The sequence below is a fragment of the Trichomycterus rosablanca genome, chromosome 1 (assembly GCF_030014385.1).
Source record: "Trichomycterus rosablanca isolate fTriRos1 chromosome 1, fTriRos1.hap1, whole genome shotgun sequence".
Classification (NCBI taxonomy): Eukaryota; Metazoa; Chordata; class Actinopteri; order Siluriformes; family Trichomycteridae; genus Trichomycterus; species Trichomycterus rosablanca.
Window position 1 is genome coordinate 33,412,187 of NC_085988.1, and position 60,948 is coordinate 33,473,134.

A 60,948-nucleotide genomic window follows, 5' to 3' on the forward strand; every position below is an offset into this window, starting at 1 on the left:
GGTTAAATAGGTTAAACATCAGAACGTGTATTTCAATTTCAGTTTAATACAAGTCAAAGACGACTTTAAATTTTTATTTTTATTAACTTAAACTGGGTTATTTGAAGAAAAAAAATCTATTAAGAGAGTTATGCTAACACTATGCAAGAGTGTACTGTCTCCAACCTAATTACAATTTAAAGCCAGCTCAATTCACATTAAACAAAATCTCATTAAGTACTTGGCAACTTAGATAAAAACAAATCCATTTTCGTTAACCCCATGTGTTTACAAACAGGTATTCTGGCGCTTATGTAGCTCCTGATTAGAAGAGAGTGCACTCAGTCAGGGTGTGTAGTTGGCAAGTTTTACTTCAAATACACAAGTTTCTTATTGATTTCAAGTAATTCTTGTCTTGTTAATAATGCATCTGGCAAAGTGAATTAATGCATGAAGAATGAAGAAACAAGTGTGGCTCTCTTATCTAAACTAGAAAACAACAGAATTTTTTATAAAATTATTTGGAGCAACTAAAATATTTAATAAAATTATTAACTGTATCAACGGGGCTGCAGGTACAGTAACAAAAACATTATTGTCCTAATAACAAATGCAGAGTGGGTAATGTACTGGCCAGATCAGATAAGCCCATCACTGCCAGATGCTACTGAGAGTCACAGGAGATGGGTTAGAAACCACTAACCTAATCAGGCATTTATGTAGATTCTACGCACCTACTGTAAATATTTCTGTTAAATGACTGGTTGCTATGAAAGCCTATGGAGTATACTTGTACAGTATATCATCAAGATTTAAATAGCAACCATTGGGTAGAAACTAAAAGTAAGCAAATATAAGACATTTACAATATTTGTTATTGCTGTTAGTTTAGAAGGACATGGCTGTGTTGTTACACACAAAATCTTTTATTCATTCAATTTATTCAATTTTATTCAATCATTACTCCGAATCAGTCTTGAAGTGGGTCTAGTGCCACCCAGAAAAGCCATTACTTTAATCACAGCTCAAAACACATGCTAACACACAAACTTAAAATGTAGAAACCCTAGGCAGACACAGGGAGAACATGCATAACAGTGACTGAAGGAGGGGCTCAAACCCCAGTACTCGTATTTATGTGGAACCCCCTCTACCATCAGTGCAATGGATCTGCCTCAATTCACTTTTTATACTGTACTAAATACACTATTACAGTGGTTACTAATAATGTCAGATTTATTTAATTAAAGTTTACTAGAGTTAAGAGGAAATAAAATACAGTGGTACTTGAAACTCAATGTCAATTGGTTCTGGAAGTGGCGTCGAGTTTAAAAGGCGTTGAGTTTCAAGGTATTTTTTCCCATAAGGATGTATGGAAAACCTGTTAACGCATTCCTTGGTCCCGTGGAACTGCATATATTTTAGGCTAATGTAAAATAATGGGGTTGTTTTTGACACTTGTTTTTAACACAAATGTAAAAACACACGTATAATAAATTAAATACAATTGAAAAACAGTAAAAAATCTATATAAAAATACAATAAAACCTGCTCTTTACCTTTACTTCTTTATTGTTTCCTTATGCTTCTTAATCATGGAGATGCTTAATCTTTGAATACCGTATTGCGTAAAGGTGCATTCACAAAATAGTTTTTGCGATGGCTGTGCTGTTATATCCTATGGCGTGTGGCCGTGCGCAAAACTTAACGTGACCTATTGTACTAAAACAACGAGCGAGAAATTTCATTAGTGGAGAGAACTTATGAGCAGTAATAATTAAGAGAAGTTTAGTGTTCCTATGTTGTTCTTTTAATACATTGTGGCAAGCATTTTTTAACCATAAGCGTTTTAGACTCCCTGATTCTCACATTTTCTCAGCACCCCAAGCTATAACACAAGTTTAAAAGTGAAACAGGAGAAAAATCCAGCTAAACACAGATACATGTGGAGCTTTCAGAGTGGATTTGATGGTTATTCCACACAAATGCAGATTCGTCTCATATGCGCACTTTGATGACGTTTTACCGCACCGCTCAAGCCGAGCACTGTTCATTGTTAATTAAGCTGAACACATCGAGTTTATGGGTACAAATTTTCCCACGAAGTGCATCGGGTTTCAAAGATTTTGAGTTTAGGGGACGTCGAGTTACAAGGTACCACCGTATTACCCACACACAACTACAACAAACCAGCAACTCGCATTAAAGCATATTCTAAATGTGTAAAACCAACTGTACTGCAGTTTATTTACCATAAAATACACTTCACTGAAAACATTTTAAAGTGATTTTTAAACACATTTAAAAGCAAATAGAGAATTATCTCTACCTTTAAGTAAAGAGGTCATTAGTAGTATCTACTATTACCATTTTTAGACATCATTGCATGCTTAATTTAGTAGTGCGTTTGTGCGAGTGTCATAGTTTGTTCATGAGAAAATGCCGTGGCCCATTTTCTTTTGATGCTGCTTCAAGTTGTCTTTAATTTTAAAAGTTCTGGGGCAGTCAGTGCATTTAAAAGGCCTAGCTTCCGAGTGGACGACCACGTGTTTGGCAAGCGTACGGCTGTGGCGAAAGCCTTTCCTGCACACTGAGCACTGGAAGGGCTTCTCGCCTGTGTGGATGTTGCGGTGCTCCTGTAGCCCTCGCTCCTGAGCAAACGCTGAGCCACAGTCCAGGCAGATATGAGGACGCTCCCCTGCAGGAAATAATAGAACGTTTTTGTGTAGTGTAGTAAAGCATTTTAACAGCATTTATAAATGTAAATATAACCATTTATGAATAAAACTGTATACATTTGTAAATGTAGCCAAAATCAATTTTATTACACCCAAGCAAAGACAGAGATAAATTAAGCTTCAGTAATGCTAGGGATATTTAAGTATAGTCAAAAGTATGTGGAGACCTAGTGTATATGTATATACCTGTATATGTGTGTGTATGTAGAAGTATTATATACACTGATCAGCCATAACATTAAAACCACCTCCTTGTTTCTACACACACTGTCCATTTTATCAGCTCCACTTACCATATAGAAGCACTTTGTAGTCCATCTGTTTTTTCTGCATAATTTTTAACCTGCTTTCATGCTGTTCTTTAATGGTCAGGACCCCCACAGGACCACTACAGAGCAGGTATTATTTAGGTGGTGGATAAATCACAGCACTGCAGTGACACTGACATGGTGGTGGTGTGTTAGTGTGTGTTGTGCTGGTATGAGTGGATCAGACCCCAGCGCTGCTGGGGTTTTTAAATACTGTGTCCACTCACTGTCCACTCTATTAGACACTCCTACCTGGTTGGTCCACCTTGTAGATGTAAAGTCAGAGATGATCGCTCATCTATTGCTGCTGTTTGAGTTGGTCATCTTCTAGACCTTCATCAGTGGTCACAGGATGCTGCCCACGGTGCACTGTTGGCTGGATATTTTTGGTTGGTGGACTATTCTCAGTCCAGCAGTGACAGTGAGGTGTTTAAAAACTCCAGCAGCGCTGCTGTGTCGTATCCACTCATACCAGCACAACACATACTAACACACCACCACCATGTTAGTGTCTCTGCAGTGCTGAGAATGATCCACCACCCAAATAATACCTGCTCTGTGGTGGTCCTGTGGGGGTCCTGACCATTGAAGAACAGGGTGAAAGCAGGCTAAAAACGTATGCAGAGAAACAGATGACAGTCAGTAAATGTCGAACTACAAAGTGCTTCCATATGGTAAGTGGAGCTGATAAAATGGACAGTGAGTGTAAAAACAAGGAGGTGGTCATATTGTTGTGCCTTATCGGTGTATATGGCGATGCATCTCCAACCTACCTGTGTGAGTGCGCTGATGGCTGCGGAGGTTGAAACGGTCACGGAAGGCTTTGTTGCACTCAGGACAGTGTAACATTTTTCGATGGATGCGTAGATGGTTTGTTAACTGGGTGAGGGAGGGGAAGCGCTGATCACACTGATTGCACCCCAGACTTTTCCCAGGAGTACATATGTGTTTTCTCAGGTGGTCAAATCTTTTGAACTTACTACCACATTCTGAACAATCGAACACACGTTTTAACTTTGTGTCCGTCATGGTGTTTACATCTCCATTCTTACTTCCAAGCCTTGGTGAAGTCACAGCTGACCTGCCACTGTAGCAAGCACCAGGTAGCAAAATCTGATCATCATTCCTAACAAGCGGTACATCATTCCTAACAAGCGGCATTTCTTCAGTATTTAATACAGGCTTTGTGTCAACCAGTGTTGGGCTTAATACAACTTCTGAACAGTTCTGCTCCTCTTCAAAATGCTCATTCCCAATCCTAACTTCCATACTCTGGCAATCGGACTGGTACACTGTTTCAGGATCCATCTTAATCGTCTCATTTGAGTTCATACAATCTCTGAAATAAATTAGAATGAAAAATAAATTTTGTTAGACAAGCAAAAACATGTCTGTGGTGAGCGTGCAAGAACAATTAAAAGTAACATTAAAATATGACTGCACAACTTCATATTTTAATATTGATCAAAATAAATAAATGCTGTTTGCTCAGGTTATTGTATGTCTATTTAACAGGTTTAAGCAGCCAGGTGGGTGCCACACAACACCCAACCATATAGGTTCTCTTCAGGTGAGTGAATAGTTTTCTTCTTTGAATGAGTAAATGTATAAAAGTTTAAGTGTACATTGCCCTGTGGCAGAGAGGTCAAGAGTAAATTCTTGCCTTGTGTTCACTTTTTCTTGGATGCGCCAAACCCACAGTAAGTCTGCCAAAGATTCGACTGTCATAAAAAAGAAAGAATTTACAAGGTTAGTTGTGACTAATAAACATTCTTATTTGGATTATTATTATGTAGAACAGGGAATGTCTGAACCACAGAGTAGGTATTATTTGGGTGGTGAATCATTCTCAGCACTGCAGTGACAATGACATGGTGGTGGTGTGTTAGTGTGTGTTGTGCTGGTATGAGTGGATCAGACACAGCAGTTCTGATGGAGTTTTTAAATACCGTGTCCACTCACTGTCCACTCTATTAGACACTCCTACCTAGTTGGTCCACCTTGTAGATGTAAAGTCAGAGACGATCGCTCATCTATTGCTGCTGTTTGAGTTGGTCATCTTCTAGACCTTCATCAGTGGTCACAGGACGCTGCCCATGGGGCACTGTTGCCTGGATATTTTTGGTTGGTGGACTATTCTCAGTCCAGCAGTGACAGTGAGGTGTTTAAAAACTCCATCAGCATTGCTGTGTCTTATCCACTCATACAAGCACAACACACACTAACACACCACCACCATGTCACCGTGTCACTGCAGTGATGAGAATGACCCACCACCCAAATAATACCTGCTCTGTAGTGGTCCTGTGGGGGTCCTGACCATTGAAGAACAGGGTGAAAGCAAGCTAAAAAAAAGTATGTAGAGAAACAGATGGACTACAGTCAGTAATTGTAGAACTACAAAGTGCTATATGGTAAGTAGAGCTGATAAAATGGACAGAGTGTAGAAACAAGGAGGTGGTTTTAATGTTATGCCTGATCGGTGTAAATTACTAAATAAAACTGTTTCTTGAGGATTCTACAGCTAGTAGTGGATAGTAAGGGGAAAAAATCAAAATGACAAATTGGTGGGAACCTTTTATTAAAACATGAGTATTGGCAAAAGTATTATTTATAAGCAGAAAGTGCACAGCCCAACACTCCACAAACTGGATGAAAGAGCTGGGAGGATGTTGATCGGGGAAGCAACCAAGAGGACTGATAACTTCTTTAACCCTGTTATTTGAGTTTTTAATTTTTTTTCTTCAATTTTTAGAACTGTTGCCTTTTTACATGAATAAAATGAATTTTTTTAAATTGAATGTTGTAAGGCAAAGAAGTAAATAAAGATAGAAAAAACCTGTTCATATTATTTTTGAATGAGCATTTTAGAAGTAATTTAATCTTAATTCAATCATTTTACACAGCTTGTATCATGTCAGAAAGACATCCCAACAAATGAAACCCAAACCAGTAATGACTATGGGTCCATTATTTAACAAATTAAAATATGATTCATTGTGCAGCCACAGATAAAATGTTGCATGTCACCAAAACAAAACAATTATAATAATCATCACTATCAAAGAGAAAGCCAGTATATATGGGTGTAGACCAAAATAATTAAATAGTGCTCCACCTCTAATCTATAAATACACATCTTACCTTGAGTACACATGTTCAGCATGTGTCTCACAGTCCTCTCTGTCTCTTTCTGTGCCTCTTTTACCTCTGCTCTCATCTAGGAAGCCAGCAGCCAAGATAGCAGCCTCCTCCATGTTTCTTGGCTGCTGTTTGCCCGTCTTCTGAATAGCACCTGGTGGGAGGGCGGAAAGGAATTTCTGCAGGGCCACTTTCATCACCACCTCCTCAGCGCTGCATCTCTCAGGCTGAAGCCACTTTTTGGCTGCCTCCTCCACCCCAAGTTTTAGCTCACAAATGCCTCTTTGAGGGTCATACTGGACCTCATTGAAGTCCCTCCAACCCTGATACTCGGAGGCACTTGCCTGCTTTCTTACATCTGCTTTTAATGCTTCATAACTCAGCTGGTTAGAGGGGATGTGAGCATCCTTATCTGCTCTCTTTATACAAAGTAACTGTGAGAACTTCGTCCCCCACTGGGCCTTTGGGACTTTGCTGTTGTCCAGAGCCCGTTCAAAGACAGACAGTGTCAACTCCAGATCATCCCCTTTCAAGTCCAGCTGTGAAAGAGAAGACTGCTGAGGGTCCACATTACCTGCATGTAACAGCTGAGCAAGAAACTGTGCCTGGATCTCTCCCTGAATTGCTACAGCTTTTTGCAGCTGAACATGGAGGTCCAGGAGGGAGCGCAAACACTTGATTACATCCATTGGCTCTAGAAAAAAATAAAATAAAAATACGATCAACCAGACATAAAGTGAATGATTTTAAATTCAAACCAATAAAATGTGTATAATTGTTACACTTAAAGAGAATTCTAATTTGCTTTGTTTGATTGAGTTATGTAAAAAATATTACCTTCACAATCACTAACGTAACATAAACGCTATCTACTGCAAAAACATTAGTTATACATTTAATGTGATTTATATGCTGTGGCTTGAGCTTTGCCAAGATCTATTTCTTCACATTTATGGGTCACTACACAATCAATAAACCACCAACTAGGGTTAGGTCTTTTGAAAGAATGGTGTTTTGTCCCTTCAGTACGGTTCCAGAATGCCATTGTACTTGGCACTTGGCTCTGGTAGCTTGTGATGGCTAAACACAACATTGAGTTATCTTAATTTGTCCCATATCTTGTGTGTTTTAGGAAACTTAACAGATGTCTTAGCTGCAGTTAATTCCTAATCATCCGTCTAGGCCACATGTGTCAAACTCAAGGCCTGCGGGCCAAATCCGGCCCGCCACGTCATTTTATGTGGCCCGCGAGAGCTTAAAAGACATATGATTGTCTTAAAATACACTGTAAAATCATACATAAACTGCATCTCCCACAATGTATGCCGATTTTGTGACCCGCCTAGTGACCGCATCCCGCCACTAGATGGCAGTGTTTCCACATCAGCGTTTAACTGAGGTGGTTTTCCAACAAGTGATGTTGAGAAATATTTACAAATAACCCGAAAATGTACAAGAAGAGAAAATTGAAGCAGAAGAAGGTGATTTAATGAAAGATGGGAGAGTGAATACAAGTTTGTGCTTCAAGAAGAAAAACCGGTACGTCTATTGTGTTATGAGGCCGTGTCCGTGGTAAAGGAGTACAATATAAATGTAGATATAAATTATAAATAAACAGTATAAATTTGGCATTTTGACACCAAACACAGGATTTAGACTCCAAGAAAAACAACAAATTGTCCAAGACTTAAAAGGCAGATTGCAATCACAGCAGGATACGTTACAATCAGCCCTTTGAGGGCCACCATAATGCAGATGTGGCCCTCGGTAAAAATTAGTTTGAAGTCAAGTCCTTGCTGTACTTGGCAACCAGTGAGGCTTCTCTATAATGTTTACCTAACTAATGGTGGCAACTAGTGTGGCTTCTCTATAATGTTTACCTAACTAATGGTGGCAACTAGTGTGGCTTCTCTATAATGTTTACCTAATCAGTGGTGGCAACCAGTGTGGCTTCTCTATACCGTTTACCTAACTAATGGTGGCAACCAGTGTGGCTTCTCTATAATGTTTACCTAACTAATGGTGGCAACCAGTGTGGCTTCTCTATAATGTTTACCTAATCAGTGGTGGCAACCAGTGTGGCTTCTCTATAACGTTTACCTAACTAATGGTGGCAACCAGTGTGGCTTCTCTATACCGTTTACCCAACTAATGGTGGCAACCAGTGTGGCTTCTCTATAATGTTTACCTAATCAGTGGTGGCAACCAGTGTGGCTTCTCTATACCGTTTACCCAACTAATGGTGGCAACCAGTGTGGCTTCTCTATAATGTTTACCTAACTAATGGTGGCAACTAGTGTGGCTTCTCTATAATGTTTACCTAATCAGTGGTGGCAACCAGTGTGGCTTCTCTATACTGTTTACCTAACTAATGGTGGCAACCAGTGTGGCTTCTCTATAACGTTTACCTAACTAATGGTGGCAACCAGTGTGGCTTCTCTATAATGTTTACCTAACTGGTGGTGGCAACCAGTGTGGCTTCTCTATAATGTTTACCTAACTGGTGGTGGCAACCAGTGTGGCTTTTCTATAATGTTTACCTAACTAATGGTGGCAACCAGTGTGGCTTCTCTATAATGTTTACCTAACTGGTGGTGGCAACCAGTGTGGCTTCTCTATAATGTTTACCTAACTGGTGGTGGCAACCAGTGTGGCTTTTCTATAATGTTTACCTAACTAGTGGGGGCAACCAGTGTGGCTTCTCTATAATGTTTACCTAACTAGTGGGGGCAACCAGTGTGGCTTCTCTATAATGTTTACCTAATCAGTGGTGGCAACCAGTGTGGCTTCTCTATACCGTTTACCCAACTAATGGTGGCAACCAGTGTGGCTTCTCTATACCGTTTACCTAACTAATGGTGGCAACCAGTGTGGCTTCTCTATAACGTTTACCTAACTAATGGTGGCAACCAGTGTGGCTTCTCTATAATGTTTACCTAACTAATGGTGGCAACCAGTGTGGCTTCTCTATAATGTTTACCTAATCAGTGTTGGCAACCAGTGTGGCTTCTCTATAACGTTTACCTAACTAATGGTGGCAACCAGTGTGGCTTCTCTATACCGTTTACCCAACTAATGGTGGCAACCAGTGTGGCTTCTCTATAATGTTTACCTAATCAGTGGTGGCAACCAGTGTGGCTTCTCTATACCGTTTACCCAACTAATGGTGGCAACCAGTGTGGCTTCTCTATAATGTTTACCTAACTAATGGTGGCAACCAGTGTGGCTTCTCTATAATGTTTACCTAATCAGTGGTGGCAACCAGTGTGGCTTCTCTATACCGTTTACCTAACTAATGGTGGCAACCAGTGTGGCTTCTCTATAACGTTTACCTAACTAATGGTGGCAACCAGTGTGGCTTCTCTATAATGTTTACCTAACTAATGGTGGCAACCAGTGTGGCTTCTCTATAATGTTTACCTAACTGGTGGTGGCAACCAGTGTGGCTTCTCTATAATGTTTACCTAACTGGTGGTGGCAACCAGTGTGGCTTCTCTATAATGTTTACCTAACTAGTGGGGGCAACCAGTGTGGCTTCTCTATAATGTTTACCTAACTAGTGGGGGCAACCAGTGTGGCTTCTCTATAATGTTTACCTAATCAGTGGTGGCAACCAGTGTGGCTTCTCTATACCGTTTACCTAACTAATGGTGGCAACCAGTGTGGCTTCTCTATAACGTTTACCTAACTAATGGTGGCAACCAGTGTGGCTTCTCTATAACGTTTACCTAACTAATGGTGGCAACCAGTGTGGCTTCTCTATAACGTTTACCTAACTAATGGTGGCAACCAGTGTGGCTTCTCTATAACGTTTACCTAACTAATGGTGGCAACCAGTGTGGCTTCTCTATAATGTTTACCTAACTAATGGTGGCAACCAGTGTGGCTTCTCTATAACGTTTACCTAACTAATGGTGGCAACCAGTGTGGCTTCTCTATAATGTTTACCTAACTAATGGTGGCAACTAGTGTGGCTTCTCTATAATGTTTACCTAATCAGTGGTGGCAACCAGTGTGGCTTCTCTATACCGTTTACCTAACTAATGGTGGCAACCAGTGTGGCTTCTCTATAACGTTTACCTAACTAATGGTGGCAACCAGTGTGGCTTCTCTATAACGTTTACCTAACTAATGGTGGCAACCAGTGTGGCTTCTCTATAACGTTTACCTAACTAATGGTGGCAACCAGTGTGGCTTCTCTATAACGTTTACCTAACTAATGGGGGCAACCAGTGTGGCTTCTCTATAATGTTTACCTAACTAATGGTGGCAACCAGTGTGGCTTCTCTATAATGTTTACCTAACTAATGGTGGCAACCAGTGTGGCTTCTCTATAATGTTTACCTAACTAATGGTGGCAACCAGTGTGGCTTCTCTATAATGTTTACCTAACTGGTGGTGGCAACCAGTGTGGCTTCTCTATAATGTTTACCTAACTAATGGTGGCAACCAGTGTGGCTTCTCTATAATGTTTACCTAACTGGTGGTGGCAACCAGTGTGGCTTCTCTATAATGTTTACCTAACTAATGGTGGCAACCAGTGTGGCTTCTCTATAATGTTTACCTAACTAGTGGGGGCAACCAGTGTGGCTTCTCTATAATGTTTACCTAACTGGTGGTGGCAACCAGTGTGGCTTCTCTATAATGTTTACCTAACTAGTGGGGGCAACCAGTGTGGCTTCTCTATAATGTTTACCTAACTGGTGGTGACAACCAGTGTGGCTTCTCTATAATGTTTACCTAACTAATGGTGGCAACCAGTGTGGCTTCTCTATAATGTTTACCTAACTAGTGGGGGCAACCAGTGTGGCTTCTCTATAATGTTTACCTAACTGGTGGTGGCAACCAGTGTGGCTTCTCTATAATGTTTACCTAACTAGTGGGGGCAACCAGTGTGGCTTCTCTATAATGTTTACCTAACTGGTGGTGGCAACCAGTGTGGCTTCTCTATAATGTTTACCTAACTAATGGTGGCAACCAGTGAGGCTTCTCTATAATGTTTACCTAACTGGTGGTGGCAACCAGTGTGGCTTCTCTATAATGTTTACCTAACTAGTGGGGGCAACCAGTGTGGCTTCTCTATAACGTTTACCTAACTAATGGTGGCAACGAGTGTGGCTTCTCTATAATGTTTACCTAACTAATGGTGGCAACCAGTGTGGCTTCTCTATAATGTTTACCTAACTAATGGTGGCAACCAGTGTGGCTTCTCTATAATGTTTACCTAACTGGTGGTGGCAACCAGTGTGGCTTCTCTATAATGTTTACCTAACTGGTGGTGGCAACCAGTGTGGCTTCTCTATAATGTTTACCTAACTAGTGGGGGCAACCAGTGTGGCTTCTCTATAATGTTTACCTAACTAGTGGGGGCAACCAGTGTGGCTTCTCTATAACGTTTACCTAATCAGTGGTGGCAACCAGTGTGGCTTCTCTATACCGTTTACCTAACTAATGGTGGCAACCAGTGTGGCTTCTCTATAACGTTTACCTAACTAATGGTGGCAACCAGTGTGGCTTCTCTATAACGTTTACCTAACTAATGGTGGCAACCAGTGTGGCTTCTCTATAACGTTTACCTAACTAATGGTGGCAACCAGTGTGGCTTCTCTATAACGTTTACCTAACTAATGGTGGCAACCAGTGTGGCTTCTCTATAATGTTTACCTAACTAATGGTGGCAACCAGTGTGGCTTCTCTATAACGTTTACCTAACTAATGGTGGCAACCAGTGTGGCTTCTCTATAATGTTTACCTAACTAATGGTGGCAACTAGTGTGGCTTCTCTATAATGTTTACCTAATCAGTGGTGGCAACCAGTGTGGCTTCTCTATACCGTTTACCTAACTAATGGTGGCAACCAGTGTGGCTTCTCTATAACGTTTACCTAACTAATGGTGGCAACCAGTGTGGCTTCTCTATAACGTTTACCTAACTAATGGTGGCAACCAGTGTGGCTTCTCTATAACGTTTACCTAACTAATGGTGGCAACCAGTGTGGCTTCTCTATAACGTTTACCTAACTAATGGGGGCAACCAGTGTGGCTTCTCTATAATGTTTACCTAACTAATGGTGGCAACCAGTGTGGCTTCTCTATAATGTTTACCTAACTAATGGTGGCAACCAGTGTGGCTTCTCTATAATGTTTACCTAACTAATGGTGGCAACCAGTGTGGCTTCTCTATAATGTTTACCTAACTGGTGGTGGCAACCAGTGTGGCTTCTCTATAATGTTTACCTAACTAATGGTGGCAACCAGTGTGGCTTCTCTATAATGTTTACCTAACTGGTGGTGGCAACCAGTGTGGCTTCTCTATAATGTTTACCTAACTAATGGTGGCAACCAGTGTGGCTTCTCTATAATGTTTACCTAACTAGTGGGGGCAACCAGTGTGGCTTCTCTATAATGTTTACCTAACTGGTGGTGGCAACCAGTGTGGCTTCTCTATAATGTTTACCTAACTAGTGGGGGCAACCAGTGTGGCTTCTCTATAATGTTTACCTAACTGGTGGTGACAACCAGTGTGGCTTCTCTATAATGTTTACCTAACTAATGGTGGCAACCAGTGTGGCTTCTCTATAATGTTTACCTAACTAGTGGGGGCAACCAGTGTGGCTTCTCTATAATGTTTACCTAACTGGTGGTGGCAACCAGTGTGGCTTCTCTATAATGTTTACCTAACTAGTGGGGGCAACCAGTGTGGCTTCTCTATAATGTTTACCTAACTGGTGGTGGCAACCAGTGTGGCTTCTCTATAATGTTTACCTAACTAATGGTGGCAACCAGTGAGGCTTCTCTATAATGTTTACCTAACTGGTGGTGGCAACCAGTGTGGCTTCTCTATAATGTTTACCTAACTAGTGGGGGCAACCAGTGTGGCTTCTCTATAACGTTTACCTAACTAATGGTGGCAACCAGTGTGGCTTCTCTATAACGTTTACCTAACTAATGGTGGCAACCAGTGTGGCTTCTCTATAACGTTTACCTAACTAATGGTGGCAACCAGTGTGGCTTCTCTATAACGTTTACCTAACTAATGGGGGCAACCAGTGTGGCTTCTCTATAATGTTTACCTAACTAATGGTGGCAACCAGTGTGGCTTCTCTATAATGTTTACCTAACTAATGGTGGCAACCAGTGTGGCTTCTCTATAATGTTTACCTAACTAATGGTGGCAACCAGTGTGGCTTCTCTATAATGTTTACCTAACTGGTGGTGGCAACCAGTGTGGCTTCTCTATAATGTTTACCTAACTAATGGTGGCAACCAGTGTGGCTTCTCTATAATGTTTACCTAACTGGTGGTGGCAACCAGTGTGGCTTCTCTATAATGTTTACCTAACTAATGGTGGCAACCAGTGTGGCTTCTCTATAATGTTTACCTAACTAGTGGGGGCAACCAGTGTGGCTTCTCTATAATGTTTACCTAACTGGTGGTGGCAACCAGTGTGGCTTCTCTATAATGTTTACCTAACTAGTGGGGGCAACCAGTGTGGCTTCTCTATAATGTTTACCTAACTGGTGGTGACAACCAGTGTGGCTTCTCTATAATGTTTACCTAACTAATGGTGGCAACCAGTGTGGCTTCTCTATAATGTTTACCTAACTAGTGGGGGCAACCAGTGTGGCTTCTCTATAATGTTTACCTAACTGGTGGTGGCAACCAGTGTGGCTTCTCTATAATGTTTACCTAACTAGTGGGGGCAACCAGTGTGGCTTCTCTATAATGTTTACCTAACTGGTGGTGGCAACCAGTGTGGCTTCTCTATAATGTTTACCTAACTAATGGTGGCAACCAGTGAGGCTTCTCTATAATGTTTACCTAACTGGTGGTGGCAACCAGTGTGGCTTCTCTATAATGTTTACCTAACTAGTGGGGGCAACCAGTGTGGCTTCTCTATAACGTTTACCTAACTAATGGTGGCAACGAGTGTGGCTTCTCTATAATGTTTACCTAACTAGTGGGGGCAACCAGTGTGGCTTCTCTATAATCTGCACATTTGACTACTTGTGTCTTAATTTGGAATAAGGCTCTAAGAAAATCCAGAAACTCAAAATGTCTCATACAAAATTGATAATAAAATGCATCTATTATAAGAAGAACTATACACCACATAACATTATGACCACCTCCTTGTTTCTACACTCACTGTCCATTTTATCAACTCCACTTACCATATAGAAGCACTTTGAAGGTCTACAATTACTGACTGTAGTCCATCTGTTTCTCTACATAGTTTTTTAGCCTGCTTTCACCCTGTTCTTCATTAGTCAGGACCCCCACAGAGCAGGTATTATTTGGGTGGTGGATCATTCTCAGCACTGCAGTGACACTGACATGGTTAGTGTGTGTTGTGCTGGTATGAGTGGATAAGACACAGAAATGCTGATGACACCTCACTGTCACTGCTGGACTGAGAATAGTCCACCAACCAAAAATATCCAGCCAACAGCGCCCCGTGGGCAGCGTCCTGTGACCTTCTCTGACTTTGCATCTACAAGGAGGACCAACTAGGTAGGAGTGTCTAATAGAGTGGACAGTAAGTGGACACGTTATTTAAAAACTCCAGCAGCGCTGCTGTGTCTGATCCACTACTACCAGCACAACACACACTAACACACCACCACCATGTCATTGTCACTGCAGTGCCGAGAATGATCCAACACCTAACTGTGGTGGACCTGTGGTGGTCCTGACGATTGAAGAACAGGGTGAAAACAGGCTTAAAGGGTATGTAGAGAAACAGATGGACTACAGTCAGTAATTGTAGAACTACAATTTGCTTTTATATGGTAAGTGAAGCTGATAAAATGGACAGTAAGTGTAGAAACAAGGGGATGGTTTTAATGTTATGGCTGATCGGTGTATCATAAATATTAACAGTCAAAACCACTATAAGAAAATCTCACAAACACTAGTTATATGAGCATTTTTTTTTGTTATCCAAATGAGACGATAGTGCAATACCTTTCCTTTGGAAAAAAATGATTTATTTCCAGTCTACTTGGGAAAACCTAAAGTTACCTAAACATTTGGTGCTGATTGGTTACAATTATTTTGTACTTAAGCTACAATCATTGGAATATTTTGCTTTACTACTAACCAGCAGATTAAATTGATTTATACAAAACTCTGAATGAACGTATTTATATAATGAAGCTTTTTCACAAATCCATAAACTTAGTTTCTATTTAGACACTGTATCTCTATTTTATGAGAGTAATACATGTTCCTGGTCCTGTACTGTATTAACACTGAGCTTCTGAAGAGCTTCTGGAGTGCTCTTCAGAACACATCTCTCTATAAACGTAAAACTATAAACATTTCTAATGGGTGTTGTGATGTTTCTGTTGTACATATTGCTTATGACAGATTTAATGTGACAGACTTTACATTTAAACACACTTACGCTGCTTTGCCTTACAATGTCCTTGTCTAAAGCTAATGCAGTAAAAAATAATGGCATGTTACATACCTTGAATAGTCCAGGAGAAACCGAAAATATACACAAAACAGCAGCTTTACTAACAAATCAGTGTCAACACTGTGTCCAATTATGTCTGGTTCAGGTACCGTCCACCCAGAAATCAGTTCTCAGACCTGTTTAACAATCACACACCGCCATCCTTCCGTCTCACCGTCGACGTCTTATTCCTCCTTGCTTTTCAAGGATAGATATATGTTACTGACACCTAGTGTCAGTTCCTAAAAATGAATAATGAAAATAAAGCTAAATGTAGATAGAGGGCTGCGTCGCTCCCACCCATGCATTGTATAAATAAACACAGTTTACAGTCTTTTTAAATCCAATTCGTTCCAGTTATTCTCCAGGCCACCCAAAGAGAATGGGTCCCAGCTGAGTCTGGTTCCTCTCAAGGGTTCTCCCTTTTTATTTAATTTTACCCTCGGCTTGCTCGACAGGGGGTTTTGGTCTGTCGGTTCTGGATGCTGGGAAGTTGCTTTAAAACAATATCTGTTGTAAACAGCGCTATACAAATAACATTTAAGTTTATTGCACAGCCGTTTCAGCTCTTATACTAATAACATTCTGGTGCTGATGTGCCAGGAGATTATTTCTTTATTCTTGAAACCGATACGAAAAAAGTTTAACAAATCTTCAAAGTTCCTCATTTTAATACGAGGAGGTTGCTGTCTTCCCTTTACACACCCTTTGGCCATAACTTTATTCTCGAAATATTATGACTTTATTTTCAAAAAAATTTGACGTTATTCTCAAAATATTACTATTTAATTCTTAAAATATTAAAATTTTATTTTCAAAATATTATGACTTTATTCTCAAATATTATAACTTTATTTTCAAAATGTTGCTATTTAATTCTTAAAATATTACGATTTTTTTTTCGAAATATTATAACTTTATTCTCAAAATATTACTATTTAATTCTTAAAATATTACAATTTTATTTTCAAAATATTAAGACTTTATTCTTGAAATATTATAACTTTATTTTCAAAATATTACTATTAAATTCTTAAAATATTACGATTTTATTTTTGAAATATTACAACTTTATTCTCGAAATATTATAACTTTATTTTCAAAATATTACTATTAAATTCTTAAAATATTATGATTTTATTTTTGAAATATTACAACTTTATTCTCAAATTATTACTATTTAATTCTCAAAATATTATGACTTTATTTTTGAAATATTATAACTTTATTCTCAAAATATTACTATTTAATTCTCAAAATATTATGACGTTATTCTCAAAATTTTAAGATTTTATTTTCGAAATATTACAACCTTATTCTCGACACATTTTAATTTTATTCTCGAAATATTACGATTTTATTCTCGAAATCTTACCTTATTCTTTACACATTTTAATTTTATTCTCTAAATATTAAGATTTTATTCTCGAAATCTTACCTTATTCTCTACACATTTAAATTTTATTCTCTAAATATTACGATTTTATTCTCGAAATATTACCTTATTCTCTACACATTTAAATTTTATTCTCTAAATATTACGATTTTATTCTCTAAATACTACAACCATATTCTCTACACATTTTTGAAATAGTATGACTTCTCTAAATATTACTATGTAATTCTTAAAATATTACGACTTTATTCTTGAAATATTATAACTTTATTCTCGAAATATTACAATTTTATTCTCAAAATATTACGACTTTATTCTCAAAATATTAAATACTATTTAATTCTCAAAATATAAAAATTGTATTTTTGAAATATTACGACTTTATTCTTGAAATATTATGCCATTATTCTCAAAATTTTAAGATTTTATTCTCAAACTTTTAAGATTTTATTTTCGAAATTTTACAACCTTATTCTTGACACATTTCGATTTTATTCTCGAAATATTACAACCTTATTCTCAACATATTACGACTTTATTTCTGAAATAGTATGACATTATTCTCTAAATATTACGATTTTATTTTCGAAATAATACGACTTTATTTTCGAAATATTATGACTTTATTTTTGAAGTCATCTTTTTATGTAACAGTTGCCCTAAAACGGTGGGACCGGGTCAGCCCAGTGACGGTATACAGTTTACATCCCCCTTCACCAGACGTAAGGCTAAACATGCCTTTGTCCTAACCTTTTTTCAAATTTTAAATGCGTTTATATTAACAAAATACAGTAATCCGTGAAAACATTGGAAATCTTTTATTTCTACTTTCATCAGTTACATATTCAAGAGAATTAACAAATCACTGATTCCTCTATGTGAGTGTCCTAACTTTTCTGGCAATAGGATGTGTATACAGCATATGTCAAACAAAAGCAACAAAAGCATTCTAATCTAACGACTAAATTGTCCTAATATGTGAGTGTGGGATGTCCTGCGGTGGCTTGACGACCTGTATTTCGGTCTTGCGGGCCCACAGCGACCCTAAAAAACCTCTCAGGTACTGAGGATGACTAAATGAATGATTTGCTCATCCTTACCACTATGTGGCGGTGTTGGGTTACACAGAAAAGCTGCTCTTTTTTCGACATCCATAACGGGACTATCAGTGCACCAGCCTGTCAACTGACGAATTTTGCAGCTTTTATTCGCTTAAAAATCTGCTGTCTTTTTTATAATATAATATAAATCTGTTCATTTTTACCAGATGTCAGATCGTATAAAATCAAGGTTTGATGTAGATTAAAATAACTTTTGTGATTAGAAGTACAGTAGTGTGTTAGCATTAGAGTTAGCGAGTTAGCTCCTGTGAGTGTTTACATTGCTAGGGACCAGTACCCTCAGTTCGCGGTTAGTGTAGTTAGCTGTAGCATACAAAAGCTGTTTCATGCTTTTTACAGTTTATGTAGTAAGTGTTGTTGTAGTTGGAAACAGTGGAGGTTACTGAGCTGAGTGCTGTCAGTAAGTGTGCTGGCTGGTTATAACTTGTTGTGTTCACTATGGGGATGTGTCTGCCCTGCTTGGGTGGAGCAGCAGACGATGTGGTAGAAACTCCTGATCCTGTAAGTACATCATGCTCTTATGTCTTTATTTTTCTTACATCTAGCTCATAGTTAAAGGTCATTTTTACACTCTGCAACTCCCTTTATCCATTTTTATCTATACGGTTGAAGTCAAAATTTACTAACACTTCTAGGGAACGTACAGTTAAGGGAGTGACCACTTTTGGTATTTAATATTTTGTGCAGAGCATGCATGCAAACAATGTATTTTTATGTACATTATGTAGCTTAAAGAATGTGTTAAATCTTGCTTATTACTAAGTTAACCAGCAAACTACGTGGCCACGAGGTTGTCTGTAAAACGTGTAACCAACCATATATAGTAACAATGCCCCCAACGTTCCAGTCTACTTCAGCTCATATTAATATGTTTATATGTTTATAATCTACAAGTTCATTTGTCAGTCATGTTAAAACAGTAAAAGTAAAATTATTTACAGATAAATAAATGAACAAGTCATGTTTTGTATGCCATATTATGTGAATTAGCATCTGTAGTAGGAATGTATCGATACACTCTACCCACGATGCGATACGATTTACGATACTGGGTTCACGATACGATTTTTTCCCCGATTCTTTTTTAAACAAAATGAAATTGAAGACAAATTATGACAAAGTTTCCTTTTATTATTTCTCTTATTAAAATAAAATAAAATACTATATTTGTGCTTATCTTTTAATTATCTAAATAATGAATGCCCTTTTATTTCTGAGGTAGGTACAACTATGCCAAATAATGCTTATTGTGTAAAATAAATAAAATTTTAAAACAAATCCAACATTATATAAATAAATGAAAAATACAAATAAAGAAAGTATCCTCACATAAATGTGAAGTGCCGTCAACCAGGTAAGGTGAATAGCGCCAGTGCCCTCTGCTGTTTAAAGTGAATATCAATTCATCTTAAATGAATAACCGATTCGAATCGTAGCACATGCGCACCGATTTTTAACTGTCTTCTGGTGCATCATTACATCCCTAATCTGTAGTTAACTACAATGGTAAATGTCATAGCCTATAGCTTTTAGTAAAATCTCTTTGTTATCTAAGAACATTACAACTTATAAATGATACCGTTGCACTTATTAAGCTTCAAGCGATTTTAAAGGGTTAGACTTACCCAAAAATAAATTTTGAAACAACAGAAAAAGCAGTCCACCTACATTTAATACATGCTCTTCGAAAACAAAAACTCCATTCCAGACAGGTGAACACAAAGTTGACGCAGGAGAGGCTATCGGTAGGTAATGCGTTAGTTATGTTGGCATAAATTCTTAACTTAAATACAATGTTGCGTTGTGGTTGTGTGTTTGCTGGGTCAAATATTTTAGCTACACCCATTTGCTCACAGATGTATAAAATCAAATATCCTGACCTCAACCCCACCACACTGATGCACTCAAGCAGCTAAATCTACTGTTTAAAGGGGTACTGTATCTGCATACTTTTGGCAATGTCGTGTATTTCAGTTGAGTGATAATCATTATTAGTGTGTAAAGTAGACAAGGATGTCTGTGAAGAAAAACCTGCTTTAAGGAAACGCCAGTGGCCGGCACAGAACCCTGACCTCAGCCCCAACGACCACTTTAAAATGAACTGGAACATCAGTTGAGGCTTACTTGACCAACATTAGTGCCCAGCCATAGAATTGCTCTTTCGACTGAAGCATTCTTAGAAGAATAAATGTTGTTATAGCTAAAAGATCACATAGAGGTCACTTTATTTTAATACCATTTGTCTTTAAAATGGGATGTCCAACAAGCTCATGGTCAGGTGTCCATGGTAAAAGGTAAAAAGTGTCATGTAAATTTTGGTCATAATTTACAATGTGTTTGAGTGTTTCCAGGGTCACAGTAGCTTTAATAATTTTTAATCAGAAGAAGGTTGGCACCAGTGTTAATTTTGACAGCAAATTTTGATTTAGTTTTAGTCATAGTCTTTTGACTAAAATGTCATTTAGTTTTAGTTGTAATTTAGTCATCTGAATTGTTTTAGTTTTAGTCTAGTTTTAGTCGACTAATTATCATAAGACTTTAGTCGACTAAATCTACAGTCGATTCAGTCGACTGAAATACATGTTTGTTTGTTTATTAGGATTTTAACGTCATGTTTTTACACATTGGTTACATTCATGACAGGAACGGTAATTACTCATTACACAAGTTTATATCGAACACAGTCATGGACAAATTTAGTGTCTTCAATTCACCTCACTTGCACGTCTTTGGACTGTGGGAGGAAACCGGAGCACCCGGAGGAAACTCACGCAGACACGAGGAGAACATGCAAACTCCACACAGAAAGGTTCCGGACTGCCCCACCTGGGGTTCGAACCCAGGACCTTCTTGCTGTGAGGCGACAGTGTTACCCACTTAGCCACCGTGCCGCCCTAAAATACATATAAAGGGTGTAAAATGTAAATGCTTTTTTATCACTTCCCTTGAATTATTTAAGTAATTATATACACTTACACAAAGTGAAACATTTTTAATCAGTTATGGAATATTATTAATGTTTGAATGTGCAATACACACAAAACCAGATTTAACTTATTTCAAACATCTTTATTTAACTGACCTTGCTTATTGAGCATAACAATAACAAAATATTAATGACCAGTAGGCCTGCTCTGCCTGAAAAATATATGCATTGTTTATAACAAATTGCATATTACATTCTTTATAAAACTGGGTACTGTAAAAGCAGCAGTGCCACACATGGTTTACACATCGTCTTGTTTTTCACGACGTCAAATGAGAAATGTGTCCATATATCGACTCTCCTCTTTCTCCCTGTTGACATTGTGGAGTTAATCTAGTTCCATGAGTAAAGACAGTTCACAGGCTAGTCTGCTCTTCCCAGGTTTAGATCAGAGCGGTAGAGAGAACAGAGTGGCGACACTCCCATAGGGAACCGTTGGAAAGGGGGCGGGACATATTTTCTGTGCAGCTTCCGGGTTGTGGAGCTCTGTATAGTTCCAAACAACCCATAGAGCCTCATTCATTTCCACTACTTATCCAGCATTTTTAGCTGTTTGTTGCTTTGTTTTAAAAAAAATAATGAATTTAATGTCATTAATATACTTAATACTGTTATTGTTTAGCATTTGCTCAGCACTAAATGTTACATGTTTATCTTAATTAATAGATATAACTGAATTTAGCTTAGTCAGCTAAGCTAAATTATTGACACGAGTCTTTTCACCTAAAATTGATTAATTAAAAGTTGATTAATCAAGAGTCTTGTTACAGAAATGATAATAAAACATCAGAGCCATAATAAATCATTATACTTTTACTTTCATACTTAAGTACATTTGAAGGTAAATTTAGTTTAGTACTTTAGTGGAGGTATTTTTACTTTTACTACTACTTTTACTGGAGTAATATTTTACCTTGGATATCTCTACTTCAACTCAGCTACATGGTTTGTGTACCTTGTCCACCACATACATTAGACAAATGAACTAGTGCATATTAATTATGAATTAATTCATGTATTACATGTAGAAATAAATTATTACTTACTCATGAAATAGATGAATGAATGCTATGTCATGTACATGCACTATAATGTTAAAGGTGCGGTAGTGTGTTTATGAACCTGTTCATTTAGTGCAGGTAAACCTTATGAATCCAGCCACATGGCTTAGTGTTTAACCAAAATGATTATTATTATGAATCCTCAGGAAAGTGAAGGGAGATTAGTTTATGTAAAAAACAAAACATAAAAAACTGTTTAAACTACTTAATGATATCGCATTATGTAATGTATGCTAATATAATGTACTGTGTGTTAACAAGAACGACCTATTAAGTCATTATAAACATCAATCTTCCACTTCATATACCAAATTGACATTAAAGCAGATGCAGTAAATGTAAAGGCAGGTGAAAATACCCAGAAATTGTACAAATGTTTATTATTTACTGTTTAATATTTCATTTACTGCTGCCTGTCCCATATGAGAACATGACAGTGCTGGGTTTGTTTGGAACTATCGGAGGGTTACATGAACCACGTGACCGCGTGGCGGCGAGATCAAGGAGTGTCGCAACTCTCTCTATCTACGGCTCTGGTTTAGATCAAATATGTGCGAGTGTGGTCTTACTGCGGTACTGCAAAAGATTAGTACTGATTGGATGGCTAATCGGCTTGTCCCGCCTCTCCTCATACGCTAAAGTAGTTCTGATTGGATCTCTTCCTTACTTCTCCCTACCTTCCACAAAACTAAATCAGTTCTGATTGGCTGTCGTCCAATGTAATTTGGCCTTCACACTAATAAAAATAAGTTACACACTTCAGACTGTAACTATAGTATTGATTTATAGTGTTCATACTGTGTCTGTTTGCAGGAAACAAGAAGACGACATTTGGCAGAAGCTGCAGAAAAGAGACAGAAGGAGGTAATGGATATATTCTACATGTATTTCAAAAGTAGTCAATTGATCCACTTTTTGATACTTATTGTACAAGGGTTGACCTGAAATACTGTGTACCAAATTTAATTAATGCAAATGAATGTTTGTGAGGTTAACATGTTACATATCACTTAAGTAAAGACAGGACACAAACTATTATGTAATTCTTTTGAATACTGGAGGTATGAGGTATCAGCTGATATCCAAATCCAATGATACATCTTTAGTTAACAGCAGAGAGAATATTTAATGATCCATACAATGTCGGTTTGCCTCCCTTGCTAAGTTTTTTTTGTTGTTGTTTAACTTTCTGACTGTTTCTACTTTTTTACTAAACATGCTGGCTACTGTCACATTAAAAAAAAACATTCAGTCATTTTTACACTAGTTCCATACACATTTCATTAAAATAATTTCCAAACTGCACATATTTTTACCTTCCATGTTTTATGCTTGCATGGATTGCAAGTGACATCAGTAACAGTTTTCTTAGACAGTTTAAGAGATTAATTTTTGTTTGGCCCTCATATACATTTTGAACCCTTCAGAGATGTTCATCAGCACACTATCAGACTGCTAGAGCAGTACGGTAAGTACAGGACTGTGTTTTGTCTTTTCATTTTGACACTGTGCTTCCTCTCAGTTTTAGCTGATAGTGGCTGATTAAAATCTTACAAGATAATGTTCTAGATTGATTTATCCACTGTTGTTTTATAAAGTCATAACATAATTGCATTTTCACTTGCTTTTTTAAAATATTTCTTGCACACAAAACTAATATTCACTTTCTTTATCTATATTGTCCTACATGCTTAGCATGGTTCTATCAAGCACAGCACACTCAATGTGATGTTTCAGATAAGTCACTGGCTGAGACTGAGTCACTTTCTTCCACTGTTTAATTCTATTTCATTCTCATCAACTGCTTTACTCTGGTCAGGGTCGCAGCAGGTCTATTTCCACTGGTAAACCTTGGGTGCAAGGCATAAATACTCTGCACAGAGTTTCGATCCATCTCAGGTCTTCATGTCTGTGTAGACGGCTGGTCGCACTGCTGAGATTCAAACCCAGATGATACGGTTGTATCATAAATAATGGTCTGCTTCCAGTCTTTTTACAACAGATTAGGGAAGCCCCCCTTCTTTTTTCTGCTTGACAGTGCCCCCATCCACAAAGCAAGGTCTAGAAAGAAATCATATGCCTATTTGGCTGATCTTTGCTGGAAAATGAACTGAAACACTGTGACATTAACCAACAACAGTGCCAACCTCAGTAACGCTCTTGTGACTGAATGATAGCAGTGAAGCTCTGCCAGAACAGAATTCTTTTATAGAAGCAAAGGTGGACCGACCAACCAACCAACCCTCCATAACAATGTCCAAGGTTTTGGAATAAGGCGCTTACCAAGCTCATATGGTCGCTTTTGTGTCTCTTGCGATGCATTTTCAAATGTTTCTGTGCTTCTAGAACATACACAGGGGTGTCAAAAACCCAGATGAATTGGAAAGGAAAAAAAAGAAACAAGAGGAGATGGAAAAACAGGCCATGAGCACATCATCCTCTGGAGGCGGCGGGCTTAGGGTAAATCAAGTCTGGAAACACATGTTAAATATTACATTAGCTATAACATTTTGGATTTTTGATATACATGATTTTCTTTCATTCCAGTGGCAGGTTGGCTAAAGCAGAATGAAGAGAAAACAACTGGCAACAACTCCCAACACTGCAGCTCAGCCTCAATGTGCAGACTGATTCACTGATAAGAGAAGGTTTCTTTACATTACTTTTGTAATCTTTTCATAAAGCTAAGCTTGTTGACTCGACCTTTTGCCAAGCGTTCTGCAAAAGACGTCACTTCAGCCTTCATAAAGCTCTGAGCAGTACCTGTCATCTTTACTATGCAAAGATGTGCCTCCAGTGGTATTATGAGCTAGCAAAGGCAGTAATGTGTGGCATTTAATTTGTATGTATTCAAGCTAAGAGACATGACGTATACATTTCAGCCACTATAGCTATACAGCTATACAATGCTAAAGTTCAACGCTCTCACACACCAGGTGCTATTTTAAAAAAGGTTCATATTTATTCAGCATTATAGAGTTGTGGCACAAATGAATATCCAGATGAATCTCATTCTAATACACAGATTTTTATCACATTTTGTAATTATTTGATGTGAATTGTTTGGCACGTTTTGCTTGCCTCATTTATTTATATGAGTAATCTTTTGATGTGTTTTGGTTGAAGGATTATAGTGCAATATAATACCTGTCAGGTTTGTGCAGAAGGCTAAATTATTAGTTATGATCTAAAAATGAAGTGGGATACTGATGGGTTATTAAGAAATATTGATTTCTTTATTGGTCTAATTGATATGTGTTAATAAACAAAATGTGCTACAAAAAGAGTACGACTTGATTTATTTTAGTGATGATAACTGAAATCAGATTAAACACATGGTAAATTCAGGGGTTATCAAAACTTTTTTATCTGTCATTTATTCATTCTTACATAACCCTAAGCATGTTTTAGGTAGGTCACTATCTGCAAACAGTTTATTACACTGCTATCACACACATGATGTGGGCACGTGCTTGTTTTTGACAGGTGGGAGGAAACACATGTGGACACAGTGAAAACGTATTGTTTGTTTATTTATTAGGATTTTAATGTCATGTTTCACACTTTTTGGTTACATTCATGACAGGAAACGGTACTTACTCATTACACAAAGTTCATCAGTTCACAAGTTTATATCGAACACAGTCATGGACAATTTAGTATTTCCAATTTACCTCACTTGCATGTCTTTGGACCGTTGGAGGAAACCGGAGCACCCAGAGGAAACCCACGCAGACATGGGGAGAACATGCAAACTCCACACAGAAAGGACCCGGACCGCCCCACCTGGGGTTCGAACCCAGGACCTTTTTGCTGTTAGGTGACAGTGCTACCCACTTAAGCCACCGTGCCACCAGTGAAAACGTATAAATCGTCAAACAGACATTGTTTTAAATTACATTTAAGGTGGCATTAAATGTGTTAAAAACTATTTCATTCAATTTAAGATTATTTGTATAGTCCCTGACTAAAACTATGGATATGGAAATTATATCCATAGTTTTAATGTGGGTATTAAAATATAAATTTACTATGTTTAACTAGGCTTGCAGAGGTCTCTATAGGATAGGTTTGCTTTCAGGCTGCATATGGCTGCAATAAGGTATGCCGACCCAAATTCTCCGCCGTGGCGACCCTTAAAAAACTACAGAAGCAGTTGTAAGAAAACAATGTAAAAACAGTTTTTACATCAGTGATACCAAATTGTTAGAATAAAGTCATGTTTATCAGACAAAACACATAACATCAAACATAAAAGAGTACTGTAAGTAGCTAGATTTTCAGCACTAAACGTCTAACAGTTGTTCCCCTATACGCTTTCTTAGTTTTGTGTTTATTAATAATCAGTAATTATTTGTATTGGTCACTTGTTTGAATTGGAGTTTACATTTTCTTAATCACTTGGTACCTACCATTAGCCAACTCATTTAATACTTTATACATGTAATAATTTGTACACATAAACAACCAAATGCTGCCTCTGAAAGCTAACCAGCTAACTGGATTAATGTAATTCTGGCACAAAATATGGCATCAAGTCTTTTAAATCAAAGATAAGTCAAAATCAAAAGATAAATGACAATAATAAGTGGCAACATTCTTGGCAGCACTAAACATGAACTTTTCTACATGAGAATGCTTGTCATTAGAAAATGGTGAATGTGACCTGTTAGCATTTGTTTACATTGTAACTGCACAAGCCAGCAGTATCACCATAAAGCAGTAACACAGTAAAGTAACAGCTGAAATTAAACGTACGTGCAGATGGTGAACAAAGATGCTGGATTCATTTTTGCCCATTTTATTCAAGAAAATGAATAAAACACTGCAGAAAAAAGATCAGGCATAACATTTGAATGATGTTAATGGCTCATCTTATATTTGATTGTCTTTGCACAAACTAAAGTCATTATTATTCTTATTATTAGTATTATGCAGGGCAGTGATAGTTCAGTGGTTAAGGTACTGGACTAGTAAACAGAAGGTTGCCGGTTCAAGCCCCGCCACCACTAAGTTGTCACTGTTGGGTCCCTGAGCAAGGCCCTTAACCCTAAATTGCTCATTGTGTAAGTCGCTTTGGATAAAAGCGTCTGCTAAATGCTGGAAATGTAAATGTATTATTCTGTATATTAAGAAAAATCATCCCAAGTAATAAAATTTCCTGCTGTTATAGTTAGCAAAGTACAAAGAACAACCAGTTTGCGTAGTACTGAAATCATATGACATAACATCCAAAATATATACATTAAAAAGTTCTGACAATATTATTCATTATGTTAAAGCTACTTCAAGTTTATACATCTGTCAAGTGTATATCATAGTTAAACAGAAATAATAACTAATCAGAAAGAATGCATCTAGACAAAATCACATTACATTACACATATAAATTTTAATCACAGGCTAGAACTGACTGCATTGTTATTGAGTTATTGCATTGTTTTGTAAGACGTGAAAAGTAACTGATTCCAGTAACTGCCCCATTACAAATAACCTGTTTCAGCACTGCTGAACTTTTTTTTTTAGATTCTTCTTAAACAAAAAGCAAAATATTTGTATAAACAAACAAAAAGGCAAGACAAAAAGAAATGCTAAATAAAATTGGATTGCAAGTCTAGGTAACTAGGTACCAAATGGTCAAGCATCATATTTTTAGAAAAGCTAATGCAAGATAATAGCTGTGCTTTACATGTCAGTAACACAGTTCAGGGATTGCGCTCAACCTCATGGCTCATTCTTGCCCTTGTATTCCTCATTTATCACTTCTTGCTTCTGTAGTGGGCTGCCACCACCAGGTAGCTATCAGGCGTTAAATCCTTGATGGTAGGAGACTTGAGGGAGATGGGTGACATTTTCCCCTCCACTCGAGAAATCTGAAGCATACGACAGGGGTCGTGTTTTAGCAGGTAACTTTCGAAGGTCTCCCAGCCCCCACCGACCCGAACCATCACATGTTTATTGTGCAGCATCTAGAGAAAGTGAGAGATCAGTGTTTATGTTTAGCCATTTCAAATGCTGTTGAGACTCAATTATTGAAACTAAAAAACTGATAAGACATCAGTTATCAGCTCCACTTACCATATAGAAGCACTTTGTAGTTCTACAATTACTGACTGTAGTCCATCTGTTTCTCTACATACTTTCTTAGCTTGCTTTCACCCTGTTCTTCAATGGTCAGGACCCCCACAGGACCACCACAGAAGAGACATTACTTGGGTGGTGGATCATTCTCAGCACTGCAGTGACACTGACACAATGGTGGTGTGTTAGTGTGTTTTGTGCTGGTATGAGCGGATAAGACACAGCAGCGCTGCTGGAGTTTTTAAACACCTCACTGTCCCTGCTGTACTAAGAATAGTTCACCAACCAAAAATTTCCAGCCAACAGTGCCCTGTGGGCAGCGTCCTGTAACCACTTTTGAAGGTCTAGAAGATGACCAACTCAAACAGCAGCAATAGATGAAAAGTAGACCAACTATGTAGGAGTGTCTAATAGAGTGGACAGTGAGTGGACACAGTATTTAAAAACTCCAGCAGTGCTGCTGTGTCTGATCCACTCATACCAGCACAACACACACTAACACACCACCACCATGTCAGTGTCACTGCAGTGCTGAGAATGATCCACCACCCAAATAATACCTGCTCTGTGGTGGTCCTGGGAGAGTCCTGAGCATTGAAGAATAACATGAAAGGGGGCTAACAAAGCATGCAGAGAAACAGATGTACTACAGTCAGTGATTGTGTAACTACAAAGTGCGTCTACATTGTAAGTGGATAAAAATAGTAAGTGTAGAAACAAGGAGGTGGTTTTAATGTTATGGCTGATCGGTATATATATATATATACTATTATATATATATATATATATATATATATATATATATACAGGGGTTGGACAAAATAACTGAAACACCTGTCATTTTAGTGTGGGAGGTTTCATGGCTAAATTGGACCAGTCTGGTGGCCAATCTTCATTAATTGCACATTGCACCAGTAAGAGCAGAGTGTGAAGGTTCAATTAGCAGGGTAAGAGCACAGTTTTGCTCAAAATATTGCAATGCACACAACATTATGGGTGACATACCAGAGTTCAAAAGAGGACAAATTGTTGGTGCACGTCTTGCTGGTGCATCTGTGACCAAGACAGCAAGTCTTTGTGATGTATCAAGAGCCACGATATCCAGGGTAATGTCAGCATACCACCAAGAAGGACAAACCACATCCAACAGGATTAACTGTGGACGCAAGAGGAAGCTGTCTGAAAGGGATGTTCGGGTGCTAACCCGGATTGTATCCAAAAAACATAAAACCACGGCTGCCCAAATCACGGCAGAATTAAATGTGCACCTCAACTCTCCTGTTTCCACCAGAACTGTCCGTCGGGAGCTCCACAGGGTCAATATACACGGCCGGGCTGCTATAGCCAAACCTTTGGTCACTCGTGCCAATGCCAAACGTCGGTTTCAATGGTGCAAGGAGCGCAAATCTTGGGCTGTGGACAATGTGAAACATGTATTGTTCTCTGATGAGTCCACCTTTACTGTTTTCCCCACATCCGGGAGAGTTACGGTGTGGAGAAGCCCCAAAGAAGCGTACCACCCAGACTGTTGCATGCCCAGAGTGAAGCATGGGGGTGGATCAGTGATGGTTTGGGCTGCCATATCATGGCATTCCCTTGGCCCAATACTTGTGCTAGATGGGCGCGTCACTGCCAAGGACTACCGAGACTACCGAACCATTCTGGAGGACCATGTGCATCCAATGGCGGTGCCGTGTATCAGGATGACAATGCACCAATACACACAGCAAGACTGGTGAAAGATTGGTTTGATGAACATGAAAGTGAAGTTGAACATCTCCCATGGCCTGCACAGTCACCAGATCTAAATATTATTGAGCCACTTTGGGGTGTTTTGGAGAAGCGAGTCAGGAAACGTTTTCCTCCACCAGCATCACGTAGTGACCTGGCCACTATCCTGCAAGAAGAATGGCTTAAAATCCCTCTGACCACTGTGCAGGACTTGTATATGTCATTTCCAAGACGAATTGACGCTGTATTGGCCGCAAAAGGAGGCCCTACACCATACTAATAAATTATTGTGGTCTAAAACCAGGTGTTTCAGTTATTTTGTCCAACCCCTGTATATTACCTGTACAAAAACTGCCTAGCCAGAACCCCTCCCCTGCCCCCTAAACAACATAGATCTGGAACAGAAAACCCTTTCTGCTTTCAATGTTCACACAGACAGTCAGTTACTAAATTCATTTTATTCTCCCTTCATCACCTCCACTTGCTTCTTCACACCCCAATTTTGGCTTTCTGTCACCAGCTGGTTCCTTCAGGCACATTTCCAAGGCTGGGTGTCATGGCAATCTCACTTACAATCCAATAAACCATGGGGTGAATAAAAAGAATGCCAATATGTCGCGTTTACTGGTTGGTTAGAAGCCAAGTTTCTATGATTATTTAATAATCCAATAATGAAAAAAGGATGAATAAAAACAAGTAGGGGTTGCTTTTACAGATTGTCATATTAGATAAACGCGTCTTTACATTAGGGGCCGCTGGGACCTGGCACCACAATATGTCGCTGTGGAGCGGTGCATGACAATATCAATATTACAAATAGTTTGCCCAGATATAAGATCGTTGTGCAACTTTTCTTTTCAAGCAATAAACATCACTGGTCAAACTGTTTTGCATTATTACAAAACGTGTTATTTTGGCTGTAGGTCAAGGCACAGATAGCACTGGGTTTCCCTGCACTGAAATGTTGCATTTGATGTGTTACTACAGTTGAAGACCACAATGATCGTACACTGCTTGACAACTCTGGATGTGATGCTCTATAGCAAGGTCATATACCAGTTTTGTGAAATCAAATGCTGTCATTGTCTGTCTGTATGTCTGTCTGTCTATCTATCTTCAAAAGATAAAAGGAAATAAACGTGGCAGCATATCTATCTATCTGTCTGTCTATCTATCTGTCTGTCTATATATATATATATCTGTCTGTCTGTCTGTCTGTCTATCATCTATCTATCTATCTATCTATCTATCTATCTATCTATCTATCTATCTATCTATCTACGTATCTATCTAAATTCAAAAGATAAAAGGAAATAAAAGTGGCAGCATATCTATCCATCTATCTATCTGTCTGTCTAAATAAAAGTTAATATGTGCATTTGTGACTCCATTGATGAGGTGCATTTGTTTGAATTCATTAAGCAAATAGATTTGAATGTAGTTTTACAGACAAGTTAGATACTGCCCAAACAAAGTTAATTGTGCCCCACCATAGACGTCACTGGTCTATATCAAATGTTGCATTACTCTTGAAGCTGAAAGCGGCATACATTCCACATCCTGCATCAGCCACAAATCCAATACACAGTTTCAGGTTAGGCTCTCAGGTACTTAGGCACTTAGGCACGCAGCTCTCTATCACGCTAGGCTGCCACCATTGAAGGTGTCTAAATAAATGAATGTTGTGGAAAAAGTACTAGCAGATGACAGTTTACTCTTTTTGAATCATTTTGTTAAATATATAATTACATTACCCTAGAACATACATTTACATTTTTGGCATTTAGCAGACGCCTTTATCAAAAGCGACTTACATTACAGTATACAGTCTAAGCAATTGAGGGTTAAGGGCCTTGCTCAAGGGCCCAACAGCAGCAACCTGGCAGTAGTGGGGCTTGAACCAGCGACCTTCTGATTACTAGTCCAGTACCTTAACCACTAGGCTACGGCTTGCCTCGTGGTTGCATTCAAGGGTGGTTGTATGCTCAGTTGCATTCAAGGGTGGTTGTATGCCCCGTTGCATTCAAGGGGGGTTGTATGCCCCGTTGCATTCAAGGGTGGTTGTATGCCCCGTTGCATTCAAGGGGGGTTGTATGCCCCGTTGCATTCAAGGGTGGTTGTATGCCCTGTGGTTGCATACTTGCCTTGCATTCAAGGGCATCATTTAAAATGCACTTAAAATTCATACATTTAGTAAACACCATTATATAATAATGCAGATTATATAAAATACATAATAATTCTATCCCTGTCAGATACAAAAAACCCACCAATGACTGTATGAATTCCTTCCCTGTACTAGTGCAAACAGCCACTGATAGACCTGATTAAACTTTTATAAAGGGCAAAATACACTAGTTGTTGTTCTCACCCTCCAATGTAGCTGCCACTTTAAAATAAAGAGCTGGCCCAGCAAAACACATTATACACCAACAACTTATCAAAAATGGGAGCTAGAGGGAAGCAGGACAAACAAAGAGCAAACAGGGACAATTTGAAGGAGAAAAAGAACATGTATCCTATATCTTTATACAGAAAATATTTTATTTTGCCCTGGGGTAGTGTAATAATATAAAACATTCATGAGGTGCTTAACAGGATGAGGGAGAGAGGTCATAAGGGTCCAAGTGTAAAAAGCCCTGAGGCTCTGCAGTCACTGGCTTAATAGGCTTTGAGTGCAGGGACAAGCTCAATCACGAAATAATTCACACAATAGAAGAGGAGGCCCAGTATTGAAGAGCCCTGATTTACGTACACCACCACTGTGCAACTCTTGTGTAATTTACTTACTCTGCTTACTCTGCAGAATATATATACAAAACATTATGACCACCCAGCCAAAGTGATGTCAAAACAGCTCTGACCTGCCTATCTCATATTGTGGATTTTTCTACAGTGCAATCTCTTCCCAGCTTTTCACTTGATCTTGAAACATTATTTGTCGGAACAGTTGACCTTCTTCCATTGCTCCAAAGTCCAGTTCTGATGTCTGCATTCTCATTGTAGGTGCTTTTTATGGTGGACTGGATTTACCATGGACACAGACTGGCCTGCAACTACATAGCTCCATACACAGAAGGGTTCAATGCAAGTTGTGTGTCACACTGTGTGGTACTGGTACCTCATCACCAGTATTACATTTTTCTGCAATTCTGTTGGTCTGTCCCAGATGTCATAGCCCTCTTGTCCTGTGGCATCTGAGTATTGGTCCCCAACAATACAAAAAAAAAGTGGTTGTCTTGTCCCTCCACAGGCCACTGTCAGAGTGCTCACCACAGTTCTTGTTACAGTTCATGTTACAGCCCATGTTGTTTTCTAATGTCTAATCTTTAAGTATTAGAAAATTGGACAGATTATAACACAATTTTTATTTGTTGGAAAAATATCCAAGGTCACAACTGTAATAGCATAAATGTTAAAATGTTAAAATGATTTAAAAATTTATTATTGCAAAACCCCAACATAATTAATATAGAAATAAAATTACTACTTATAAAAAATAGAAAGGCTCCCATTTAAACCTGATTTATTTATATACTAATGTATTAATGATAGATGAAAAATTAAAAAGATAATAACACTAAACACGTTTCTTCTGTCAATTCAAAGAACATTCAACTGACTTTTTCATTTTCATTTTCTGCAACTGAACCCAGTAGCTGTAGACAGGCTACCACCCTTTGTAACCTCTTTCAGACAGAAAAGATCCCTGGCCTTGGAAGGCATTCAAAGCATTTTCAATTGCTATTTGAAATACCTAAATGAGAGAAAAAGCTGTATTGCTACATTATCCTTTATTACCAATAACTTGGCCTTGAATTCAGCACGATATTCAAGGACAACTGGAACAAAAAGATTACTCAGTTTTGGGTAGCCAGGAAGGTTCTTATTTAATCAAAACATTCATAATTTATACAGTATATTAAAGGTAAATACTGCTTAACTTCTAACAATAAAGAAGAAAATGATGCTTTTGATGGCAGAATATATACAAATCCAGAAGGCACACTGTCCAGTATTGTTTTTGTGTAACAGTTAAGGTTTAAAGCTTGCTTGTGTAGTTTTTTAAACTAGTGTTGGAGAGAATTTAATTCCAATGGAAAATAGAACTCATTTACTGGTGGACCACTGAACAAGGCCCCAAACTCTCAACTGCTCAGCCTGTTTCTGTAGGCTGGCTTACTAACAAGGTCAAAATAAATCTATGAATGCATTGTTAGAATTAGTGAGAGTGCTCTGCTTTAGCCACTATTCATTTTAATACGGTTTCCTTGTTAGCAAATCATCTACCAGCAAGTATATTAATTTCTGCGGTTTTGGTTTTGTTCTGCTACAATTTAGAGTTTAACTGTCCAGAGCAAGCGACATTTACATAGTTAACAATTTTATTTATTTTTATTTAAACTTATTTTTAAATGGAAATTACCAATGAAATATCAGTCACCAATTATCATTTATACTTCTCTATAAACATGAAGTGGGATACTTCCATGTACAGTAGACCTTTGAGTTACAAACGGTTTACAATACGAACATTTTGGGTTACGAACGATCTTTTTTAAATTAACGTACAAACAAATTTTGGATTACGAATTGAAATTCCTGAAACATGTGACGTTACGAACAAGTTGTCTCCGACCGTCTCTCTCTCTCTATATATATATACAGTGAGCGAACATTCAGACAGCAGACAGTGTTTTTCCAGTGTTTTCTTTATATTTTGTTAAACTCTAGATTAAAATGTTCTCAAAAAAGGTGCAGAGAAAGCGCAGTGGTGAGAAAATGAAAAAATCTATTACTATTTGTTGTTGTATAATTACTCCTGCCATTAGCTGTCACTGTGTATCAGACAGAGAGGACAGTGAGTGAGAGAGAAGAAGGAAGTCCGCTGAGTAAAGTATTCTTTCTTTCGTGCAATTACACCTACAAAATACAACACTATTGAAATAAAGAAGGAAATAATAGAGAAATATGAGAGTTATTGTTGTTTGTGGTAGATGCATTTTATAAAAAAAGAAAGTTATTATGGTGTATGATACAGCACACGTACTGTACTGAAATGTGATGTGTTTATGTACAGTACAGTACTACTGTGTATTGTTGTTTATTATTGTTTATTACAGTAATGTCTATTCTATAATTTAAGATTTAAGGAAAAATATACTTGTATTTATAACAAAAAAGACCATTTAAGACATTAGAAAGGTTAGGTAAGGGGGTGGTTTGGGAGGTCTGGCACGGATTAATTGTATGTACATTATTTATTATGGGAAAAATAGGTTTAACTAACAAACATTTTGACTTAAGAACAGCCCTTCGGAACCAATTAAATTCGTAAGTCAAGGGTCTACTGTACTGCAGTTTTCTCCCACCTCCCAAAACATAAAAAAGGTAGACTGGCTGCTCTAAACTGCCCTTAGGAGTAAGTGAGTTACTAAATAATTTAGTGTATAATGGATTGTCATCCTGTTCAGGATGTATTCCTGCCTTATGTAAAGTGTGCAGCTAATGAAGAAGAATAAATTAATAAACATATTAATGTTTAAATAATTTAATGTTATAGCTAAATAAGGATAGTTTGGAAATAAATACACTATAGATCAAAAAGAAACCAGATAACATAGGATCTAGTAGGTCACAGTGGATAAACTGTATGCCAGATGAGTACATGTGAAGGTAAATATAACTGTCAAGGCACTAAATGAAATGAAATCAGTAAAATGTCTGTCACAAAGAGTGAGGACATACTAACTGTATCATTTTACCACAAGTGTTCTCTAATTTAAGGAGATTTGTGTTAACACATTGGAAATAAAGTGTTTTGGCTGTGCCTATTGACTGAATCAAGAGTTTTTAATCTTTTTTTGTTTGTTTAATTAAGACACATTCAGAGTAAACATACACATGCATGATAGGAAAATTTACAAAAAATAATACAATCAGGTTGGTAAATATGAATGCACTTAAACAGACTGGACAAAGGTTTTTAGATCAACTATAGTTCTCTATTTATATCTTAAAACAGTCTGTAAAAACCATAAACTGTAATCCAGTTCAGTCAGTATTGACAGACTTATAACAGTCTTCATCCACTTCATCAAAGATTTTAAAGAGTCAATTTGGCTTCACTGAAGCTCAGCCAATTTTCCCACTCTCATCTCCCCCAATGCACTGTTAGCACAGAGTATATTACTGTTAGGCTGTAAGTGAGGAGAACAACAGCGCACATACACCGATATACAGGATATTTTGATCTAGATCACCCACCCTTTCTGTTTCGTGTTGCCAAGTAACGGAGTTCCCATAGGCACCAGGCAACAAACTTAATTAGTAAGGTAGCAGCATGTGGCCTGTTGCGGGATGCTCCTTGTACACATCTTTAAGCGCTTGTGTTTTTAACCCAGTACAATAGCACTCTAGACAGGGTGTCAATCCATCTCAGGGCATTACACATCTACACATTTACTCACTCATACCTATGGGCAATTTAAGCAGCCAATCCACCTTCTGCATGTGTATGGAAGTTGAAATGAATGTTTTTTTAATGCATTTTCTCCCTTTTTCTTTCGGTTTTTAGCGCGTCCATTTTTATTTACCCAATTGCGTTATGCTTCCTCTCTACTGGTGCTGAGCCCCGCCCCGATTTAGTAGACCGAACTGACACGCCCCCTCGCAGTAACCGACTGCATCTTTTCACCTGCACGAGGCGAGTTCATATGCGATCAGCCTTGTGCACAGAGAGTGCAGACACCATCAATCAGCCAGCAGAGGTCGTAATTGCATCAGTTATGAGGTCCCTTACCGGCTCCCTCCCTGGATGAACAACAGCCAAGCGTTGTTCATATAGCCGCCCAGCCCAGCCAGATGGCAGAGCTGAGATTCGATACAATGTATTCGAAATCCCAGCTCTGGTGTGCTAGCGTATTTTACCGCTGTGACACCTAAGCGGCCTTGAAATGAATGTTTCGAGAAAAAAAAAATAAAACCCCTCACAGACAGTGTTTAGATGCAAGAATGAAATCCAGGTCCCTGGGACCCATGTAGCTTATTCTACTAGCTGGGCCACTGTGTAGTAGATTAAATTTTTAATGACTATATTCGAGGAATATAAAAAATTTTGAATTCTATCAGAAGGGTCAAAATAAAACACACAGCAGTCAAGTTGAATTATTTTGGTGGTATACAAAGTTCTATAATTTATCTTTGTGGCATGAATTCTTAAACCATTCTTTAACCATGGTGTCTTTTCTTTGGCCATATAAATAAAAATATTTAAACATAGAGGCTAAGTTGACTACAAATATTACAAAGTACATGGAACAAAGGTTGGAAAGGAAACTCAAACTATCACCTTGTGTTAACAACATTGGTCTGGATTTGCCTGAAATAAAAGCTGTTAAAACAGGTGTCAGTTTCCATAGTCAAATAAGCTTTACATTGCCTTTGGCTTTAATGCTGCTTTGCAAATGAACTGTAGACCTGATTTTGGTTGTGCTCGAATTTGACCATTTGGACAAATTTCCTCTCAGCATAAGGTCACAAGTAAGTTAAAATGAATTGTTGCAAAATCTGAAATCTCAAGACTGGGATGTTCTTAATGAAAACATTTAACTTGCTACAGTTTGATTTTATTTAACTTTTAAAAGCCTAAACAAAGGTTGCGTATGCTTTTCCTTCCTATCATACCTACAAGGCTATGTTGTTAATGCCTAACTATGAATTCTTACTTTTAAAAGAGATTCCTCTCTGCTTTGTCTATCAGAACAACTCTCTCTATTTGCACGCTTCTGTGAGAGTGCCAGAAACGTTAGCACTCTTTTCATGGTCTTTGTAAATTGCTTAAGCAGTAATTTAGAAAGAGGTGTCTATGATGAAGCTATATAATTGACTATTTGATGTTGTGCGATAGAAAAGACTTAACTAGTGGGTTGAGACTATACATGTATAGAATATTAAATAGAATATTTACCCGAATAAAAAGTATCTTCTCCCCAACTCGATAGCGGCCCTGTGACTGACGCTCCACACAGAACTTATTGGGGCACTTACACGGAGGATCTTCAGAAATGTGCCTTACCTGAGCCAAGACATGTATAAACACATTTTAGTTAAATATTAACCTATGTTCACCATTTGTACACACTTTACAGTAAAACTAATTCATTCATTAAATGATAATCAAATTGTTGGCATAAACTTTGAAAGAAAACTACATGTTTAGAGAATGTATTTCAGATTTAGCTATAATTGCAGCAACAGCAAATGCAGGCTGTGTAGTCTGTTCACTCTTAGCAGTACAGTCAAAGTTCTTTATATATTACATACAGGTAACTGTAAAACACTGTCTTTTATTATAATGTTTTGAATTGAATCAACTTTTATTATAATGTTTTATGTATGTGGAAAATTATGCTTCCTTCTTCGTGTAGAAGGAGAAGGTTTAAATTGGTATTTACATGAATAAAATTGCTCTGAAAAATTGAAGATAGAATTGAATATGGAGCACTTACATAACATTATATTCTATTTTACAGTAAAAACCAGACATAGTTGTATGCAAAAGTTAGTGCTCCACTGGGCAAATGACAAGTTTTGTTAATTTTCTAATTTTTTTAAACACTTCTCTCTATGGAACAAACATATTTCAGCATAATTCATGCACAGTTATTATTTATTTGCCAAATGTACCACTGTGAAATAAATTTAAAAAAATATATATTAAAATTTATATATATATATATTTTTAAATTTGGATAATTTAAAAATAAAACTAGCATATTAAAAAGCAACAGTTTAGAGAACTACAAAACAGGAAACAGAATTATATTATTAATTAAGATTTTCTTGTGTTATGCTACAACTTATATGGCAGTAAGAAATGTATCTGTATTTTACATAATGAGCTCTAACATACTTCTGAACCTAACTCTGAACAGTGCTATAATACTGATTTAGTTTTATCTATTATCTGTCTGTCTGTCTGTAAGTCTGCATTTCCACGCACTTTGCGACATATGCTCTTGCTTGGATCCCAAGACCTCACAAGATTGTGAGCCTACTGAGTTGATAATGGCAGCAGCTATATATCATACTTACGGCATCATCCAGGAGCTTGCCAGTGCTTTTTTTGCAGGAGGAGCATTTGGTAGATGAAGAGCCCTGAGTGGGAGAGACGGGGGATGGTGGGGGCTCAGGGGCTTTCTCCTCCTGCTCAATCTCTTTCTCCAGCTTAATCAAACCCGGTGGTTCTACCTTGTACCTGGCAGAGAACAATCCATCTATCAGAGAAATCATTATCACGAGCATGATTGGTGAGAAGAAATGTATGCATTTTACCTAGCTGCTATCCTCCCCAGCTCCAGAAGGCACAGGCAGACCTCACGTGGCTGTTTGTGCAACACTGGAGAACATACAGAACCATTATTACAAATGATTAAAACCTCCCGACAATGAAAGAATCTGATGGTGAACGATGAAAAAACAAAAAATAAGAATGTATGGATGGTACTGAAGGTGGTAGGTGGTACTACATGTTTTAGTAAAAGAGCAAGCAGCAAATATATCAAAGGTAACCAATTACTTAATCAGGATTACTGTTAACTTAACTTACATTTAAAAAATGTATATGCTTATAGAAAACAACTGCTATGTCTTGTTATAAAGTCAAATCACAGTTATGCATTTTAAATGAACATCTGTTCATTGTTAGATATATCTCATGAAACATGACTGATTTGCATGGAAAGGTAATGGTTAAGTTACACAGCACAACATGCGATAAAAATCCTTACATCATCTTTACACCTTAATGAATCCCACCTGCATTTAATGTCATCTTCATGTACACATATATGCTTTGGCAGCAAATAAAGTAGGGGAAAAGAAGCAGAAATTAGTAATAAATTAATTTTCCAAATGTAACTGCATCATTGTAAGATTATAAACAGCTTCTACATGTAGCCAGGTTTAGAATGCCGCCTTCTTTTGTTGTATAAAAATATCTTATTGCTAAGGCCCTACCTATGTACAGCCTATGTACAGCCATGACAATCGCATCACGGACCCATGAAATGAGCCGTTTCCCATGAAATATGCAATTTGCTGTGAAATTCAAAATTTAAGGTTTGTGTTTAGCGAGTAACCATTTTTCATTCACGTAGTGTATGAAATATGAGGTGCAGTATGCAATATGAGGCGGTCCTAACAATCATACGCAATTAAGTCAGTGTAACAGACTTTTCTGTGGTGCAGTGTGCTGGCAAGGTTTGATGTATGTGTTTACGTATTGAGTGCATTTTGTCCCTTTGGAGATTCCATAGTCAATGTAAAAGTGTGCTCTACACATGTGATCATCTCTGTGATGCCCCTTAAAAGAACAAGCCAGTAAAGTATTATGCTCCCAATAGTTTGTCAATGTACAGTTTATTTTACTTATACACTTTATATACTTTCATTACATTAGCAATCGGTTAGACAAAATGTCGAAATCTAAAGCAGCTAAAAACACAACTCGGGTAACTGATTTTGGAAAACTTCCAACCGATTCTGTAGATGCAGAGGAGGTGTCAAAACACAGACAAGAATTTTCATCTTTGAGACTGTCACTAAATGTTCTAGTTTACATACAACCATTAAGGTAATCTGTGCTGTGTATTTTAGCTTCCATTTATTCTCTCATTCAATTTATGAGTATCATTTAATGACTGACGTGAAATGTGGCACTTTTCTTTAAAAATCTGTTATTCGTGAAATCTGTTATTCTTAAATTAAGCACATTTTCCCGTGAATTTATTAGGGCCCTATTTATTGCATATTTATCACAGTAAAACGTTTATCAGACTAAAACACAGTTTTAAAACATTGTTTTTTTAAATAAGAAAAACTAAGCAGTTACCTAGTAATAATAAAGTTACTTAGTAATGTACCCTTTACACTTAATTAACAAGCTTACAAATTGTAATTGATTAGGCATTTTACTATACTTACTATAAAAGTGAAGTATTTACAAATATATTATAGGAACAAAATGCCCTTATCAAAGGGAAAAGAGCTAAAAAGTCTGGAATAGTAAAATGTGCTTAAGGCTCAAGGACTCCACAAACCACAATGAGAAACATTATATTCAATTAAAGGATAACTGGAACTGTGGTGATTCTACCCAGAAGTGCCCAGCCAACTAAAATGTATCCAACAGCTTACTAACATTTCTAGGTAGTCACAAAGAACCTGAATTATTCAAAAAAACATTTTGGGTTATTGGGATTTCCATAACCTTTAAAATTGAAAAAAACTTTTTGGACAACACGAGTCTTGTTATTTGTAATGAAACACAGATAAATTATTTATACTAGAAACTTTATACCAACAATCAGGCATAGTGTTGATGTGCAGGGGTTCTTGCTTCTTTAGAACAAATAGTTTATATAGCTTTGGAATAAAAAGTCTTAATATTGTGACACATCATATTTTAGGACAACAAAACGTGGTTCCCTGTCTCCATGTGGATTTCCTCCATGATTTCCTTCAGGGATTTCCTCTAGTTTTGCTCTAAATTGCCCCTAGGTGTGAGTAAGTATGTGTCGTCCTGAAATGGACTGGTGCCATATTTTGTGCAGTTTCCGTCAGGTGGTGTATTTAATAAAAATGAATAAATGCCTGAATATCACACATCATAGAAATTGTGAGATTTTTTATGCAATAATCTTTTATCCCCTGCTAGAGGTCCAGATAGGCTTGAACAATATATTTGATTTGGGAGAGGGAAAGCAGCCAAATGCTCACATTCTAAAATCCTACAGCTTTCACTGTTAAAATATATACAGTCCCTCACACACACACAGACAAAGCCATTACTGTCTAACTGCAGTGGGAAAGAGGGAAAAAACTGCATAAAAAGGAATCAGTTTCACTTGTCTGGCCCACTTTCCTTACCTCATCTATCCCTTTTCTGTCTCCCTTAACTTATGCATTCCAGTTGCTTTTACAATAAACCAAACTAAACTAAAATAAACTAAACTAAACTAAACCAGAGCACAAAATAAACCTGGATTAACGTTTGCTGCTGTCTTCTGAGATTTAAAGTTTGCAACCAGTATGAGAAAAAAGCAAATAAATTAAAATGCAGAGTAAGATCATTATTTTAGTTCTAGACTGGGAGAAGAAAAGGGTAAAAGGTATTGTACCTTTTGCAGCTGCCCTGTGCAGCCTAAACAGCACTGAGGTAAAGACACTGACTTATAACATGACCAAGCACAAAGCCTATCCATAAAGTTTTACTAAAAGCTGGTCTTAGATAAAAGTGTTTATGCTCACTGTATTGCTGTGGTCATATTGGTTTCTACATATTGTAACGTCTTTTTTTCATTACCCTTCCTCCACCATCAGTATATCTTATAGGGAAGTTCTCCCTTTGATTTAAACAAAGCAATCAAATCCACAACACAATGAATTTACACCAACTGTGTAAATTGGTGTCCTGAATACTTCTTAAATCAATGATAAGTTGTGAAAGGGAGTTAGCACAATTAATTAAATGTAGAGGGGGTTATTTACATTTTATAATAATAGTTAAAATTTTCCTGGAATTAATTCCAGTTAAATTGTTATTATTTTTATTACTATTGAACTAATTAGCCACAATAATTATAGTAACAGTAATTATAGAGCATACTACACCAATCAGGCATAGCATTATGACCACCTTCCTCATATTGTGTGGGTCCCCCTTTTGCTGCCAAAACAGCCCTGTAACTGTGATGTACTGTATATTCTGACACCTTTTTATCAGAACCAGCATTAACTTCTTCAGCAGTTTGAGCTACAGTAGCTTGTCTGTTGGATCGGACCACACGGGCCGCCCACGACCCTGTCGCCGGTTTACCACTGTTCCTTCCTTGGACCACTTTTGATAGATACTGATCACTGCAGACCGGGAACACCCCACAAGAGCTGCAGTTTGGAGATGCTCTGACTCAGTTGTCTAGCCATCACAATTTGGCCCTTGTCAAACTCGCTTAAATCCTTACACTCACCCATTTTTCCTGCTTCTAACACATCAACTATGAGGATAAAATGTTCACTTGCTGCCTAATATATCCCACCCACTAACAGGTGCCGTGATGAAGAGATAATCAGTGTTATTTACTTCACCTGTCAGTAGTCATAATGTTATGCCTCGTCAGTGTATATGTGTAAATGTTTCTCTAAGGCAAGGTAACTTACCCAGTCCCTCAGACTCGAACAAGCATGTCTCTCCAACACCCACCTCACGACACCATGATAGGAAGTTGGCTGTGTTGTCTCTGGCAAAAAATGAGCCAGAAGGGGCACTAGCCCTACATGGGATCCTCCGACTGGGGATTTGCTGAAAGAAACAAACTTGAGTCAGCCATTGGTGGGACAAATCAAATAATCTGTTTATTCAAATCTGAGTAGCTGGAAACGGCAGTGCTTTGTTATGGTGAAATATTAAAAACCTTATTAATAACAGCAGCAATTTTAATACAGTTGAGTTAATCTACTTTATTAAAGTCCACATATGCAGACTTACTTACATTTTATGTTCCTTCTGTCCATATTCACATGGACCAAACTAATTCCAAAAGATCTATTCCAAGTGTTTCCAGTTTAGTTTAAACTGGCTTATTTCTTTCCCATCATCTTTTAACCCTGCAGCTCTTTTTAAGGGTCTGATCACTAATCTGCAATCAATGACTGATCTGTTTCCCATCATCGACAGCTCTGGTTACATAGTCCAGGATTAACCACCACCCTTTATTCAAAATTCAGTATTGTACATGACAGTAAAAGCTAAAGTAACGGGCTTGATGAGAATAAGGGTTGCTGGAAATGTATGATATCATGTCATCTAACACACACATACTCACAGAATGAAAGTTATACAGCATATGATTCGATCCAGGAAATGTGTGCCTGGGTCTAAGATATGATGATGTCATGTTGGAAGAATGCAGTTAACAGTGGATCCGATTTTTCTCTGAACAATTTCATGCTCCCCCACCGACTCCTGCACAGAACCAGCTTGCACATCCAGCCCAGCATCTAAATATGTCTTAAACCTAAACCAGCCTTAAGGATTTTTAAGCAGAGAGCAAATAAAGTAGCAATAATTTCTAAACATGAACTAAAAGTAATACGAATTGAATTGTATTTTACCATTGTAATTTTTGTAAGTATAAGGTGTGTATTTGATCACTTTTGCGACATGGTTGAATGCATTCGAAAATCCTTTTGTTTGTCTTCTTTGCTATCCGAAGTACTCTTTGCCAGCAAGTTCAATGGCATCAATATTTTTCCTTCCTGCTTTTTTATAGTCCAGCTTTCACACCCAGAGAACAGTAAAGAAGATTGCAATCTGATCAATTCTGTTTGAAGGTTCAATCCTGTTTTCTAGAAAGTTAACAAATACTAGAAAGTTAGGCTCTGCCGGCCTAAAGTCCCACCATCAAAGGGTGGAGAGTAGGGCTCGATACCACATTTTTATGTCCGATACCGATACTGCAAATTGAGTATCTGCCGATACCGATACCAATCCGATACTGTCATTTCTTCTCTCAAACAACTAAGCAGTAATAATACATGCTCAATGCACCATGGTTAAACTAGCTATCTAAATAACAATGCTCAGACTGTGTAACAAATATTCTAAAGGAATAAATACAGAACCTACAACATCACACTTATGCAAAACTGCTGTTTTTATTTTCCCTTTTACACACAGAACATTTAGCAGCATTTTTGGTTTCACTTACGTTCGAGCTGTTGTTCACGTGACACACCTTGCTTTATATAAGTGTAACTTATTATTATTATTGTGTCGTTTAAAGTGTCTACAATTGGAAGATGTGGATGTCAAACGCGATGGACCAATTAGAACTGACACAGAGTTGAGATTTTCCGTTAATGTTCTGTCACATTTTTAGATTATTAAACCCTGCTGGATTTTGAAGAGGACATCTGTGCCTAAACGGGAAACGGTGTACAATAATGGATTAATCGTTGAGGATGTGAGAGATCTCCAAGTCGGGACAAGATAGGTTTTCTTTATCTCAGGTGAGCGATTTATCATTTATAAAGCTATTTTTATTGTGTTTAAACAGTGTTTTTAGATGTGGCAGTAGTAGATGATTTTAATTGTGTTTAAACAGTGCTTTTAGATGTGGCAGTAGTAGATGCTTTTTTAAAATGTTAAAAGTTTAAGTAGATAAGTGTGTTTTAATTTCTGAATGGCTGTTGCAGATGAATTGAAGATCAGTGGCACATGTTAATGATGTCATCAAGATGCACCTTGTTACGGCAGTTGCCGAGTGAGCTGGCAATGAACAGTGCTCTGTTGGAATGTATCTTCGTGTGTTGTTTGCTTTACACACAAATAATGGCCTTATTTACATTAAGTGTTATTTACATTAAGCAACTGTATCGGATCGGAGTACACGTTTTTTCCTTCCGATATCCGATCCAGTGATTTGGGCCAATATTGGACCGATACCGATAAAGAGTATCGGATCGGTGCCAGCCCTAGTGGAGAGAGAAAAGAGTGACAAGTGCCCATCAACTGCACATCCCAAACAGGTGGAAAGCTACTTCACCCCAGATAGAAAGTGAGCAGTTCAACTTGGTTAAATACTGCTTGATTCATGTACTGGCCAACTATTTCTGTAATCACGAAGTGAAGCCCCACACCTGCAAGAATAAAAAAAAAAAACCCAAGTGCAAGATGTTTTAACCAAGGTACTAACAAAAAACACACAAAATACAGTGGCCACACTCACACATATACAACTACCAAACATCTCCCCCATTCCAGCTTGTAAAATGTGTCTCTCACTCTTGTGTGGAATTCACAATCAATAGACTCCAGTATTCCTTTCCCCATTTCTTTCTTATTCTGTCCCTTAGGAGCCATGACCTCAAATATTTCCACTCAAATGTGATGTTTTCTCTCTCATCCCAATGTTTTAATGTAGCATTATGCATCTCAGGATGTACTAGCTTGCTGGTATGTTCAAGCTATAATATTCTGTCCCATCATGACATCACCTCATAGGCCTTGATTTATTATAATCCCAAATAAACTGCACTGATTTACAAATAAAAACAAAGAATTAATACTCATTTTATAAACATAGTAAAGCGATAAAGTACAGTACAGTAAGAATGATCTGCACTAGTAGTTCCTCAGTTCTGCTATTCTTAAGAGGCTCTAGTAGTTAAACTGCATGAAGTCATAACCAGTAAAAAGTCATTGAGGACACTTACAATAAAATGAGTTTCAGCCAACAAAAACAGAAATTTACCACCAAAATCTACCACCCTTAATGCGTTTACCATCTAGGGGGAATTTGGGGGAAAAGGTAATGACTTCTCTGTGTAAATCAGCCCGCTCAGCATTTTTCCAAAGTTCACCGTCCTACACTGCCAAGTTTTGGACATGCCATGGCAAATTGGCACAATTCCAGACATCATTGTATGAGAGAGAAAGTCAAACAATATTCTGATATTCCTGAAACATATTTCATATCAACAACCTGAAACTGATATCTGCCCAGTATTGATTTGTTAAGGAGGGCAAACCGGCATCATTCAAGACATGCAATAAGTCAATCAATACTGAATAACATAATACTGAAAAACACTGAAAAACCCATCAGTGAAAAGCTGAAATTCTGTTAAGCCACTTTAATAAATTGTACAGCCACAGCTATAACTACATCCAATAAATGGCCAAATATATACGGACACTCCTTTGAACTAGTTTGTGTATAACAGCCAAATCTGTTGCTAAAAGATGCATCGAATGAAGCACACATATATAGTGACCAAGAGGTCAGGGTGGCACTGTCATATGATGCTACCTTCAAATGTATGACCTGCTGTGTGCTAGATTTACATTATTAAAAATATGTATTTATTTATCATATTTATTCTGCAAATATCTAGAGAACACAATTAGACCATACTGTTAAAACAAATCAATCAATGCCAGTCTATCATAAAATGTGCTGCCTTAGTTTAAGAAACAACAAACAAACAAGTTCACGGAGAATACAGAGCCACCTGAACATACTAGGTACAATACACGAAGCACAGGGTGAGAGTCACAGGGCACCACAATCATATTATCAGTCACATACATGTAATTTAGAATAGCCAGTTTACATTCTGCCATGCATTTAAATCTGGAAGAAAACATATTCAACCTAGGCTTAAAATCCTGTCTTCAGATGCAGCACTTACTACTCAGTTCCAAACTGCTTCTAAATGCAGTACTAACAAAAGAGCTGTTTACTGAATGCTAAACGGATTGGGAGTACACAGCTAACAAACTTTAAACCAAGGTCATCCTTCACAATGCCACAGAGTAGTGTTAAGCATACAACATACTTAAAACAGTGAACAACATGTGTAAAAGATGGTTGGCAGTGTTTGTTGTGAAAGAAAATGACTGCCATGCACTGAGCATAACTTTATTCAACCCTTTTGGGATGAAGTGGAGTATTTTATTGCTTAACCATATTTGACATCAGTGTCTGATTTCACTAATGCTCTAAAAGAAGTCATCTTTTAAAATGTTATGCAGTCTTTCCATTATAGTAAAAGCTGATATGGCCACTGAATGAGCATCTCCATTTTAAGCTTTATTTTTAATTTCTACTTACAATTTCTATGGTTTTAAAGCAACAAGTTTATACATGGGTTCCACAAACATTTGGCCATAAAGTGTGCACCCACTTTATTAGGTTCACCATAGTTTGGTGGGCAAAAAAGACCACAAGTATAAATGCTTCTGTTTTACATTTTTTCAACATTAATACAATGTCACTGAAAGTCATATAATCAATAACAAATTGACAAATTTATATATTTTTTTGTTTGTATATTCCACTTTTTCTGTAATGACAACATGCACTTGAGCTGGCATAGCCATAAATCCTACAATATATATTATCCCAGCTTGGTTTTCAAGTTGTTGTTGCATTTTTAAACTTAGAGATCTATAATAAAATAACATTGTATAAAATTCAAGAAAATGCAGTACAGTGACAGTAACATGGTAGTAACATGATAGTGTAATCTTGGGGTTTCATATAGTGTTTACCCTTAATAACCTTATTATAAGAAACACATAACCTGTACACACATATAAAAACACAATAGCTTTTTTCTTCTTTTTTTACTGACACTGTGTATTAATACTTATCTAGCCTTTAGTGGTGGATAAGTTCTAAGTACAGGATGCTGTTGGTTTTAGATTTTTAGTCAAAGCATATTTACCTCCAGCACAAAATGTGTATCCATTCATACAACACTGCTGCGCTTGACACACTAATACCAGTACATAATCCAGTTACCACATTACTGTCATTGCTGCACTGAGAATGGATCATCACCCAAGTAACATCTAGTCAGTTGGGGTAAAATTGGTGCTACTTTCAATTGATGGATGGGGCAGATGGAAAGACAAAGTACAGAGCAACAGATGGGCTACAAGCAGACAGTAATTGTATACCCACAAAGTGTATTTATATGGAAAGTGTAGCTTATATATGAATGAATATATGTACAAGTTGGGTAAATCTAATAAAGTAGCTGTTAAGGGTATATAAGTTAATAAAATAAACTATTTTATTCAAGGAAATGCATGAACCTAAAACCCAATCCAAGTCTCTAAAATAAACCACTGACTGTGCAGTATTTGGTTTAAGACACATTCTGTTGGATCAGATAGGTTCTCGAAATAGTGCACAAAGGGAATTCCATGTGATTGAACAGAAACAATAAAATGCTGATGTCATTTGTCTGGTAAGCCAATGTTTTGTCTGTGTTAGGTTCCCCTGGAGTTAAACATAGAGAATATGAATACTAATCAGAGAAGAATGTAATATTCTGATCTGGAATGTTAAGGCCAGGGATTGTTCAAACATCTGCTGTTACAATTTTTCCAGTGTGCGAGATGATCCACATTTCTTTGTGTTTTTTTCTTTAATCCTTTGAAATCACTACAAAAACAATTAAAAATACAAACTTTATAATCATAGTAAAGCAGTTAAGTACACTACAGTAAGAATTATGTGCACTAAATAGTTCCTCTGTTCTGCTATTCCTAAAGGGGCTCTATTAGTTAATCTACTAGGAGGCATAACTAGCAAAAAAGAAATTGGGTTTCATCCAACAAAAACAGAAATGTTTCCTTAATTTATTACAAAAAATATACCACCCTTAATGTTTTTACCATCTATGGGAATTTTGTAAAGAAAAAGGTAATCATTTTGCAATAGTGTTTATATAAATCAGCCCACTCAGCATTTCTTCCGAAGTTCACTGTCCTACTGCCGGTACAATTCCAGACAATCTATCTCTCAGGTGCACATCTCAGACGTGCTAGAGTTTTCTATGAAAACTATCAAGAAGTCAAAAGTATTTTGGTTTCATTAACTTAATTTTACTAAAAAAAATATTGTAAATCATTTAGAGAAGGTACCTTGCACGGTGGCGATAGTTCCCCACTGTTCTGCCTAAATTTTTCCTGCAGAGTCTCAGCCAGCTGACACAACAGGAAGCCGTTATCTAACCTGTCCATGAAACTTTCTGCTGTGATTTCAACACCTGAGAAAGAAAAAGACAGGAAAAGAAAGTAAGAGAGGAAATGGGAGGAAACAGTAACATTCCCAAAGTGAATCCCCATAAGAAGTCTAAGGAACAAAGTGTTTTTTTACCTCCATTCCTAGGTATGCTACACATTCCCAAATAAATTGGGACAATTTAGGGGTAGCAATAAGGGTAAAAAATAAATAATTATGTGATTTAAAACAAATGATGTCAACAGGTGATTGTAAAAATGATTTGGTACAAAAGCGGTATTCAAGAAAGGAAGAGTCATGTCCAGAAGCGACGCCAGGTTCTCTAGGCTTGGCGGCATCTGGGATGGACAATCTCACTGTAAAAACATGTATTGTGGTCAGACATTTACATTTACATTTTTGGCATTTAGCAGATGCTTTTTTTATCCAAAGCAACTTACAGTACTGTGACAGTATACAGTCTAAGCAATTTATGGTTAAGGGCCTTGCTCAAGGGTCCAACAGTGGCAACCTGTCAGTGGTGAGGCTTGAACCAGCGACCTTTTGATTACTAGTCTAGGACCTTAAGCACTTGGCTATAACTGCCCCTACAGACAAATCAGTATTCCAGAAAGGGACATGTGCTCATGACCTATGACAAAAAGGACCATCCAGACTGTTATGAGCAACAATTCCAAAAGCCTGGGTCTGTCATGGTATGGGGTTGTGTTACTGTCGTTGGCAAAAGTCATTTACACTTCTGTGATGTAGCATTAAAGCTGAACAGTACATTGAGATGTTAGAGCAACATATGCTGCCTTTAAGACGACATTTTAAGCAGAGATGCCCATGCATTTTGTTGCAAACATTACAAAGGCATGGCTGTGGAAGAAGTGATTATGGGTCCTGGACTGACCTGCCTGCAGTCCTAACCTGTCCCCAATAGAGAATGTGTGGAGAATTTTGAAATGAAAATGTGACAATGACAACCCCGTACCATTGGACACCTTAAGACTTGTTTACAAAAAGAATGGGACAAAATAACACATAAAACACTTGGTCGCTTGGTATTCTTGGTACCAAAACGTCCTTGTGAGAAGGAATGGCAACATTACAGAGTGGTAAATGCTTTACCATTACAACTGTTTTGGAATGTGTTGCAGGTGTGAATCCAGGAATGAATGTATATTAACAAACAAAATGAAGTTCAATCTTTTTCTGCAAAGATGGGTCATGGCACAACACTTTGAGGCACGGTTTGTTAAAGAATTACCAGTAAGTTTGAACAGAACATTTCTCAGTGCAAGACTGCAAATACTTTAGGTCTTTACTTAAGGTGTTTCACCATCTGCTACTTATAATATAGTGAAAAGATTCATGAAATTGAGAGGAATCTTAATAGTAAAAGCCAGAAACCACTGCTGAATGGCTGAATATGGTCAGATGAGCACTACAACAGAAAGGCTTCATAGACACATATTTCATGTGCTTGATTCGCCTGTCAGCAGTCCAGATCTGTCTTCTATTAAAAATATGTGGCACATCATGAACAGAAGAATCAGTCAATGATGACCGCTTATTGTTGAGCAAAAGGTCTTGTAACTAACCAGTATGGCCAATTATTCCACTTGCAAAACTGCAACAATTGATATCCTCATTTCCCAAACAATTAAAAAGTATAATTAATAGGAGCAGCTTATGTAACACTGATAAACATTAACAATTTTAAGCATGAACAATTTGCTCATGTTTAAAAAATACAATGTAATTGGTCAGTGAAAACATTGGAAATCTTTCCTTTGTACTTCTGTCAGTTAAATAAAGTTTTAACAAAATTAACAAATCAGAGATTCTTGTTTTTATCGCATATTTCAAAAATGTCCCAATTTTTGTAGAAATGGCATTTGTATGTACAGTACTTTGACTTTGTATATAAATGTGAACATGGATATTGCAGTTTATGTTGAGCCAAGAGTTATCTGATAAACACTCATTACATTTAGAGTAGTAATATGCACAAACAGCAGTAGTGATGCTGGTGCAGGAAACAGCTGATTGCTTTTTGCATAATAGTCCAGATACCACACACACACACACAGACTCTAAGAGATATGCTGATCAACATATGGCTGCTGGGTTTGACTGGTTTTAAAACGACCATTCCTTCACAGTTAGATCACACTGAAATAGGAGGTGGTAGCAGGGGGTTTGGGGAGTCTGTGGAAAGAGATTTTTTTTCATTTTCTTTTTCTAAAACAGAGGGGTACATTAGTGGTGGGGGTGGTGAGGGGTGCTGGTTTAATGAGTTCCAAATGTGGGAAACCACGCCAGCTGAGGCAAAGATTGAGAGTTTATGAAATCCCCTTCATTCTGGTTTTACCCATTTCCACACTCAAAATAAACCTCACACCATTCAACATAAATAACCCAGACCAGTACGTAGCTACAAAACCAATTCTTTTGAATTGAATCATTGTCAAATTAAGCAAAATAAAATGTACTACAGGTTGTTAGAAATGCTCTTGAACAATGGCAATAATTCATCAGTGTAAATTATAGTAGCTTTAGTGAAGATTGGAGCAGGAACTCTACAAAACATTCAATCTAAACAGTGGCAGCAGCTCCAGCTGTGCTCACAGATCAAACTACTTTAACACATTTGTGGACAAACATCTGCCATCCAGTCACATTACAGGCAGCCACATATGACTAATGATTTAAAGATTTAAGATGGGTACAGTGAGTAAGTGGTGGTTCACTGTGGCGCTTGTGTGATCCACTGTGTCTGCTCTTACTGCTTCTGCATCTGCTGGCTCTGCTGAACCTGCCTACTGCCAAACATTCCATACACATCTCACTCCACTCACACTCACAAACACACAATATACCAGAATAATGACACATCAACATTCTTCTGGTAATCTGTGTAATACTCCTGAATGACTGCATGCCAAATACTAGTACATTTGGGAAAATAAATAGAAATGGTTAAAGATTGTGACACGTATGCACTATTTATTTATAAAAAAAATGAAAGTACATTACTTCAAGAATTCCTAAAATGGTTTACATTTTCTCCTCTTTGTTGTGCAAGCATGGTGGCACTATGTCGTATCTGGTTGAAATGGTCCAGCTGTGTTTGATCCTTGCTTGCAGTCAGTGGCTGCTTGTTCTCTCAGTGTTTGCATGAGTTTTCTCTGAGTAGCCGGGCTTCTCCAGTCACCCAAAAATATGTTCAGTAGAAGGAGAACTGGCTCCCCATAATAACCCATGGTGTTAGTGGGTCATTCATTAAATATGTCAGAGTGTGAACTGGGATGAGCTTGTGTCCTAATTGTAATCCCACCTTGCACTGGCTCGGTGGGTAGCACTGTCACCTCACAGCAAGAAGTTCCTGGGTTCGATACCCAGGCGGTCCGGGTCCTTTCTGTGTGGAGTTTGCATGTTCTCCCTGTGTCTGCGAGGGTTTCCTCCGGGAGCTCCGGTTTCCTCCCACAGTCCAAAAACATGCAGTCAGGTTAATTGGAGACACTAAATTGCCCTATAGGTGAATGGGTGTGTGTGTGTCTGCCCTGTGATGGACTGGCGCCCCGTCCAGGGTGTTACTGTGTGCCTTGCACCCATTAAAAAGCTGGGATAGGCTACAGTACAGCCAGCAGTTCAGTTCACAATCTGACATATTTAATGACCCACTAACACCATAGTTTATTAAGGGGAGCCAGTTCTCCTTCTACTGAACATATTTTTGGGTGACTGGGGACGCCTGACTACTCAGAGTGCATACGTGTCACAATCTTTAACCATTTCTATTTATTTTCCCAAATGTACTAGTATTTGGCATGCAGTCATTCAGGAGTATTACACAGATTACCAGAAGAATGTTGATGTGTCATTATTCTGGTATATTGTGCGTTTGTGAGTGTGAGTGGAGTGAGATGTGTATGGAACGTTTGGCAGTAGGCAGGTTCAGTACAGCCAGCAGATGCAGAAGCAGTAAGAGCAGACACCGTGGATCACACAAGCACCACAGTGAACCACCACTTACTCACTGTACCCATCTTAAATCTTTAAATAAATGGTTAAGAAAGTGAGTGAGTGTACTGTACCCACCTTGCACCCAGTCAGGATGAAGCAGTAAGTATTTTTACTTTGAGTACGTGTTTTACACTTTGGTTACACAGCAATTTTGGACTGTGGGAGGAAACCGGAGCTCCTGAAGGAAACCCACACAGACACTGGGAGAACATGCAAACTCCACACAGAAAGGACCCAGACCGCTCCACCTGGGAATCAAACCCAGGACCTTGCTGTGACACATTCAATTTACACATTCAATAAAGATGTAAAAATAAGTTTTAAGTTAGTAGTTTAAGCAGCATGTGTTTGTTTTAACTTGGATAAAGGTGAGGAAATGAGTGATTTATACAGAACATGGACAGCAGAAAGTGTTGAATCATTGCTCTGGCCATCCTTGACAAACCCAGGCCTCAAACATAGGAAAGATTGGGAACTGTCCAAACCTGCCAGTTCTGGCAATGCGTGAGTGGATCTCCTACCACACCGTTTATGCTTCCCTATGTATACTGGTGGTTTTAGGGGCAAATCCTGATGAGAAAAAAGGGGCGTTATGCTGCCTCTGGGGTGATCCGCTCTCCCAGAGAGGTTTCCATGTGAGGCTCAACAACCTGTGACATCAGGTCCCAGAAATCCAATGTCAACAAAAACCGTAATGCAATCCAATATTTAACCTGAAGTGACTTATTGCTTATGAGGTGCAGGTGACAATATAGATTAACAGATCACACCCCACTGAGCCTCCGTGCCCCGTCTGCTGGCCAAAATAGGCAGCGTAGAGGGATAGAAGGCAACTATTAGCAGTAAACTAATCAACATGTTTCTAAACCAAAAAGACTCTAAATAAAGATTAATATTTATGACGTTGCTATAAACGTTTCAAGTGAAAAGCAAAAATGGCAGTAGTTTAGTCTTTAACACATATGTGCTGTAACAAAAGCATAATCAATTCCCACATGCATTTGCATTTCCTGTACCTCAGGCACATCATGATTTCTGGCAAGGCAATCTAAATTATCACTGATACAGGACCCAGCATTATCACACAAATGATTAAAATAACTTTAATAATCTGTAATTCCTTGAAAACACAGTGTTTCAACAGACTCTCGAAAAGAAGACCACATGGTGCAAATATGATAAAAAGGCAGAACACAATAGACATGCACTCTGTGTGGTTCAATTATCCTGTTTAACCCTGTCTAAAACAAACACTGTAACAGGACATGCTGGAAGCTATGCAAATTATATGGTTTCTATGTGAATACTTCCTCACTGTGACTGTGGCTCCTTAAGTAACACAAATTTAATTAAGAACAGCCTAATATCACATATAAGTAGGACATTTTAGGTCTAATTAAAACAAAGGTTTCTCCTTTATCCCCTCTGCTTTGGCTTTAATTCTTTCTTAATGTGGTAACATTCAGTGGTTTTGGATTTTTTTAAGATTAATACCAACTAATGGAAGACTCTCAATGCTGCTTTTGTTATTTGGGACCACTGTACTGTACTTACCTAGCATGCTGGTGAGCCAGAGAGCCAGGTCTTCTTTCATAGGCAGCAGGCTAGCTTCATGACGGCTTGCCAGCCATTGGCTGTACTGCTGCAAGTCAGTAAGGCCTGGGCCAGCTGGATGCTGTTTAGGACTGAGAAAGCTGCACATGCTTGCCCTTCCTTTCTGTTCTAAAATGAGAATGAGAGAGTTAGTTGACCTAGGGTACACACACAGATACACACTCAGTTTCACTCAGAGCTTGCACATTAAATGCTCCAGGCAAGGTCTTTTCAATTAAAATTAAGCTTTTGCATTTCTCGCTGCAAAGAATGTAGTACATTAGATTTCGACAGGCATAACATTATGACTACTGAGAGGTGAAGTGAATAACGCTGATTATCTCTTCATCACTGCACCTGTTAGTGGGTGGGATATATTAGGCAGCAAGTGAACATTTTATCCTCAAAGTTGATGTGTTAGAAGCAAGAAAAATGGGCGAGCGTAAGGATTTGAGTGAGTTTGACAAGGGCCAAATTGTGATGGCTAGATGACTGGGTCAGAGCATCTCCAAAACGGCAGCTCTTGTGGGGTGTTCCCGGTCTGCAGTGGTCAGTATCTATCAAAAGTGGTCCAAGGAAGGAACAGGGTCATGGGCGGCCAAGGCTCATTGATGCACATACAGTGGTGTTAAAAAAATAGCAGTTCAACATCATTAACCTGATAAATCACTGTTTTTAGTAGAAAATATATTTCTACATAGCAAAAAAATTTACTTGAAAGTGTAGTAGAGTAATGAAAACAAAACAAACCCAACAATTAGGACATGCATGCTGCTCATTCTGAGTTTGAAAGCATTGTTTGAAAGGGGCTTGTTCAAAATAATAGCAGTGAGAAGTTCAATTGGTGAAGCCATTCATTCTGCAGAAGAACGGGTGTCAATTTTGGCCCTTATTTAAGGTAGGAGGGTGGCAAATGTTGCACATGTTGGTCATAGCGCATTTCCTTTTGAAATACTGGGTAAAATGGGTTGTTCCAGACATTGTTCTGATGAACAGCATACTTTGATTAAAAAGTTGTTTGTAGAGGGAAAAACATACAGAGAAGTGCAGCAAATTATTGGCTGCTCAGCTAAAATGATCTCAAATGCTTTGAAGTGACAACCAAAACCTGAAAGATGCGGAAGGAAGCGTGGAACTACTGTTCGAATGGATCGAATAATAGCCAAAATGGCAAAGGCTCAGCCAATAATCACTTCCAGAAAGATCAAGGAACATCTGAAGTTACCAGTGAGTACAGAAGATGATTAAGTGAAGCCAATTTACCAGCAAGAAAAAGACGTGTCCTGAATGGGTTCAAATTTGCCAAAGAACACATTGACTGGTCCAAAGAAAAATGGCTCAACATTCTGTGGACTGATAAAAGCAAAATTGTTCTTTTTGGGTCTAGTGGCCGTAGACAGTATGTCAGACGACCCTCGAGCACTGAATTCGAGCCAAAGTTCACTGTGAAGACAGTAAAGCATGGTGATACAAAATGATGATATGGGGATGTTTTTCATACCATGGTGTTACGACTATTTATCACATACGAGGGATCATGGATCAGTTTGAATATATCAGAATATATACAGAGATCGTGTTGCCCTATGTCAAAAAAGAAATGTCCTTAAAATGGGTGTTTCAACATGACAATAACTTAAAACATCTTGGTTACAGACAAACAAGATTGAGGTAATAGAGTGGCCAGCCCAATCCCCTGACCTCAATCCCATAGAGAACTTGTGGGCTGATATCTGAAACATGTTTTTTTTAGGCAAAACTGAAAAATTGCAGAAGAACTGTGGAATGTAGTCTAATCATCCTGGACTGGAATACCTGTTCAGAGGTGCCAGAGGTTGGTCAACTACATGCAACACAGATCTCAGAAACAATTGTTATGCCACTAAATATTAGTTCAGTAATTCAAAGTAAAGTGAAACCTCAAACATTTTTTTTCAGTTTATACATTTTTTGTAGCTCAAACTGCTGAAGAAGTTAATGCTGGTTCTGATAGAAAGGTGTCAGAATACACAGTGCATCACGGTTGCAGGGCTGTTTTGGCAGTAAAAGGGGGACCAACAAAATATTAGGAAGGTGGTCATAATGTCATGCCTGATCGGTGTATAAAATAAAACATATAATTTTATAATCATGTAAATCAAGCACATGGCGTTTTTTGCTCTGTGGCAACACTGCCACACCTTGCCACCCCTACCCAACCTAGATCTGATTGTTTGTAGTAGATGTATTTAAATTTATTGGTATACAGACAAAGACAATTAATTTATATGTTTTTTTATTTAAAAAAGTATAAAAGTCTAAACTAGTAATTAATAATAGCCAGACACAAGTTACACAGCTGTATTCACACAGAAAGCAAAACTAATTTGTTGTATTTAACTATTAGAAAAACACCAGACATTATGGATAGACATTAGAGAGCTTGAATAAAAGCCGTTTGCTCATCCAAACAAAGGTAATTCAAAGAGATGTCAAATGTCAAAGTCTAGATTTCAAAGCTTTTCACAGACTTGATCAGATAAAGGGACCTGTTTAATCAGCCAACTTTCTCATGGCTATCACCACAGCCCTCCTTCTTCTGCACATTCTTTCACTTCTCTCTAATCACAGATCTCAGCCATCTGTGCCAGTTTTCTCATTCATCTTCCAGGTTTGGTGTCACTTTCCTTTTATTAGGAGGATGGGTTCTGAAGTCAACAATGCCCACTTTCACGGAAAATGCAGTGCTACCCAAGCTCAAACAGTCCTTACATAGTAGCACTTCAGTGTGAAATGCAATAACATAAACGTGCCTCTGACATGTCAAACTGGGTTGTAACATTGAGTTACAACAGTTGAGGTTCACTCAAGCTTATTCATCCCTTTAAAAAGAATCCTACAGGGTGTCATGAAAAGCCTAGAGAAGTTCCAGTTGGTGAATGCTGGTGTACCTCACCACACACAGTACCTTTTCAGGAAAAGTCATTTGTTGACTAGCTTGTCCTTTCAATATCTTGGTGATACATATACATGTTTCAATCCCAGAGAACATGTTAATTATTATGGATATTTCATAAGTACCAACACCCCCAATTTAACCACACAAAAAGAGACTGGTTATCCCAGCAAAACCCTCAATGGCCCACCCCATCAGGCTTGTTTTTGGTACCAATTAATGGACAGTACCCATCAGTGGCTCTCTGTAATAGCCAACATAGTCACTTGTCATGGCTATATGCAATGTCTTGTCTGGACATTTGCCACTTCTTACACTGATGGATGCACTTATATGCAGGATGGCCTACTGGTATGTACCACACTAAACCATTACAGAAAATAAAAACATGGAGGCTTGTTGGGTCTTGAATCAAACTACTGCACAGTCACACAGAATCTCTAAGACACTAAATTAAAAGTTTACATACACTTGTAAGTATGCCATGGCAGGGTGAGAACAGGTTTGACACACATGCCCCTTACAAGTGTATGTAATCATTTGACACTGACAACAGTAATTGTAAATTCATGCAGGTCAGCTTCTGTACACTGACACAGATCAAACAATACAAGGAGGGGGAAAACATAAAAAGAGATCAATGGCTGTTTTTTCCTCTGAAAAGAACAGCAGGCTATAGTTTACACCTGTGACTAGAGAATAAGCCTTTCTTACACACCAGCCTTCAGTGTTCATCCTCTCTTACAACCTTCTGCTACACAAGAGTTCCTTTATACAAATATCAAAGAAAAAGATGAACAGAGAGGAAGAAATGTGAGAAATAAAATCTAATGTCTGGAAGTCTGCCCACACTGGGCATTTAACAGGTACATTATCATCTGGAACACAGGTGTGGCCTCTAATATCAATAAACCTTGAGCTTTCTTTTAATGCTGACACAGTAGATTCAGTAACCATTACAATAATGTGATGACCACACAGAAGGTATTCAGACCCCTTGATTTATTGCACACTTTTTTGTTTTGTGGGTTTAATTTAATAGATATAATTGCCTCTTTTTACCCAACATTAAATAATCAATAATGATAATGAAAACATGCTTTTAGACTTTTTTTTAAACATCTAAATTTTGGATTTAACATTAAAACGACCAGACATAGTTTGGAAAGGTCTGTATTGCCCATAGTTTACACTGCATTGTCTAATAAAAACAAGCAGTGAAGTACAAGAAACTGCCTGGATCTAGATTAGGGCAAGGCTTTGAAAGGCCTCATTCTTACTTTGCAAAACCTTAAGCCTTTCTATCTGGACAAACTTGGCATCAAGGGAATTAGGGCTAGCAAGGTAAGAAGAAACCCAGCAAGCGCTCTTGAATAACTCCACAAGTCCAGTGATGTGATGGAATAACATAGCAGATGGACAGTCAGTACTGGACCACTCTATAAATAAGGCCTTTATGGCAGAGTGGCAAGATAGAAACCACTATGTAAGTGAAAGGCACATGACTGTGCCTTAAGCACTGGCAACATTTTCTGTTAAAATGAAATTGAATTCTTTGGGCTGAACAAAAATAACTATGTCTGGTTAACAAAATTGTACTGCATATGACCTTAAACAATTCCTATGGAGACACATCATGTTATTGGGTTAGTTCCCAGTGGTTGGGACAGGAAGACTAGTAAAAAAAAATAGCAAATAACGAATGCAGCCAGATACAGGAACATCCATTTAAGAAAACCTTCTTCAGAGGGCACACAAACTCAGACTAAAGGGCACACAAAACTCTGGCAATAACCTAAAGCATACAACCAAGACAACACAGGAGTGGTTTTGGAGCAAGTCTCTGAATGATCTTGAGTGGCCCAGCCAAAACCCAGACTCAAACATTGTTAAACATCTGTAAAGATACCTGATGATGTAAGTTTACAGATGCTAGCCATTCAATCTGACAAAGCTGGAGAATATCTGCCATCCAGAATGGGATCTATTGCCCAAATCATGGGTGAAATGATTGTAGACCTATCCAAGAGGATTCGCAGCTGCAGGAGAGTCTTCTATAAAGTACATAATAAAGAATGTAATAGTTTTGTGAATAAGAAATTTACTTTTGGATTGTTAATACATTTTTACTTTGACATTATGGGTGATTAGGTGTAGATTGTTGGGTTAATCCACAATACAATAAATTGTGCAAAAACATCAAAGTGTCTGAATACTTTCTGAATTCACGTGTGAATCATTTTTGCAAAATTAGGCATTAGAGGCATCTACATGAATTTTGATAGGAATACCTAATATTTACATTAAATAGGATTGCCATTTCGACCCTGATTTGACTGGCATTTTTCTAAGCTTTGCATTCTGTGGCAAAGAACAAGTAATTTTCCTAATTATCCCATGTGCAATGAACTGATTTATTACACCAGCCAAAGACAAGTCCTGCAAGCCACATCAAATAAATCACTGCCTTATTTGTGTGCATTTATTTGTGTACATAATGTAGCCATATCACAACAATCCAATGCAAATTCTTCTATTTTTGAATTGTCTATGAATACTGATCTGATTCTGACATTCTAAGTTGAATTTTTACAAGCTTTAGTTGAAAAGTAATAAACTATCACAGACATAATGTTTTTAGATTTAATAATTTAACTGTTCACATTTGAAATTAGTTATGAACACTTGTAATCGGATCAAAATCGGAACAAAAAACATCTTAAAGCAAGTAAATGTGGCCTGTGTACTGGTGCTTATACTTGTGTCCTATGAAAATGTAATTCATCCTTGTGGTTTGTGTT

The 60,948-nt window shown here is 37.8% G+C and overlaps 3 protein-coding genes across 3 annotated transcripts; 1 reads left to right on the forward strand and 2 right to left on the reverse strand.

Moving 5' to 3' along the window:
* Positions 1–2,328: 2,328 nt before the first annotated feature.
* On the reverse strand, positions 2,329–15,737 carry LOC134320509 (zinc finger and SCAN domain-containing protein 22-like). Its single transcript, XM_063001919.1, has 4 exons — positions 15,641–15,737; positions 6,170–6,860; positions 3,799–4,364; positions 2,329–2,677 (listed from the first exon to the last, which is right to left on the reverse strand). Exons 2-4 carry the CDS (start codon positions 6,853–6,855, stop codon positions 2,409–2,411), a joined length of 1,521 nt encoding a protein of 506 aa, XP_062857989.1. The 5' UTR covers positions 6,856–6,860; positions 15,641–15,737; the 3' UTR covers positions 2,329–2,408.
* Positions 15,738–18,207: 2,470 nt separating this feature from the next.
* svip (small VCP interacting protein) lies at positions 18,208–25,466 on the forward strand. Its single transcript, XM_063001932.1, has 4 exons — positions 18,208–18,646; positions 23,006–23,056; positions 24,539–24,652; positions 24,740–25,466. The coding sequence occupies exons 1-4, from the start codon at positions 18,584–18,586 to the stop codon at positions 24,752–24,754; spliced, it is 243 nt and encodes an 80-aa protein (XP_062858002.1). The 5' UTR covers positions 18,208–18,583; the 3' UTR covers positions 24,755–25,466.
* Positions 25,467–27,913: 2,447 nt separating this feature from the next.
* On the reverse strand, positions 27,914–60,084 carry LOC134320527 (growth arrest-specific protein 2). Its single transcript, XM_063001941.1, has 8 exons — positions 60,057–60,084; positions 55,174–55,341; positions 49,506–49,630; positions 43,226–43,367; positions 39,341–39,404; positions 39,101–39,263; positions 37,974–38,081; positions 27,914–28,161 (listed from the first exon to the last, which is right to left on the reverse strand). The coding sequence occupies exons 2-8, from the start codon at positions 55,319–55,321 to the stop codon at positions 27,952–27,954; spliced, it is 960 nt and encodes a 319-aa protein (XP_062858011.1). The 5' UTR covers positions 55,322–55,341; positions 60,057–60,084; the 3' UTR covers positions 27,914–27,951.
* Positions 60,085–60,948: the final 864 nt, after the last annotated feature.

Excerpts from the sequence above, each read along its gene's own strand:
- LOC134320527 (XM_063001941.1), bottom strand. The coding sequence starts at position 55,321 with ATGTGCAGCTTTCTCAGTCCTAAACAGCATCCAGCTGGCCCAGGCCTT. Across the intron at positions 49,631-55,173 it reads CTGGCTCACCAGCATGCTAG|GTGTTGAAATCACAGCAGAA; the intron begins GTAAGTACAGTA and ends TTTCTTTCTCAG. Across the intron at positions 28,162-37,973 it reads AGAAGATACTTTTTATTCGG|ATGCTGCACAATAAACATGT; the intron begins GTAAATATTCTA and ends CACTTTCTCTAG.
- svip (XM_063001932.1), top strand. The coding sequence starts at position 18,584 with ATGGGGATGTGTCTGCCCTGCTTGGGTGGAGCAGCAGACGATGTGGTA. Across the intron at positions 18,647-23,005 it reads TGGTAGAAACTCCTGATCCT|GAAACAAGAAGACGACATTT; the intron begins GTAAGTACATCA and ends GTCTGTTTGCAG. Across the intron at positions 23,057-24,538 it reads CAGAAAAGAGACAGAAGGAG|AACATACACAGGGGTGTCAA; the intron begins GTAATGGATATA and ends CTGTGCTTCTAG.
- LOC134320509 (XM_063001919.1), bottom strand. The coding sequence starts at position 6,855 with ATGGATGTAATCAAGTGTTTGCGCTCCCTCCTGGACCTCCATGTTCAG. Across the intron at positions 4,365-6,169 it reads GCTGAACATGTGTACTCAAG|AGATTGTATGAACTCAAATG; the intron begins GTAAGATGTGTA and ends AATTTATTTCAG. Across the intron at positions 2,678-3,798 it reads CCATCAGCGCACTCACACAG|GGGAGCGTCCTCATATCTGC; the intron begins GTAGGTTGGAGA and ends TATTTCCTGCAG.